This window comes from Lactuca serriola, chromosome 4 (assembly GCF_051521515.1).
Source record: "Lactuca serriola cultivar US96UC23 chromosome 4, Lser_US96UC23_V15, whole genome shotgun sequence".
NCBI classification, from domain to species: Eukaryota; Viridiplantae; Streptophyta; class Magnoliopsida; order Asterales; family Asteraceae; genus Lactuca; species Lactuca serriola.
Genome location: NC_136411.1, coordinates 107,144,366 through 107,216,454, shown reverse-complemented (window position 1 = coordinate 107,216,454; position 72,089 = coordinate 107,144,366). Strand labels below are relative to the sequence as shown.

Genomic DNA, 72,089 nt, shown 5'->3' with positions numbered 1-72,089 from the left:
TCAAATCCAAGCCTTCTACTCAAGAGATTAACCAAAAGGTTACTGAAGCATTCAACAAGGAGAAAGAGGACAGAGAAGCAAATATGTTGCTTAATCAGAGAAAATTGAAATTTCCTCTATGGACGCTGGAAAGGCTTCGAAAGGAGGTTATTAAAGCTCCAAGTTCACATTGGCTAGAGCCTGTTCTCTCTTTCAATGTCGAAAATTTTAAATATTCTCAATTTGATATGCCAATCACTCGCAAGGCTTTCATCTTCACTGTTTTGAGCCTACAGTTGCAGTTCCCTCTCCAGACCCGAAGGTTGATCAGGACTTACTGGAATATTATCATAAATTCTCTCAGCCTCAGTACCTAACCTGGAGTAACAAAAAGATTACAACTATCAAGGTGATGAAGCCTACTGTAGCTGGCAAGTTCATTAATGTCAAGTTCAAGGTGACTCGAGGATCTAAAGGTTCGGTCCATACAATTTCACTTGCTGACTTGCCCAATCTGAATCCACATGATTGGATTCTCCTGATTAACATTCTACTCTCCAATGAAAATGATTATGAGCCAATCATTGATCACATCAAGCGTATGCTAGTGTGTTACATTCATGAAGTGGCAAAGATGGATCAAGAGGTTGCTGCTGCTACTTACAAGAGACCCACTATCAAGCCATTAGGGAAGGCAGGAGATACTAAGCTGATGGTGAAGGGAAAGATTGATCCACTATCCCACGCTGTCTTGTTTCTTAGAGTTGAAGTTCAGAGGTGCCTATTTTCTTTGGCTGACAAACATCTATTCTCTACTGCCTGCTTGGAGCACATTTTGGAGCTTGTTCATGGTTGTGATCAAAATAGTGAAGCTGACAAGAAACTATTCTCTGAAATGCTTCGATGGTATATGGCTTTTAGACAGACTCTTCTTACCATTATTCCAAGACTGTTCAAGGCTGTGAAGCGAACTGCTCAACCTCCACCGAAGTGAAGTCTCGCCCCAAATTGACGCAAAGGGGGAGATTGTTGGGTCTAGAAGTGTTGCGTCTTGCGCTCGGTCCTTAGATTTTGTTGTCCAACCATGATTATTTCATTAGGGTTTAGTATTTAAGGTGCATGCATGCATCCTTAGTTAGTGCGTTTTTGATAATAATTCTCATTGATTGTACTACAAACCCTAGCTCGCCTCTACAGTGGAAGTTCTTCATCGAGATCTGTTGAGGCATGACTACATTTGAATCATTAAGCATCATTTGATTCCATCTTGTGTTTTCTGTGCTTGTTTGTTTGTTTTTCTGATTAACCTGTTGAAGATCTAATCGATCTAAGAGTTTATTAACTCAACATCCAACATTATTCATGGCTAGCATACACTAGTGTTGCATGGTTGGTGGAAGTTTCATGGATGAGTGGGTTGTGTGAGGCCGGAAGGCTAGTTGTGAGATAGTTAGCCTTCCTCTAGGGTTGAGGTTGAGCGACCACCAGGTGCATGTGTATTGTTAGGGTGTTGTGGTGATACTTGAGACAAATATGGGTAGGTGTGGAAGGTAGTATGGACCCGTACTACTGAAATCACAAGACCCATACGCTTAGCAAGGAAGTCACAACCCCTAGGGTTTAGTCGGGAATTGGTTCCCAGTTATTTATGTGTACTATATGATATCTTTTGGTATGTTTCAGAATGGTGATGATGAGACGCTTTGTGACTGGATCCGGTTCAGGATCAGGACCAGGAGACGGAGGCTAGGAGGGGACAGCAACACCTGAGTCTGTGGTGCAGATGGGTACAGATGAGTTAGACGCCAAGATTCGAAAGATCCTGCATGATGAGGTTGCCACTTTGTTCTGGGCATAGCTATCAAAGATGTTTGGGTCTATTAAGACCGCCATGGTCGAGTACTTCGACAAGCGATACGCAACCCTTACAGAGACGGTTGTCGTTGTAGTTGCATCGGCTATAACAACGGCAGAGGGAGGAGCAGGAGCCACTCGGGGCTTCCAGTATAGGGACTTCGATAACATGAAGCCCCCTACTTTTGATGGGACTCAGGACCCCATCAAGGCTATGAGGTGGGTTTCAGATGTGGAGGGGTGTTTCTTTACCTGCTCGTGTCCTACTGACCAGAAGGTCAGGTGTGCTCTGAACCTGGTAAATTCTGGGGCCAAGGACTGGTGGAGATTGACGACTGGGTCGTACACTGATGATCAGAGAGTTGTTGTTACTTGGGAGCAGTTCAGGAATATGTTCCACGCCCAATACATTCCAAGGGTTGCGCGGTAACGTTTGTCACAAGAGTTTTTGAGTTTGAGACAGGATGGGGAGTCGGTGAGGGAGATCACCCGCATGTTCACAGAGAGGGCGATGTTCTGCCCAGAGTTTGCTTCCGAGTAGGCTCAGATGACCCGTTATCTGAGCATGCTCAAGACTGACATCTGTCAGTTTGTGTCTACCCAACGATGTGATACTCTTCTGGAGTTACAGGAGGCCGCTAGGCGGCGTAAGTTAGAGATTAAGTTGTAGTTGAGGGAGCAGCGGCAGGCCTCAGCTCAGTCGCAGTCGGCGCCTAAGTGGTCTAAGACTGCCGATTCTAGGACCGGGGTTCAGCAGAGCCGCACTTGTGGAAAGTGCGGCAGGGGTCATTCTGGGGTTTGTCGAGCTGGTAGTGGGTGCCACAGGTAGAGGTGGCAAAAATTAACACGACACGAAACCCGACACGAACCCGAAACGAAATAAATGGGTTTAGGTAATACATTTCAACCCGTTTAAACAAACGGGTTGACACGAGACGACACAAAAATTAAATGGGTAAGGTTAGGGTTGAGAATTTCAACTCGAATATGACTCGAAAATGACCCGTTTATTTATATGCAAGTTTTTTGAATTATTTAAATAAACTAGAAAGATACAAAACCAAAACCATAAGTAAAAGAAAACCTTCGAATTGAATTGTTTTGCAATGTTGAAATGACTTAGTTGTCCAGATCAAGACTTCATTTCAGTTTTTCCATTCTCTCCCAAACTACCCAGTCTCTTTCACCACTCTCACATCCTCATGACCTTGTCATCCGCCTTCCCAAATCCCACTCTTTTAATTTTGTCATCTGAACTTGCTATGACTTCATCTATTCTGCCTCCAAACTATTAGTTTTTCCTTTCCGCCTACCCAACTCCTACTCTTTCAACATGCTCAATCTTTTAACCTCACATGACACAACATATTTCAAGGTATAGCCCTAACCCGAAACACGACACGAACTCAACACAAAAATAAATAGGTCGGGTTAAGGTCAAGTACTTTCAACCCGTTTACTGTTTCGACACAACACGAACCCGAGACGACATGACATGATTGCCACCTCTAGCCACAGGTGTGGCAAAGAAGGGCATTATGCGAAGCATTGTCGCCAGGCCGCCCCGGTTCCGAGTATGAGGATATGTTATCACTGTGATCAAGTTGGCCACTTGAAGGCCAACTGCCCATTGCTTTCCACTAAGACGGCACGGGTTCCCACGCCGACTACATTGAGGATTGCGGATGGGAGGCTAGTTAAGGTAGAGCCTCCAAAGGCTCAGGGGCGTCACCGGATGTGGTTGTTGGTATGTTTCTATCCTTTATCTCATTTATTATATATGTTTTATGCTTATCTGTTATACCTGTGATTAGGTACGTTTTTAGTGAACTCCTTACTTGCATTGGTTTTATTTGACTCGGGGGTGAGTCGGTCTTTCGTATCTCAGACATTTAGTAGGGAGTTCAGTGTACCTTTAGGCTAGCTAGAGTGTCCGTTGCGAGTCTCTATCGCCAACTAACATGAGGTTTCTACTTCTTTGGTCTACCGAGGATGCGAGTTGGAGATTTTCGGAGTGTCCTTTCCGATAGATTTGATTCTGATCCCCATGGGGAAGGTGTGCGTGATTTTGGGGATAGATTGGCTTAGTCGGTTCGGTGCCATGATTGATTGTGAGGGTCAAGGGGTGGTAGTTCGAACACCAAGTGGGGGAGAACTGATTGTATATGGCAAGGGCACCAGAGTGGGATCAAGGTTTTGTTCAGCTGCCAGGGCTCAGCAGTATATTCAGCACGGTTGTGTGGGTTGCCTAGCGTGTGACAACCTGAAACTTCTAACTTGTACGATTGGTCAATTATATCAATATTAAACTCGATTCTGTCACCATTTAACACCGTTTAAGGATTTGATAAAGCATTCTAAGCCTCGTACAATCAAATTTTGGGTTCCAGGTCGAGTAATACCAAGTCATAGTACAACAACCGGGCCATACATCCTCTTGGGAGGAGTGTACGGTCGTACACATGGGTGTGCGACTGCACACCCACCCCTCAACCGCACACCCGAGGTGGTGGGTCACCCACCCCTATAAATATAAGGAGACCCCCTCTCTTTCACTCTTTTCTTCATTTGGCTGCCCACTACTACTTTCTCTCTCTAGAATCTTCATCTAAAGGACTCTCCAAAGGCTTCGAAAACATGAGTATTCCATCATCTAGCTTGTTATACTTGTAATACCTATTGATCTAAGCCTTAATTCATCATGTTCTTCATCCTTTGAAGGTGTACGGCCGCACACCTTCACAAGGTGACCATACACACCATAAAAAGGGCTCTCCAAAGTGAGAGTTTGGCCCCTATCTACTAGTTGGACTTGGTATTAGCCTTGAAGCACCTCAAAATCGACATCTTGGGCATAAACATGGAGAGTGTACGGCTGCACATCCCTTTGTACAGCCGCACACCCCTTCGTACAACCGCACACACATCCTCAGGGCGGCACACCCACTATGATGTCCATTTTTGGCCTTAAACTCGCAAAACCACTAAGTATGGGGCCTAGAACCACTCCTTGGATGATTGTAGGACCTTGGAAACACCTCAAAAGCACTCCCCATCATGACTGTATGGTCATACACTCATGGATCATACCACCCATGGTCGTACACCCCCAAAGGGTGGCCATACACCTCCCTCGTTCAATCATATATGGTTTAGACACTTAGTTCGAGCATTTCCAGGTCCTTAGGGTGGTTTCCCGTCATGTTTAGTCATGAAATACCCTAAATCTAATACACACACACACACACACACACATATATATATATATATATATATATATATATGTTACCATATGTTAATAGGATCCACTTGCGTACGAAACATCAGTTGACACTCAGCAGCCACACCGATCTTACGCTCAAATCCTACGTCAAACAGTGAGTTCATACCCCTACGCTTTTATAGTTTTTAAAACGTTTTCAATGGGGATACAAGCCAAACATAAAGGTTTTCACCACTTAAAACTGATGCAATTGATACGATCCAACATGTTTTATAAAACATAGAGACAATTATTCCCTTTTGTATTATGCGGAGCATAAGGGATGTTTTCTAAATATAATTGCGTAGTTTTCAGGATAGTAAACGAACATAACATATCATTCAAACTATAATAGGTATAGTTTGGGAAATTCATTATCAATTTTATAGATTTAAAACCACATATACAGTCGAACATATAAACTATGATAGACTTAGTTTATCCATCTCTATATACAGATAACAAGAGTATCATACGAAATAATTATTTTGCGTATAATTATTTATACTCTACACCGTATACAAACGATTTCGAACTCGAGAACAACCGAACTACATGTAAACTAGTTAATACAGGATTGTGAGACCTATCTTCATGGTACCCCTGGGGGTACTGGTAAATCCTCACCTTTAGTATAACCAGAATCTCCTGGAGGGAGAGTGTGAAATTTGTGAATAGATCTATTCGGGACCGAAAATCCCACACCTGAACTATTAGCTACAGTTAGGCAGGCATGCATGGGGTGAAAAATTTTGTAATCATGCAACGCCTGAAGAACGTCAAGGAGGTCATCAGTCATAATAGCATGGTTATACGACTCACAATAAGTATAAACTAACCTTTGTTTACGGGATTTTCCTTCTTCAATAGTTTTATTTTAATTAATAAAACTACCTACTTACTACACTGGAGGGTATTCCAGGGACGCAACCTTTGGTTTTATTTTAAGAAATAAAACTACCTCACAAACTGGTGGTAACCAGGGTTTTCAAATGTAACACACCTCACTTACTGGATATAGCTAGGGCTTTCAAATGTAATACATTTTACTTGCTGGTGATTGACCATGTTTCGATATCAACGATATTTTACTTATAATGAAAAGAAATCATTTGTACAAATTCAGTGACTAGTTTTCAATACAAAAACATGCTTATGAACTCACCAGCTTTATGCTGATATGTTTTCAAAACCGCTTGTATTCTCAGGACAACGATAGACAGGTACCTTTGCCATCCTTTGGAGAAGACAAAGCATTTTTGGAGTCTTGTCTTTGTCTTTTGCTACTTTTGATGTATACAAATCATGTTTTCAAATAGATGTAAATATTCATATTGTAATGTAATGGTTGTATGTACTTTGATTGCTATGATACGATTGTTATGATACTACGCATGACGTCACCCGCCCCCAGACGTTTCCGCCGTTTATTTCAGACAGTTCGGGGTGTGACATAGCGTATGTGGTGGATACGCGAGTCAGAGATCAGACTCAAGTTTAGAAGGTTCCAGTGGTTAGAGAGTTTCCTGACGTGTTCCCAGAGGAGTTTCCAGGGATACCACCGGAGAGCCAGATCGAGTTCCGGATCGACCTGGTGTCAGGTGTTGCTCCTATCGCCAAGGCACTGTATCGGTTGGCGCCACCTGAGATGCAGGAGTTGTCATTACAGCTGCAGGAACTATTGGGCAAGTAGTTCGTTCAACTTAGCAGTTCTCAATGGGGAGCACCGGTCTTCTTTGTTAGGAAGAAGGACGGCTCGCACCGGATGTGCATTGATTATAGGGAATTGAAAAAGTTGACGGTGAAGAACCGTTATCCACTCCCGAGGATAGATGATCTCTTTGATCAGTTGCAGGGTTCATCTTGGTTCTCCAAGATTGATTTGAGGTCGGGGTATCATCAGGTCCAGGTCAGAGAGGAAGACGTGGAGAAGACCATGTTTCGGACTCGTTATGGACATTATGAGTTTGTGGTGATGCCGTTTGGGCTCACCAACGCGCCAACAGTATTCATGGAACTGATGAATCGGGTCTGCAGGCCGATGCTTGATTGCTCGGTCATAGTGTTTATTGATAATATATTGGTATATTCCAAGACTCGAGAGTAGAACGAGGAGCACCTCAGGAAGTTGTTGAGAGTTCTGAGACGAGAACGGTTGTATGCCAAGTTCTCGAAGTGTGAGTTTTGGTTACAAGAGGTGCAATTCCTCAGGCATCTCATTAATCAGGATGGGATTTTGGTCGACCCAGCCAAAATCGAGGCAGTCATGCAGTGGGAGGTGCCGAAATCTCCTTCAGATATCAAGAGCTTTCTGGGATTAGCAGAGTACTACCGGAGATTCATACGGGATTTCTCCAAGATTGCAGTACCCCTCACTCGTCTGACGAAGAAGGGGGTGGATTTTTGGTGGGGCCTTGAGCAGTAGAGGGCATTTGAAACCCTCCATCAGCGTTTGTGCGAGGCTCCAGTTTTGACTCTCCCGGAGGGAGTTGAGGATTTTGTAGTGTTCTGTGAAGCATCCATCACAGGTTTGGGGCGGTCCTCATGCAGAGAGGACGAGTGATAGCCTAGGCATCGCGATAGCTAAAACCGCATGAGACTAGATACCCTACGCATGATTTGGAGCTGGGAGTGGTGGTGTTCGCTCTTAAGATATGGAGACATTATCTATATGGGGTCCGTTGTACCATATACACGGATCACAAGAGCTTAAGACACATCATGGATCAGCCAAACCTGAATATGAGACAGCGTAGGTGGCCAGATGTAGTCAAGGACTACGATTGCAAAATCCTTTACCACCACGGTAAAGTGAATGTGGTGGCGGACACCTTGAGCCGCAAGTCAGCTGGGTCTTCCACCCCAGCGATATGTATTGAGGATAGTGGTGGATTCTCCGCTGGTGAGTTTGATTAAGGAAGCTCAGGTTGAGGGCATGCGACCTGAGAACTGAAAGCTGGAGAGGATCAGGGATGAGAGCACCCGGTTTGTACAGGATAGCCAAGGATTATTGACCCGATGCGGTCGGGTATAGGTTCCGATGTCTGGTGGGGTCAGACAAACAATCATGGAGGAGGCACATAAGTCTCATTTATCTATTCACTTGGGGGACACAAAGATGTACAGAGACCTGAGTTTGAGTTACTGGTGGCCATGTATGAAGCAAGAAATGACTTGGTATGTCGAGAGGTGCTTGACCTGTAGGATGATCAAGGCCGAGCATCAGAGGCCGCATGGTATGTTGCAGCCTCTAAAGATTCCCATGTGGAAATGGGAACAAATCACGATGGCTTTCATTTAAAGTTGTCGCGCACGGCGAAAGGGTTTGATGTTATATGGGTCATTGTGGATCGATTGACCAAGAGTGCCCATTTCTTGGCTATTCGGAAGAGTTCGTCGGCCGAGAAGTTGGCCGACGTGTATGTTCGCGAGATCGTCGCTCGCCATGGGGTTCCGGTCTCCATTGTTTCCAACCGGGATGTTAGACTTACCTCCCGTTTCTGGTAGAAGCTCCACGAGGAACTTGATGGGCTTTGAGAATTCTAACACCCCTAAGTGTACATGCAACCCTAGAAAACCTTGGATCTATGTTTGTCTAAAATACATGCAAAATATGATTTACAAGGTTCATAATCCTATCTAGCATACATTGGGAACTTTTAACATAAAATATGGCTAGAATTACATACTTTGTAGTTGATTTGATTCCTTGAAAACCTTGAGAGCCTAGCACCTCAAGTGTGATGCCTCAAATGTTTCACACAACACCAAATGCTTTGGAATAACTTTAGAGTATGTATAACACTTGTAAAAATCGGCTTGCCCTCTCTTATTCTTAGTGTTGCCGATTTTGGTGAGTATCATGTTCCTTATATAGTGAGTCACATCTAGGGTTACACCATGTAAACCCTAATGTGACATGACTCTTCATTTCCATGACTTATGAGTTTGTAACTCCCATAGAGCATCCTATGGGTTTAATCCAACTTGATAATCCATGGAGCCTTTAGCCCACTATACAACTATGGATGATTTACATAATCATCCATAACTATAACATATTTGAAAGGTAGGTGAATGACGATTCACCAATTTCCACCAAAAACCGAAATATAAATTATTAGGTTTTAATTGGTTCTTAGAAATTCCTAGATTCTTTTGAGATTCAATGAACTTTTCAAAGGCATGTTTCAATATCAAGTGTGCCCTCCAAGTTTTGTGACTGGGATACCGAGGATCACAAAACGATGTGTGAAGTAACCATGCAAATCACTTGGTACCCTTAAAGTTTATCACTCAATTGATGTGTCGGTTAACCACACGCGCTCCACCGACCTATAATAAACGTTAAGTCCAGGTTAGTGTGTCGGTTAACCACACACGCTCCACTAACGACTTAATCAAAGTGTAAAGTGTAATTTCATGGATTAGCACCTTATTCACATTTTCCTAAAGTAACTAAGACTGGGAATTCAATAAAACATTTAGCTACTTTATAATATTCATCATACTTTTAATGAGATTTATAAGTCTTTGTCCTACCCGTTCGGCTAACGACCCTCCACTGATCAAGGAAGTGGTGGGTGAGAGAGGACACCCATTAAGCTGCCATTTTATAGGCAACAACCTTATACCCTCTTATAGACCGGCTTCATGAATGAGGCCTACTAATGGTAAGACGACTTGCTCTTATACATATATATATATATATATATATATATATATATATATATATATATATATATATTATTAATTTATAATAGTATAAAGTATATGGGTTGATTTTTAACTTTTAAAAATATAGGGGTTAGAACTAAAGTTTATTAGATGACTTTACATGTGCCAAAACTTGATGGCAAGTTTTGTAACTTAACAAAACCTGTTTATTAAAATGAAGACTCTTCATTTTTGTAACTTATGTGTTCTTTTAATGGTTTTTAACACAAAGAGACTTTTGGTTATCCATAACTTGAGGACAAGTTATGGAATTCATTAAAACACATAAAGATCATGAATTAAGCATTTAAACAAGTAATTCATATGATCTATCAAAAACTCATAAGAACATGAATATCCATATCAAAATCTCAAGAACATATGAACACATATAATCATGTAATTTTGATATTAGCTATTGTAAACGGATTAGAACAACCATTACACCATCTAAAACAAGTTTTACAACACCAAAATAGTTTAGGGTAATGTTTCTAGTCCATTTGCAGCAGTAAAAATCGAAATTTTGCACTCTGCCTGGCCAACTCGTCAAGTGCACAAACTGACTCGCCGAGTTGGTTGCATTTTCACTTGGACTCGTCGAGTCCCCCCCCCCCCCCATTGACTCATCGAGTCCCCTATGCAGACATCTCAAAAATTCGAATTTTACATTATTTTGCATCAAGTATTAACAAACAAGCCTAGTCTCTGATACCACTGATGGGCTTTGAGTATTCTAACACCCCTAAGTGTACATGCAACCCTAGAAAACCTTGGATCTATGTTTGTCTAAAATACATGCAAAATATGATTTCCAAGGTTCATAATCCTATCTAGCATACATGGGGAACTTTTAACATAAAAGATGGCTAGAATTACATACCTTGTAGTTGATTTGATTCCTTGAAAACCTTGAGAGCCTAGCACCCGAAGTGTGATGCCTCAAATGTTTCACACAACACCAAATGCTTTGGAATAACTTTAGAGTATGTATATCACTTGTAAAAATCGACTTGCCCTCTATTATTCTTAGTGTAGTCAATTTTGGTGAGTATCATGTTCCTTATATAGTGTGTCACATCTAGGGTTACACCATGTAAACCCTAATGTGACATGACTCTTCATTTCCATGACCCATGGGTTTGTAACTCCCATGGAGCATCCTATGGGTTTAACCCAACTTGACAATCCATGGAGCCTTTAGCCCACTATACAAGTTATGGATGATTTACATAATCAACCCATATATTTAATTAGTTATCTTTTGATCACTTAATTAATTCCAAATTAATTCTTGATCAGTACTAATTAAATAATACTATTAATATATTAGAACTTATAATATATCAATAAACCATAAGTGTTATTTCTCTCATTAAGTCTATCCAAATGCATGATGTCATGCAACCCAAATGGACCATGCCGGGTCGGGTCAAGTACATACCAAATATAGTTATGGACTTAGACAACTTATTTAACAGAACTGGGCATGCGACTGCACTTTAGCACAACTTTTCATCGGCAGACCAACGGTTAGAGTGAGCGGACCATTCAAACCTTTGAGGATATGTTTAGGGCGTGTGTCATTGACTTCGATGGAAGCTGGGATTCCCACCTACCCCTTGCAGAGTTCGCCTACAACAACAGTTATCATTCCAGCATTGGCGCCCCGTCTTTCGAGCTGTTGTATGGGCGGAGATGTCACACCCGGTTTGTTGGGGTGAGGTCAGACACAGGGTGATGGGACGGACGGAGGTAGTCTTGCAGACTACTGAGAAGATTCGGCAGATTAGGCAACAACCGCATACCGCTCAGAGTCTGCAGAAGAGTTACGCCGACATACGCCGATCTGAGTTGGAGTTCCAGGTTGGTGATATGGTACTCCTGAAGGTCTCACCTTGGAAGGGTGTAATCCGCTTCAGGAAGAGGGGGAAATTGGGTCCCCGTTACATTGGGCCGTTTAGGATCATTGTCAGGGTTGGCAAGGTGGCATACAGGTTAGAGCTACCAGAGGAGCTTAGTCGGATCCACAACACTTTCCACGTTTCGTAGTTGCGAAAGTGCATTATGGATATAGAGGCACTGGTGTTGTTGGATGATATTCAGGTTGATGAGCACATGAATTACGTGGAGAGGCCTGTGGCCATACTGGAGAGGAAGATGAAAGTTTTACGGAACAAGGAGATACCTTTGGTGAAGGTACAATTGGAGCATCGTAGGGGATCCGAGTGGACGTGGGAGCCTGAGTCCGAGATGTGGGAACATTAACCAGATCTATTTTCCGCAACAGACTTCGAGGGCGAAGTCTAGGTCAAGTGAGGGAGAACTGTAACATCCCGAGATTTCGGAAAGGAAGGCATTGCATCAAAGTGTTGAAGAAGAAGATCAAGCTTGTAGATCTAAAGTTAGCTTGTTCTCAAGAAGCTCCAGAAGGTATAAAGTTCCAAAATTTATGCATATATGCATAAATCTCATCATTTTACATTATTAAAAGCATTTCTTGTCCCAAAAGCCATGAGGTGGTGCATGTTGTGATTTGGATGAAAAGAGTTGTCCTTCCAGACTCTTAAAGGGACCTTGAATGATAAAAATGAGGTCTCATTAGTTGAATGTGTCCCATGCATGGAAAAATATGGTCTTAATGGATTAAGACCAAGCATTAAGGACTTTATGGACGTCCAAAGTGATAAAGTTCATGACTTTATGGATCCTAGGCATGTTAGGTCTCTGGATCTGAAATTTAGCCTTAAGAGCTTAAGCCATTAAGCACTTAATGAGGTTTTGGCAAATTGTCCAATACGCCTAGCGTAAATCCGGTATGCCCAGCGTACTGGGTCAACCACCCCGATGGTGGTCAACATCTGGATGAGTACGCCCTGCGTACTAGAGGAATACACGCCACGTACGTCCTCTGTTGGGCCATTGACAAATAGGCTTCGGGATTGGGCTTTTTATGGACTAATTGGAATTGGGCCTTTGCTGGACTTTGTAAATAGGATATTTTGGTCGAGGTAGTGATAGTGGATCATGGGGTTAGGCCTAATTTAGTAAATTGGGACAATAAGACTTTCAAGTCAAGGACTTGGTAATTGGGCCTTGGCCCAATAAAGAAAATGGACTTAATGAGTGATGTGGACACTTAGTCAGGAAGGTTATTTTGGGTATTAACTTAGTATTGATTATGTGATAGTTTAGAATTCCCGGTGGGACAACAGTCAGAGATTTACAGTATTTCGACACTACTTGCGAGGTGAGTTATCCTCACTATACTAAGGGGTCTAAGGCACCAAGGTCGGCCCATTGGATATGATTTCCTAGCAGTTGGTAGTATGTTGAGTATGAGTTAGTGTTGCATGTTAGTTGCTATGCCAGTTAAGTAGATCTATAGGACTACCTGTAGTATCATGTGATTATTTGTATGTGCATTAGTTGTGTAATATGTCGACATATTATGTGAGATGGGTTGAGGTGATACTGCTCTGTGCGGTAATCAACAAACCCGGGAGCATTCTAGATACAAGCTGAGGGAGACTCGTACTGTGGGCTCGATGGCAATCCAGATGTGAGCTGTGGGCCCGGAAGGCAATCCAGACTCACACTGTAGGCCCAAGGGGTAATCCAGTCTGTAAAGTTGTGTACCCAGTATATGTTGTTAATTGTAAATGTGTTATGTGTAGTGTATCAGTATTTTTGGGGAACTCACTAAGCTATCGGGCTTACAGTTTTTGTTTATTGTTTCAGGTACATCAGGGGATCGCGACAAGGCGAAGGCGTGATCGTACAGCTCCTCATGTTTTGTTTATGTTTCTTGGAAAACTCTGATATGATACATTTTGAAAACAAGTTGTAACGTCCCAAAAATACAGGCCAAAAATTTCATTTTAAATTAAGTGGTTAACAAAACTTTAGTAGTAAAACATCATCCGAACATATCAATTCATAAAACATATCTCGTGTCTGAAACCAAAGCATGAAAATAATCATAATGTCAGAGTACAATCCCAGAACATCTCATAATGTGAAAAAACCAATGTGTGTGTATGATGTGCCGCTACCGCGCCAGCTCTTTCCCCTTCGCTGAAGAGGTACCTGAAAACAAAATTTTAAACTGTAAGCACAAAGCTTAGTGAGTTCCCCCATCGTACCACATACCATACAATCATATCACATACATACTGCCAGGCATTTCTGGGGTGCCCAACCTACCTGGTACGACCATTCTGGGGTGCCGACCTACCCGTACGGCCATTCTGGGGTGCCGACCAACCCGTGTCAAGCCATTCTGGGGCGCTGACCTACCAATGTCGAGTTATTCTGGGGTGCTGACTACCCTGCGGTCCTAACAACCGAACCTCGGGGACTATTTCACCCCCTACTACTACTATCACACATATCATAGCATAATCTATCGTCAGACATATTTGGGGTGTCCGACCTACCCTTCGGTCCTAACGACCGAATCTCGGGGACCTTTCCCCCTTCTACTACCTCTATCTCATATAACATATCATGCTAGCAGCTAAACATATCATAACATACTGTTAGGCATCATAACATACTGTTAGGCATATCTGGGGTGCCTAACCTACCCTTTCGGTCCTAACAACCGAACTCTATCACTATCACATATCCTATCTCGCTAGCATATAACATATCAGGTAGTAGCAACATATATGAATATCACAAAGACAAACATCTAACATACGATCCCTACTGGTGGGCCGACATTGTGGTCGTAGACCCACCGCTACTGGAAGGTAACTCACCTCAAAAAGTAGCTGTTGAAGTCTGCTTGCTAGACGTCTGACTGCTGCACCGGTAATCCTACGGCTATAAATCCATAAACATAGATTAGTCACTCATAAATACCCTTAGGTCAAATGACTGACCTACTCTTGGTCCAAGGTCAACTCCTTGGTCAAAGTCAACTTCCAGTTGACTGGACTCATCAAGTCATGGCACAGACTTGCCAAGTCCCTCTCCTACTATCCCAACACTAACTCATCAAGTCCCTCTTCCCATTCACTGAGTCACCCTTAACTCACTACTTGGTACGATTAGACCGACTCGCAATCCGACTCGCCGAGTTCGAGAACAACTCGTCGAGTCCCACGAGCAGATCTCCTACTCGCTTCCACATCCTCACCAGAGCATCCATCTTAAGGATTTGGGTTTCTGGGACTATTGCTACACGTTAAATTGCTAATTCCGCGTGCAGCTACGAAGGGTTGGACCTTTTACACTTAAACCCCTCCTAACTCAGTAACAGTTCATATAACTCGCCAAGTTTGAAGAACAACTTGTCGAGTTCCAGACAATCTTCATAGGACTCGTCGAGTTGTTCATCCAGCTCGTCGAGTCTAAGACCATCTTCATAGAACTCGCCGATTCCGCTTTGGGACTTGCCGAGTCCCTTCAACCCTCCTCCCATACAGACCAAATCTGAGACATGCAACGGTTCCAAACCATAGATCTAAGCTCTTAGGGCATGCTTATCACGTAACATTGAAAACTTTACGTGCATGCATGGCCCTATAAGCTCCAAAAGTCAATTCCAATCTCTTTATGAGGTTATACACTTAATAGGGACCTCAATCACTTCAACCACAGAGACTTTACACTTCTAATATGTCCATAAGGTCCATATCTGAAGTCCTTTCAGAACATAGAGCATAAACACATGGAGTTTGAGGTTTTAGGGCTTGAGAACCACCAATTAGGGACAAAAAGGGGATCTAATGAACTAGTGATCAACGTAGGAACTTTTCTACCTGAATGGAAGCTTCTCACAGTGTAGATTTCGGATCTACTTCCCCTCCTTGCACTCTTCAACCTCCTCCTTCTTCTTATAAGCTCCAAACTTCCTTCACAAAAGCCAAAAATCACTCACAAGAACAATATGGGGGCTAGGGTTTCGCTCTACAGCTCTCTGGAAGCGTTAGGGACAAGGGAGGTCGAGTTAGCATGTTTAAATAGGGTGCAAACACTCGGGTTAGGATTTTACTAGTCCAGCACGGACTCGCCGAGTCTGGGACCCGACTTGTCGAGTCCCTCACTTAAATCCCGTGCCAAAATCGCTCCTAGCCAAAATCCCGTGCCTCCAACTCGCCGAGTCCAAGGCAAAATGAGAAAAAAATACATAACTAGAAATCGTACTAGGAATCCGGTGTTACACAAGTTTGTAATGATTTAATGGTTTTGAAATGTTTTTAAAAGTTTTAAATTGGCTTGAACAATATGGGTGTTACAATAAGATCGAGCTCTGTATATAAGATCATGATCATGCCTTTCAAGATAGTCTGCTGCAACCTTATCAACCCCAAAAGCATAGGCATCTAAAATACAGAATGTAGATAAAGCTAATATTACATCAGTATGTTTACCAAAAAGGTCAGATCATTCTTTCTAGAAAAGAGCAAGATAGTGAAAACCCCAACTTAGAATTGAAAAGGCAAATATCTAAATTTCATTGCTTTCTTTTTTGTTCTTCATGAGACTTTAGCCTACTTTTTCTCATCTTACTATGCAGGTGTTGCTTGTGTGTTCCCAAATCTGAAAAGGCTTTTCCTCGATAACCATTCCAGCCTACAAATCCACCAAAAACAATTGGAATCTGTGAAAGAATTTAAAGAATAAAAACAATATCAACGTCATAAATGTAACAAAAGCATACCTTCAAGCTGCTCTGAACCTCCAACGATATAGAATCCAACCCTAACCTAGAGTATAAACAACATGCGTGAACTATAACATAAATAAATTGAACGACATAACAATTTGACAATTTTATTAATGTTTGGTCGTTACCTCAAAGTTGTTTAGTTGTAAGAAATCATCCTAACTTGACTGGATACTGCCATTATTACCTCCATCAGCCACCCCCATCGGCAGTTGCGGTTTCGCTGCCCTAAACCTCAAAACAACACCTCTTAATCTCTAGTTCTCAATCTCTTTCTTCATCTACCTTCTTCGTTAGCAAGAACCGAACACAATGGGGATAGAGTAGGGCTTCATCGCAAGAAAAATAAAATAAATTTAATAAATTAACCTGCAATTTTGGTCGAAGTTCGATTTGTACAGGGGGGTAGAGTACGACTGATTTCTCGATCTTTTTCTCCACCGGTGTTGATGTGTTATCTTCATACCAGATGCTTCAATAAAACCCCAAAATTGAACGATTGATTCATCTGTTTTACCTCAATTCTTAATCGGTAGAAGAAGCTTCAAAAAAGGGTGGCGTTAGTGGTGGTTACGGAAGAGAGAAGTTGGATGGTGTATAGGAAGTAAGCGGTGGTGGAGATGGCCAGGTGATATTTCGAAGAAGTCAAAGGGGATAAGGGATCGAGCTGGAATCGGAAGATATTGGATAACAGAGGCAGAGGCTGTGGGGAAGGATAGCGAGCGGTGACCATGGTTGACTTAACCAACCCTAGGGGCGGTGACCGCCGATAGAAGTTCAAAAATAGTCAAAAAAGATCCCCGGAAAAGAAAGGCAGAAGAAAGCCAGGAGATGACAGAACGACATAAACAAAAGGACCATTTCTGCCAAAAAACCATCAAGTTTACTATTCCTTACTTTGGTCCCTTTTTAATATATAAAATTCATTGTTTTATAAGTTTTAAAGGTGGCATCTAACCCATTTGATTGCAATACACATAGTGATTTAGTGAAAATTAAGTTTTATGTGCTCATTAAAGTGTTAAGTGAAGTTTGTGGGATGTTTTGATGTTCATTTGACCGTTACTTCCTTTTTTTAATGCAAAAACCTTTGATAAACATAGAATTCCACTTAAAACTTTGTAAATAATCTAAACTGACATTAAATTTGTTGGATTACTCCATCTTTTTTTTTTATGTTCGAATCCATTCCATTTTATTTAAATGTTAGTCATATAACCTTCAATAATCGATTGATGTAATGAAGTAAGAGAAATTGTATTTATTTACCAAGGTTTACCGTAAACCAAAATGTTGAATCTTGGAAATCTAACCCCACTCATATTGAGCAATCTTGAACTCATTATGTAAGGCCTTCTGGTATACACTGCACGAACCGTCTCGTGGTCTATGTGGCCACGAAAAGCGCCCGTGCACACTACCCCGATCATTTGTGGTTGGGCGTGTTCGTGGTGATTTGTGGTGGGCAGCACGAAGGACCACGGCCTTCTTCTTTCTCAGAGTAGCCTTCTTCTTCTTCTTCTTCTTCTTCTCTCTTCTTCGTGGTCGTGAAGGGTACACCAACAATAGTTCGTGGCTGGTGATGGCCTCGTGGTTCCGTTGTTCGTGATATGTATAGCAGACGGCCTAAGAGGTAAATTATGTACTTAACGGTGTGTCAGGATTGAAAACTAATATGTTAACATTGTTATTGCCAAATCATGAACATTTATATATTTTTTATCCCAAATTCACCCAAAAACCAACCAAGCTCTTCTTACAAGTTAACATATCTTATAGCTGTCAAATTGTTTCATAGGAGGCAAAGACCAGCTTATAGTTTTTTTAATTATTATTTATTTATTTATTTATTTTGTAGGATATCTGCGACTGCTAACTTCAAAAAACTTGTTATTTTTATCGTATCATTTTCTCTAACATTTATTTTGTAAAACCTACTAAAAAAACTTATGTTAATTAATAAATCAATTTTTTTAAAGTTTTTTTTATTAAAATTAACAATTTATCTTCATGTATAAGTTTTATATGTTTGTCATTTTTAACATATTATATTTTCACATATACATTAGTTTATATTAATGACATAAGATTTTAGGGGCAAGTCTTAAACCCCAAACATTTTTTTGTTTTTTAAAAGGTATTTGGCTAAGCTTATTTAAGAAGCTTTTTGACTTGTTATCAGTTCCATATATGTATAAGCCAAAAAGAGTGTTTGGATACCTGTACCATTTTAAAATGGCTTATAGTTGTACCAAACATCTAATAAGATCTTTTTTTGTAGGGTTTGAATCATTTTTGGTCACTTATTTTGGTTTTATGCTCATTTGGTCACTTAACTCTTTTTAAGTTTTAAACGGTCATCAAACTTTTGAATTTGTGCTCATTTAGTCACTTAACTTTTTGTTTGGTCACTTAACTTTTAGATTTGTGCTCATTTAATCACTTAACTTTTAAAATTGTGCTCATTTAGTCACTAAACTTTTGAAAAAACTTTAAAGTTTAGTGACTAAATGAGCATAATTTTAAAAGTTAGGTGACTAAATGTGACAAAACCAAAAGTTAAGTGACTAAATGAGCACAAAACCAAAAGTTTGATGACAGTTTAAAACTTAAAAAGAGTTAAATGACCAAATGAACATAAAACCAAAAATTAAGTGACAAAAAATGACTTAAACCCCTTTTTTATAAGTGTTGAATTTATAAAGTGGACTGAATTGCTAATGATATCTTAATTGATAAAGTGTTGCTGATATAAATATTGTTTTTTTTAACTGAATGCACTCTGAATAATGACTATTTTACCTTCGTATTTAAAACAATAAATTGCCATTTCTTTAATACTTGTTATAAAATTAAAAAAAAAAATGATCATTTATATAAGAACCATTATAAATTAAAAGTTTATCATCACATTAAATAACTTTTAAATTTTAAATAAGTTAAAAATTATGTGATACTTAACTAATACATTCTAATAAACACAAAGCTAACATATTCATTATACTAAATTAATAAAATTAATAGTTTTATGAAGAAAATTAAACATATATTTAAACTCGTTACAATTAATTAATATGTTTATAGAATTGAAACTTACATGCCAATTATTAAAAGACATATATGAAATATGTTGTTTTTTATTCTCTTTTTATTAATTGTATTTTTTTAAGATTTTCTTTTAAAAATATTATTATTCTTTGTTTCAAAACTATGCACCCTATAACCTAATTTATCAGTAATAAAAAATTCTAAAATCATAAGCATGAGCATACCCTTTTAAGTTGAAGGAAATCGTGAGTGGTGTGGAGGGTAATTTTGTAAAAATAAATATAAGATTACCATTAATGGTAAGGACATCTATTTTCCAATTCAATCCACTAAAATAATTTTTTAACATTAAATAAAAAAGAAATGATCTTATATAATTAAACTTAGGGAAAATGACTTGAGAGGGTAAGTTACTTTTTGAAATGTACATATTTCGTCCTTATTATTTTTTTTTTTTTGTAAATTAAGCCCTTATATTCGATTTTTTGTAATTGTTCAATCCTTTTGACCTGGTATAGCCGGTATACCGGTCATATAACATTTTGATTTTATTTTCTTGAAATGAATTGAATATGTGTCATCATACGTGGATAAAACGACAATTAGGGCTCATTTAATAAGCCATTCCTCCATTCACTCAGTCGATAATCCCTCAAAGTTCTTGATTTACAATTACAATCAACAATGGCAGAAGATGCGGATACGATCGTTGATGTACACTATCAAGGGCTATTTACACCTACCCCATTGATTTATTTTGATGGAGTAAAAGCCTCGGTACCTCAGACGGTTGTGAAGAAGATGAACTTCGGTGATTTCATCCCCTTTCTTGAAAAGCTTACTAACGGAAGATGTAGAGATGTGTATTACTGTCCACATGAAGTGAGGTTGTCGGAGGGATTACATGCTATTCAGAATGACTGCGATTTTAACGAGTTTCTTGAAGATATGAATGAAAAGAAGAGATTAGATATGTATGTGGATCATCATCATGAACCTTTGTTTGATTGGATTCAGGAGGAAGAAGTAGAATTTGAAGATGAAGATTTGGTTTCTATTGATGATGTCGACTCCATTTTAGAAGATGGTCTGAAAGCTCAACATGTAGAGGACGATGAAGTTATATCTCTCAAAAGAAATTTCAATGATCCATTCCTCAACAAACTTTGTCCAATACAGAATGATGACTTGGTTGAAGAAGATCATAATGCAATACGACCTATCTACCCAAGACATGATCATACTCAAGAATGGAATCAGATGAAGCCTCGATTAGGTATGAAATGCTCTACTACTGCTGAACTTAAATACTCTCTTAGTTGCTATGCAGTAGAAAATGGTTATGATATGTGGTATGAAAAGAATGGCAAGACTAGGTTGCTAGTTAGGTGTTGTAAAGGAAAGCATCCCACATGCCCTTTTAGATTGTATGCTTCCTGGATGAAAGAGGAACACACTTTTCAAGTCTCTTATAACAGATCACAAGTGTTCTAGGGCATGCAAACTTGGTTCAATTGTAACATATAAGTGGATAGGAAAACAATTTGTGAATGATGTTTTGGAGAGTCCTAAACTAAGTTTGAGGAAAATGAAAGCACTGGTATCTAAGAGATACAACATTAATGTGAGTGTTGGGCATTGTAGGAATGCAAAAAAGTTAGCATTGTCTGAAGTTGAGGGAAGTTTGAAAGAACATTATGCCAAATTATGGGATTATGCAGCTGAAATCAGAAGGGCTAATCCAGGTTCACATGTTGAGGTGTTCTTGGAGCCACAAACTGATAATAATGTGGTGTTTGATAGGTTTTATGTTAGCTTTAAAGGTGTTGTAGATGGGTGGTTAGATGGATGCAGAAAGGTAATTGGGGTTGATGGTTGCTTTCTTAAGGGTGTTTGTAGAGGGGAGCTCCTATCAACAGTGGGTAGAGATGCTAATAATAACATCTATCCCTTAGCTTGGGCAATAGTCAATGTTGAGAACAAAAGGACATGGAAATGGTTTTTGGACAACCTGATGGAAGACATTGGAGGGGGGGAATGGTCATGGCATTACAATCCTCTCAGATGGCCACAAGGTAATCATTCTATTTTGTTCAATTAACTTTAACTGTTTTTGGTCATTTAATTAACTAATCATTTTATTGTTTGAATCAGGGATTATTTGAAGCTGTGAAGGAAAGACTTCCTGATGTGGAGCATAGATTATGTGCTAGACATATTCTAGCTAATTTCCACAAAAAATTTAAAGGAGAACAATACTTTAAACCATTTTGGAGGGCTGTGAATGCAACAACCGTACCTAAGTTTGAAGCAACAATAAATGAGATTAAGTCCTTGGAAAGTAGGGCTTATGACTATCTCATAGAAAGGGATCCAAGGTGTTAGTCAAAGGCTTTTTTTAGAGAGGGTATGGATTGTGATGCAGTAGAGAATGGAGTTTTCTGAAAGTTTCAATTCTGTTGTACTTGATGCTAGAAGGAAACCATTGATAACAATGTTGGAGGACATAAGATGTTGGGCAATGCAGAGGTTATGGATGCAGAAGCAAAATGGTTTGAGTTGGGATTTGGACATATGCCCAAGTATCAGAAGGGAAATAGAGGATTTGAAAGAATTGCAAAGGTTAGTAATTATTTCATTATTTATACATAGGTTTTATAATGGTAACTGACTATCTTCTTGTATATTGACAGATTTTGGGTACCTTATGTGAGTGGCTACAAAGAATTTGAAGTGTTCTCAGGAAATGAGAGGTATGCTGTTAATCTGAATCAGAGGGCATGTGGATGCAGAAGCTGGCAACTCACATGCATTCCATGTGTACATGCCATATCAGCAATTTCATCATTGAACCTAGATGTGGAGGCTTTTGTATCCAACTCCTATACTAAAGCCTCTTTCCTTAGTAGCTATGAGTATAACATCCATCCACTCAATGACAGTTCTGAGTGGCCACATGTTGAAGGACTTCATACTATTTTGCCTCCATTAAAGAGGAGGTTACCTGGCAGGCCATGTGTTAAAAGGAAAAGAGATCAGGCAGAAAGAGAGTTAAGTGGGCACACAAGGCATACTGTGTCAAGGGCAGGCATTCCTCTAAGATGTACCATTTGCCACCAAACTGGCCACAACAAAGCCACATGCCCAAGTAAGCCAACTCCAGCTCCAACCACAGCATGTCCAAGTCATTCAACTCCAGATTCAAGCGCAACAGGGCCAAGTCATGTGAAGAAGGCTCCTGTGAAGAAGGTTCCTGTGAAGAAGTGAAACGACCCAAAAATACGACCCAAAAATTTCAATTTTTATCATAACAAAACCATGAAACTGAGTATCACATAGTAAAACCATACGTTGCGTGTTTCAAAAACCATAATAAAATACTGTGAGAAAAACTGTAACACAACTGTATCCAAACATATCAAGAAAACTGAATCAACTCCCAGGACAAACTGAAGTTGTGGTGTGTGTGATGCCATCATCCCGAGCTCTTCCCTTTGCTTGCGGAAGTACCTGAAACCAAAACTGAAACTGTAAGCACGCAGCTTAGTGAGCTCCCCCAAACTACCACATACCATACAATACATAAAAAAACACATACTGGGCCTTGCCCACTGACTGGGACCCCCGTCCCCAACATCGGACCGAAGTCCGAAACTGACTGGGACCCCCGTCCCCTACATCGGACCGAAGTCCGAAACTGGATGGGACCCCCGTCCCCTACATCGGACCGAAGTTCGAAACTGACTGGGACCCCCGTCCCCTACATCGGACCGAAGTCCGAAACTCACTGAACACGGCATAGCATAACATATCATCTAGCATAAACACATAAATCCTGTCTGAGCCACGGAGGCGTCAAACATACTAACTACTGCAATGGACAGAAGTCCAAAAACTACTGCTAACTGAACAGGTCGGCATTGTGGCCTTAGACCCGTTCCCACTGGAAGAAAACTCACCTCGTGAACTGGTTGCTGTGTGTATGGCTCTGGAAGCTAACTGCTGCTGCTCAGATATCTCCCCGGCTACAATTCCATAAACACACTCAATCAAATGCTAATCACTGCATTGGGGTAAAATGACTCTTTTACCCTTGGTCAAAGTCAAATCTCTCGGTCAAAGTCAACCCACAGTTGACCTGACTCGCCGAGTTGGGCCGCCAACTCGCCGAGTCTCTAGTCTCACTTCTCAACCCTACTCGTGGCTACTTGTCGAGTATGGCATCGACTCGACGAGTACCCTCTCGATTCAAGAACTCAGACAATCTTCATCCGACTCGCCGAGTCATATGAACAACTCGACGAGTTGTTCTTCGATCTAAGAAGATTGCCTTGGACTCGCCGAGTTGTATGAACAACTCGTCGAGTCCCACCATTACTGTGTCTACCCTCCGACTCACTGAGTCCATCCTACTGCTCTCTGGCCTCCACTCAGAATCACTCAAAGGGTAAAGATCGGGGACTCGCGACCGGACTCACCGAGTCCAAAGAACGACTCGCCGAGTCACATGCATGCAGATCCTAAAAACTCGATTCTGCTCAGCACCACCGCATACAAATTATAGATCTGAGTTCCTAAGGTTGATTTACCACGTAAAGTTTCCAACTTTACGTGTACATACACATGAAAAAGGAGATAAAGGCTAAAAAGGCACTTAGAAGAGTAGATCTAGGGTTATCATGCAAAATGGCTCCATAAAGGTGATAGATCTACGATTTTGGAACTGAAACATGGCTAGATCCGAAGGCTAATCAATCTAATGTGATCTCTCTACCAAGAACAAGCTAAGAAATGGCTAAAAGAGGCTAAATATGCCTGTTAAAGAGAAATCAATCATAGAAACAGAAGGAATTCGGTTAATACCTCAATAAACTCTGAAATGGGTGCAAGACCTTGGATCTTCTTCTTCTCCTTTGGATCTAGCCTCCTTCTTCTCTTCAAAACTTCAAGATTCACACAAGAAATACTCAATTACTCAAGGAAACGATTAGGGTTTGCTAAATGATGCTCTGAGGGTGAAGGGGATGAGTTTGGGGGCTCATAAGGTGGTTTAAATAGGGTGCAAACCCGGGGATTTAGGGTTTCTACCTGGCAGGTAGACTCGCCGAGTCCCGAATATGGACTCGCCGAGTCGCCTACTAACACGTGCTCAAAAACTCGCCCCTACTCGACGAGTCGGGACATAGACTCGCCGAGTCCCTCTCGAAAACTTCAAGATAAATACCACGGAAGCAACATACCAGAAATGGGGCGTTACAATTCTCCCCCACTTGTCTCAGACTTCGTCCTCGAAGTCTGCTACGGCTGAATTTGCAAATAACTCCGGGTAGTGCTCTCTCATTTCTTCCTTAGCCTCCCATGTCCACTCAGACCCCTTCCGGTGCTGCCACTGCACCTTCACTAACTGAATTGCCTTGTTCCTCAAGGTCTTTGTCTTCCGGTCCAGAATCGCGACCGGCCTCTCAATATAATTCAGGCTGCTATCAACCTGAATATCCTCTAAAGGAACAACTGCTGACTCATCCACCAAACACTTCCTCAACTGAGATACATGGAAAGTGTTGTGGATCTGGCTAAGCTCTACAGGAAGATCCAACCGATAAGCAACCCGACCCACCCAGGCCAAAACCCTGAAAGGACCAATGAACCTGGGACCCAGCTTGCCCTTCTTCCGAAACCTGATGACACCCTTCCAGGGTGAGACCTTCAGAAGGACCATATCGCCCACCCGGAACTCCAAGTCTGAACGCCTCCTGTCGGCGTAGCTCTTCTGCCGACTCTGCGCAGTCTGCAGTCTACTACGGACCTACTGAATCAACTCGGTCGTCTTGAGCACCACCTCTGTGCTCCCAACGACCCGCTGACCGACCTTGCCCCAACAAATCGGGGTCCTACACTTCCTCCCGTAAAGCATCTCAAAGGGAGGTCGATCAATGCTCGCATGATAACTATTGTTATACGAAAATTCCGCTAATGGAAGATACGTATCCCAACTGCCACCGAAGTCTAGAACACATGCCCTGAGCATGTCCTCGAGAGTCTGAATCGTCCTCTCACTCTGCCCGTCCGTCTGAGGGTGGAAAGCGGTGCTGAAATGGAGACAAGTACCCATCTCGTCGTGAAACCGCTTCCAGAATCTGGATGTAAAACGGACGTCTCGGTCTGACACCACCGATACCGGCACTCCATGACGTGCCACGATCTCACGCACATAGATATCATCTAACTTTTCTGTTGATATACTCTCCTGGATCGGGATAAAATGAGCACTCTTCGTCAACCGATCCACTACTACCCATATCGAATCTACTCCTCGCGCGGTCCTGGGAAGCTTGGTGATAAAATCCATGGTAATGTCCTCCCTTTTCCACACGGGAATATCTAATGGCTGCATCTTGCCGTGAGGCCTCTGGTGCTCCGCCTTGACCTTCCTGCAGGTCAGACATCTCTCAACATACCAAGCGACATCCCGCTTCATGCAGGGCCACCAATAATCGGGTCGAAGATCTCTATACATCTTCGTCGCCCCTGGGTGGATAGAAAATCGAGACTTATGAGCCCCATCCATCAACACCTGTCATACCCCACCCCAGTACGGTACCCACACTCTCCCATGAAGTGTCAGCAATCCCCGACTGTCATAATCAAACGAAGCTACTCGCCCCACTATCCTTTCACACTTTTGCCTCTCCTCCTTGAGGCCCTCAACCTGAGCCTCCCTTATCTGTTCCAACAACGGAGTAATCACTATCATCCTCAAACACAAATCTCTGATAGGGGCTGCCGACACCTTGCAGCTTAGGGTGTCGGCCACCACGTTGGCCTTCCCTGGATGGTAAAGGATCTCACAATCATAATCCTTCAGCACATCCAACCATCTCCTTTGCCTCATGTTCAGACTCGGCTGATCCATAAGGTACCTCAAACTCTTGTGATCCGTGTAGATAGTACAACAGACCCCATAAAGATAATGTCTCCAAATCTTGAGGGCAAACACAACCTCCCCCAGCTCTAAATCATGGGTAGGATAATTAGCCTCGTGAGGCTTCAACTGCCTCGAGGCGTAAGCTATCACATGGCCTCGCTGCATCAACACTGCTCCCATACCTGTGATTGAGGCATCACAGTAGACTACGAAGTCCTCTACTCCCTCTGGCAAGGTAAGGATCGGAGCCTCGCACAATCTCTGTCTGAGGGTCTCGAACGCTGCCTGCTGCTCAGGCCCCCAACGAAATACCACCGACTTCTTGGTCAGTCGGGTGAGCGACACTGCTATCTTGGAGAAATCCTGAATGAACCTCCGGTAATACCCTGCCAACCCTAGGAAGCTCCGAATCTCAGATGGAGACTTCGGGACCTCCCACTGCATCACGACCTCTATCTTGGCCGGATCCACCAAAATACCCTTCTGGTTGACGAGGTGACCAAGGAACTGCACATCGCGCAACCAGAACTCACACTTGGAGAACTTTGCGAAAAGTCTCTCCCTCCTCAAAACTTCCAGCACCTCTCTCAGGTGCTCCTCGTGCTGCTCCTGCGTCTTGGAATACACCAAGATATCATCTATGAATACTATCACCAACCGATCCAGCATCGGTCTACACACGCGATTCATGAGATCCATGAACGCGGCTGGAGCATTGGTGAGCCCAAATGGCATCACCACAAACTCATAATGACCATACCTGGTCCTGAAAGCAGTCTTCTGCACATCCTCATCCCTAACCCGCATATGATGATATCCGGAGCGTAGGTCGATCTTGGAGAACCAAGACGCTCCCTGAAGCTGGTCAAACAAATCATCTATCCTCAGAAGTGGGTAACGGTTCTTCACCGTTACCTTATTCAACTCCCGGTAATCTATACACATACAGTGCGACCCATCCTTCTTCCTCACAAACAGGATCGGCGCTCCCCAAGGCGAACTGCTCGGCCGAATGAAACCCTTGTCTAGCAGCTCCTGCAGCTGCGTAGACAACTCCTGCATCTCAGGGGGAGCTAGACGGTACGGTGCCTTGGCTATCGGAGCCGCACCAGGAATCAGGTCGATCCTAAACTCAACCTGCCTCTCAGGAGGTATTCCCGGTAAATCCTCGGGAAATACATCCGGGAAGTCTCGCACTACCGGAACATCATCAACTGTCGTCTTGCCCTTCTCCCGGGCATCCAAGACATAAGCTACATAACTAGCGCAACCCTGCTGAAAATAGCGCCTCGCCCTTGCGGCGGAACAAAAGGTCGGTCCGCGTTGTGGCCTCTCACCCTGAATCACTAACTCTCCCCCACTGGGAGTACGAACCCTCACTAGCTGCAGCTCACAATCAATCACCGCCCCATTGGGGCTCAGCCAATCCATGCCTACAATAACCTTATTCCCTCGCAGGGGAATAGGAACCAGGTCCACCGAAAACTGCTCGTCGAACAACTGAAGAGAACACCCTCTATGCACTCTGGCGACCCTCACGGTCCTGTCATCTGCTATCTCAACCTCTAGTGGACAATCCAGCTCCCCTGGAGCTCTACTAAATCTCTTGCTAAGCGCAAGTGATACAAATGATCGGGTAGCCCCCGAATCGAATAACACCATAGCAGAAATGTCGTTCACAGAGAACGACCCTATATAAAACATATAATCATAAGCAATAATCAAACAATAATAATATAGAGATGAAGGGAAGATACATACCCGTCACCACATCAGGAGTCGCTCGCGCCTCCTCTGCTGTCATCTGAAACGCCCTACTCTTCGCCACTGGCGCCTCGGCCTTGCCGGCCATCTGTAATCCTCAAAGTAGCAGGGGCAGGTGCAGCCACCTTCCCTACTGCGGCTAAACTTGGGCACTGGGACTTTTTATGTCCCTTCAGATTGCACTGGAAGCAAATCAGATCTGATGCTGCAATGGCAGTAGGGGTCGTACAATCCCTGCTCAAATGCCCAGTCCGACCGCACTTGAAGCAGCTGGAATTTCCTGCCTTGCACACCCCATCGTGCATCCTCCCACACTTGCCACATCGACCGTGGCTCGGCTGAATCCTGGATCTGTGATCTGAAACCTTGGGCTTTTTGCCCGAACCTCCTGAACCCGAAACCGCCTCTGGTTTCCTCTTCTTCTCCATCTCGAGATCAATCTCCCTCTCTCGAGCCCTAGCAATCATGTCGTCCAGCGTTTTACAGCTGGACTGGCTCACAAACTGGCGGATATCGCTCCGCAACATCTCATGATAACGGGCCTTCTTCATCTCCTCATCGGCTGCATACTGAGGAACAAGAAGAGCCCTCTCCCTGAACTTGGCGGTGATCTCCGCCACGGTCTCTGTAGTCTGGGTGAGGTCCTGAAACTCTCTGGCTAACTACTACACCTCAATAACTGGTGCAAACTCCGCCCTGAACCTGGTAGAGAAATCAGCCCAGGTCATGGCATCCAACGCTGCATCATCTCCAATGGTATGTCCGACCTCCTCCCACCAATCCCGTGCCCTGTCCTTCAGAAGACAGGACGCCAATCTAACCTTGTCCCCCTCGGGACACCTGCTCGTGCGGAACGCGTTGGCCACATCCGCCAACCATCTAGTACTTGCTATGGGGTCTCGCGCCCCGTGATAGTCTGGAGCTCCACATGCCCTGAATTCCCTGAACGTAAGTGTGCGCGACCCCATCATGGCCGCCACCTCGGCACGGAAGGTGCCTAATCTCTCATCCATCAGCTCTAGGATACCCTCCTTGATCGAACCGAAGATCACAGGAGTTTGTTCTAAAATGATACGAGTAATCTCTGAAGAAAGAAACTCTCTGGTCTGCTCATCCATGCGCTCGTCCCCCGAGCCTGATCCTGATCCCTCCCCGGCACCTCCACTGCCGGCTGCTGGCCTAGAACGCAAAACCACCATTCTGAAACACATCATAGCAACATCAGAAAACTGAAATATCTCAAGGGATCATTGATACTACTACTAGCTCCCTGGTCTTGTCTTGGCCTTCCTTGATTCGAGTACGGATCCTCTGCTTTCAGTAGTACGGGCCCATACTACCTTCCACATCTATCCGTACTTTCCTCAAGAACTGCCTTGACTCCACCAAGTCACTTCTACTACTGCTGATCTCTGCTACTCTCATCCTAGGCTTGCCCTAGGGAAATCTCTGACTCCACTCAAACCAGTCCTCAGCTGCTGAAGGCCTCCTTGTAATGCTAATTAGCCATCACCTGAATACCATCACATGTGATGAGGCTCGGATAATCCTTCGAGTAAAAGGCTCGTCCCTACCATGGTTAGACTCAAACAAGAGCTGCGCAATAGGGCCAAATCCAATACTCTGAGATTATTCAACCCTGATCACATGTGACGTGGCGTATTCACCTAATGGCTAACTCTCATCACCAAGAGTTCTACTAAGCACGAAGCAAGCAGCATTCGGACACCGGAATTTACTCAAGCAAATCTACTCTCATAACGAGAAACTGTACTAGCACACAATGCTAACTCGCGCTACCAGGCATAACCTAAACAGGTTATCCTACTGCTGTCTACTCAATACTAGCATGCAATTCTCATAGAGCTTAAACACATATAGCAGGCACATAAGGCATCCTCCTAGATCCTTAGTCCTATACTAGCATGCTGTTCTACTGAAACTGGAACAATTAATCATAATAATAAAACTTGTATGGGTAATTTGGGAGTACTTACTTGAGCTCGACTGATCGCATGCACCACACCCTTATCTTGTTTAAAAATTCTTTTTCTTTCTAAGTGTTTTTCAAAATTTCATTCGAAAACATTTTTCTTTTTGAAAATATTTTTATCTTTCCCTTAGTTTGAGTTCAAATGCACCCGGAGGTGTATCCGAATCCCTCAAACCAGGGCTCTGATACCAACTTGAAACGACCCAAAATACGACCCAAAAATTTCAATTTTTATCATAACAAAACCATGAAACTGAGTATCACATAGTAAAACAATACGTTGCGTGTTTCAAAAACCATAATAAAATACTGTGAGAAAAACTGTAACACAACTGTATCCAAACATATCAAGAAAACTGAATCAACTCCCAGGACAAACTGAAGTTGTGGTGTGTGCGATGCCATCATCCCGAGATCTTCCCTTTGCTTGCGGAAGTACCTGAAACCAAAACTGAAACTGTAAGCACGAAGCTTAGTGAGCTCCCCCAAACTACCACATACCATACAATACATAAAAAAACACATATTGGGCCTTGTCCACTGACTGGGACCCCCGTCCCCTACATCGGACCGAAAGTCCGAAACTGACTGGGACCCCCGTCCCCTACATCGGACCGAAGTCCGAAACTCACTGAACACGGCATAGCATAACATATCATCTAGCATAAACACATAAATCCTGTCTGAGCCACGGAGGCGTCAAACATACTAACTACTGCAATGGACCGAAGTCCAAAAACTACTGCTAACTGAACGGGCCGACATTGTGGCCTTAGACCCGTTCCCACTGGAAAAAAACTCACCTCGTGAACTGGTTGCTGTGTGTATGGCTCTGGAAGCTAACTGCTGCTGCTCAGATATCTCCCCGGCTACAATTCCATAAACACACTCAATCAAATGCTAATCACTGCATTGGGGTAAAATGACTATTTTACCCTTGGTCAAAGTCAAATCTCTCGGTCAAAGTCAACCCACAGTTGACCTGACTCGCCGAGTTGGGCCGCCAACTCGCCGAGTCTCTAGTCTCACTTCTCAACCCTACTCGTGGCTACTTGTCGAGTATGGCATCGACTCGACGAGTACCCTCTCGATTCAAGAACTCAGACAATCTTCATCCGACTCGCCGAGTCATATGAACAACTCGACGAGTTGTTCTTCGATCTAAGAAGATTGCCTTGGACTCGCCGAGTTGTATGAACAACTCGTCGAGTCCCACCATTACTGTGTCTACCCTCCGACTCACTGAGTCCATCCTACTGCTCTCTGGCCTCCACTCAGAATCACTCAAAGGGTAAAGATCGGGGACTCGCGACCGGACTCACCGAGTCCAAAGAACGACTCGCCGAGTCACATGCATGCAGATCCTAAAAACTCGATTCTGCTCAGCACCACCGCATACAAATTATAGATCTGAGTTCCTAAGGTTGATTTACCACGTAAAGTTTCCAACTTTACGTGTACATACACATGAAAAAGGAGATAAAGGCTAAAAAGGCACTTAGAAGAGTAGATCTAGGGTTATCATGCAAAATGGCTCCATAAAGGTGATAGATCTACGATTTTGGAACTGAAACATGGCTAGATCCGAAGGCTAATCAATCTAATGTGATCTCTCTACCAAGAACAAGCTAAGAAATGGCTAAAAGAGGCTAAATATGCCTGTTAAAGAGAAATCAATCATAGAAACAGAAGGAATTCGGTTAATACCTCAATAAACTCTGAAATGGGTGCAAGACCTTGGATCTTCTTCTTCTCCTTTGGATCTAGCCTCCTTCTTCTCTTCAAAACTTCAAGATTCACACAAGAAATACTCAATTACTCAAGGAAACAATTAGGGTTTGCTAAATGATGCTCTGAGGGTGAAGGGGACGAGTTTGGGGGCTCATAAGGTGGTTTAAATAGGGTGCAAACCCGGGGATTTAGGGTTTCTACCTGGCAGGCAGACTCGCCGAGTCCCGAATATGGACTCGCCGAGTCGCCTACTAACACGTGCTCAAAAACTCGCCCCTACTCGACGAGTCAGGACATAGACTCGCCGAGTCCCTCTCGAAAACTTCAAGATAAATACCACGGAAGCAACATACTAGAAATGAGGCGTTACAAGAAGGCTCCTATGAAGAAGGTTCTTGTGAAGAAGGGTCCTGTGAAGAGAAGTCCTATGAAGAAGGTTCCTTTGAATGATGCTGGTAGGGTGAGAAAGTTTTCAAAAAGAATCACAGAAATTGGTATTCAAAAAAATGTTAAAGTCAAGTATGAAACTGGATGCAACCAAGACAAACATGTGACCTTAGAGTAATTAGGTTTTGATGTAGTGGGGTAATGCATGTGACATATATATTTTGATGTAGTGTGGGGTAATCTTTTGAACTTTATTACTATATTACCCCTACTAGTTGTTTACTTTTGATGTACTTGTCGAATCTTTTGAACTAAATTACTGTATTACCCCTGCTGGTGGGCTTATCTTTTGTAATTATTAAATGGCTCGATGCCTTTTGTCATCCACTTTTATTTGTCTTTACATCCAATTCTCTATAAAAGAATCTTTCTTGTAATTTGTCTTGGTTTTACCTCCATTTGACTGAGTTAATTACATCAACATCTATATATAATAACAATAAACTTTACCATTACATAAACATAAAGCACATCAACATCCATTACATAAACAAGAATTACACTACAAGTCTATTACATCAAAATCCCATAAAAACCACCAGAAGCATATCTTCAACCCCAAAACATAACCTTAACAATGACCAGCAAAATCAGTATCTAAATCATAACCTTCAACTGTTTCACTTCTTCTCTAACAGATGCCACATCCTCTAAAACTTGTTTAAGATAATCTGCAAAATCTGAAAGAGCATCTTTTGCAATGGCCTTCATATTCTCAGGTTCTTCATCAATCCATTCCCAAAATTTACACTTTTTCCCCTGGTTTCTGTAGTAATAAAATCAACAACATAGCAGGAAAGAAGAAGCAAATTGATTCGATTTGACAAATAAAATCAATTTAGGTATTTACCAATGAGTTAGGGCACACTCGGAATTTCTTTCCAGGGTTATCTTTGGTCTTGGAGGTACGAATTCTTGAAGGGAGTTCACAATCACAGAGGACGTCCTTATCTACTCTCTGATTGCTTGAACCTGTGGAGATTCTTGAGCCACTTGACATCTTCTTTCTTCTTCTACGAAATCCCCACTTTTATGTGTTCGAGTTTGAAGCTTCCTGAATTTGGATGTTAACATTCGTTTATAAGGAGTCACTAAGCTAATTAATTTTTATGCAGTTGTTGTTAGGGCCACGTGTGCTTTCACATCAGCAGAACCGATAGAAGTCGGTCAAAAGGATCTATTATGTACATATTAATAAAATATAAGGGCTTAATTTACAAAAAAAAAATAAAAACAAAATGTGTACATTTTAAAAAGTAACCTACCCTTTAAAGTCATTTTCTCTTAACCTTTATTTATTTCACTTTGTTTAGGAATGGACCAATATACCCTTAACCTAATAAGTAATGGACCAATATACCCTTAACCTAATAAAGTTTTCGTTCGTATGCTTCACCAGAAGAAAAAGAAACAGCGCAGCCTCCCTTCTTCTCTCGTCGCTCCTCAGGCGATTCCCTATTCCTCGTCGTTGATTGCTCACCGCCGACTTCCATCGTCGGATACCGTCGCACCCACAGCACCGGCGACCGTCGCACACCACAAATACGATTCATGTACGATTTTCTTCATCGTTTACTGCTTTCGTTCAACTGTATTTTGCTGCTCTTGATTTTCCTTTTTCCCCCGATTTCGGTTGAAATCTAAATCATATGTTTGTTGAAATCGAAATATGTATGATGTTTGATAATTTTAGATATATGTGTTCAATTGCTTCGATTTTATTTTTTCCCCTGATTTCAGTTGAAATTGCCTGCTGTCACTACAATGGTGTATCAGCGTGTCTATTCAATTGCTGTCTAATGGTCATAACTGTTCAATTGCTCCTGTTCTTAACAGGAAATACACATTGTGTTCATAACAAGAACATACATATTGTCATAATATAAAAGGAAGCCCTTTTTGGTAATTTTGCCAAACACCCGTGAATCATCGGCTTTCTCACCTTTGCCGCCGCCGGAACTACCATCAACGTTATCGAAGCTCTGCATCTAAATCTATTTGATAAACTCTGCAACGAAACAAACGTTCACTTACTGTTTTTAGAAGTATGAGGGTTAAGGTTATTTCTCGCTCTGCAGATGATTTTACACGCGAGCGGAGTAATGATCTTCAGGTAATTTTGTTTCGGTGTCTGTATGATTTCGAGAAAAGAATAGCAAATATATTAGATTTACTACAAAACCCCGGTCGAATTTTCGTGTGATGAGTGCTTCGATTGACATCAAAATTCAAGTGTAGTTTTTTTTTTGAGACGATGGGAGTCTGATTATCTCGTTGATGTTAATTTCATTTCCTATTGTATCAGAGGGTTTCTCGAAACTACGACCCAAACCTTCGTACTCAAGAGAAGGCTGTGGAGTATGTTAGAGCCCTTAATGCAGCTAAATTAGATAAGGTAATACTCTCTCTCTCTCTATTCGATACCTGTTTGATATGCTTTTCATTTTTCTAACTAATTGATTTGTTGTGCTTTGAATGTTAAAGCAAATCATTGTTTTTTAGTTATTTTTTGTTATAGTTGAGATTAATTTTGACATGGACACATGATAGGTATTTGCAAGACCATTTATTGGAGCCATGGATGGGCATATAGACGCCATCTCATGTATGGCAAAAAACCCTAGTCACTTGAAAGGTGTATTTTCTGGTTCTATGGATGGAGGTAAGCTTCAGTTGCCATATTTATTTGTTTCTTTTGGCCTATGTTTTTTCTTCTTTTAATTCAATAACACATACAAATAGATCAAATATTTTCTTTCAAACGTTTGTGAACTTAACTTGATATAGGGAAAGATGTAACACTAAGTTTATAACATTATATATCAATTTTTGTTTACTTACTGGTGATTAATTTTTCAGTAAGATTTAGTCACTGAATGCAATATGTATTATATGTCAACTGACTTAACAAGTAGGTTTGTGAAATTGCCAAAGCCCCAAAAGTAAGAATGGTATTTTTGGTAATTAACCCATTTAAGCATACAATAATAGTGATGAACACAAGTGTCAATTTTGTATGAGAAGCTTATGTAGATAAGTTTGTCTGTTTGAAGTCAAAAGGAAGCATATATTTTTCCTTAAGTAAGTCGGAATATTCTGAAAAGACAAGTGTTTCTTTTGGCTATATGTTTTTAAAAACCAAGTTATGTTCTGTAACAACTAACATGTTGAATTTGTGATTCCTTGCAGATATTCGTTTATGGGATATTGCTTCGAGGTAATACTGAAGCGTAGGAAAACATGATATATTAATATATAATATAACAACATATGAAGAAATTTGTTATTCTTATAATTCTTTGGAAATCAAACTTTTGTATTGTAGGAAAACAATTTGTCAATATCCTGGGCACCAAGGTGCAGTACGAGGTTTAACTGTATCTACAGATGGTGGTGTTCTTGTTTCATGTGGAACAGATTGCACGTAAGCTTTATGATGTTAGATTTGGGTAGTGTTTGGTATCATGGAAATGTCTATTCAACCAAACTGAGTATTAGTATTTTAGCAATTTATAATCCTGAACTTGAACATTAACTTTGATGTGTTTATTGTTACTTAATTGAATCAGTGTTAGACTGTGGAGGGTTCCTCTTTCAAGTGGCATCGACTCATCTGATTCCTCAGAAAAGGTTAGTGCTAAGTGCTAAGTGCTAATTGCTAACCCTAGTTTGGTTTCTTGATTCTTGCTCATGTTAACATGTTTATGCAAATTTATGTTTTTATGATTGCAGTTAATTGCATCCTATGTTTGGAAAAATGCCTTCTGGTAAGTTTACTAGTATGTTACTATCTCATGCATGTAACCCATTGTGAAACTCAACGATTATCTTTTTCATGTTTTCATGGATTTTGACTTTATTATTTTCAGGGGTGTGGACCATCAATGGGAAGGTAGTCTTTTTGCCACAGCTGGTGCTCAAGTTGATATATGGGACCACAATAGGTAATGAGCCAAATTTAGCTCAGATCATTGATACAATAGTGTTTTGTTTGGTATGATGGAATTGAGAAGGGATAGGAATGGAATGCGTCATTCCATTCCATTCAAGACCTGTATAGTTTTGTGTGTCTAATTGGTGTGCTCATGATATAGGTCGCAGCCAGTTAACAGTTTCGAATGGGGAAATGACACGGTTATTTCTGTCCGATTTAATCCCGGGGAACCAAATATACTTGCAACATCTGGAAGGTCACTTGATTCTATATAATATATATAACATTGGCTTAAATGCAAGAAACAGCTACACACTTTTCCTTCCATTCGTTCATCTCTAAAGTTTTTTTTTTTTTTTTTTTTTTTTTTTGGTACTTGTGTGTAGTGATCGGAGTATAACAATATATGATCTTCGAACGTCTTCACCAGCAAGAAAACTTATCATGAGGGTATGTCTGCAAATATATAATTATAGTTGATAGATACATACATGTGTGTATAATATAATGCTATCTTCTTAGTTGTAGAACCATTTTTATTATTCAACTTTATATATTTTTCTTTTTTTTCAGACAAAAACAAATTCTATTGCTTGGAATCCAATGGAACCGATGAACTTCACAGCTGTAAGTACCAACTGGACATCATCTACAACATGCACTTTCCACATCCCCAAACCATTATAAATTATAAAAATATTGGAATAATCTACAAAAGTACACATCTTATCAATCATGTGTAAGTTGAAATATTCAAATCACAAAAATCTGAAACCAAAAAACACATCCCATCTGTGCAAAAGACATGAATGCCCGCCCTCGTATATGGTTTCTAACACTTCTTTTTGTGACAGGCAAATGAAAATTGCAACTGTTACAGTTTTGATGCAAGAAAATTAGAAGAAGCCAAGTGTGTGCATAAAGATCATGTGTCTGCAGTGTAAGATATCTACTGTGATTTTAAACATTTTTTATTTTTATTTTTTTGGTATAAGACACTAATAGATTTGATGATGGCTTTGCAGTATGGATATTGATTACTCACCAACCGGTCGTGAATTTGTAACTGGATCTTATGACAGAACAGTAAGTCCTTTTTTGAAAAAAAAAAATTAATTTTAAGTTATATTTGTATTCATTTTAGTAAATAAAATATTATGGATTTTCGTAGGTGAGGATTTTTCAGTATAATGGTGGACATAGTAGGGAAATCTATCACACTAAGCGAATGCAAAGGTAATCGTAATTCCCCTTGATTTTGATTTTCTGTACATATGTTTGAAATATGGATTTGAGCATTAAATTGGGGGCTAAGTTTGATAATTGATGAATTTTCAGGGTGTTTTGCGTGAAGTTTAGTGGTGATGCAAGTTATGTGATTTCGGGTAGTGATGACACCAATCTTAGACTTTGGAAAGCTAAAGCATCAGAGCAACTCGGTGTTGTAAGTACATACACTTGTCATTAATATATTAGAATACTTTTTTTTTTGTTATATTGATGTTGTGTAAAATAATTGAATTTTGTGTGGCAGATTCTTCCACGAGAACGTAGGAAGCATGAATATATGGAGGCTGTCAAGAATCGTTACAAGCACCTTCCCGAGGTCAAACGTATATTAAGGTATTTCCCCCCCTTTTTTTTTTCTTAATTCTTAGTTAACGTTTTTGGTTTCTAATTATATCTAATTTGTTCTATTTTTAATTTATTCTATCTGTATACATAATATATATGTTTTCTTTAAAAAAAATAATAATTTGCAGGCATAGGCACTTGCCAAAACCAATATACAAGGCAGGGTTGCTTAGGAGAACAATGGCAGATGCAGAAAAGAGGAAGGAAGACAGGAGGAGAGCTCACAGTGCCCCTGGAAGCATGCCAAGAAAGTCTGTACGTAAAAACAGAATCATTCAAGAAATCGAATGAGACTCTCATTAACTCAAACTGGAAATTTCATCATCATCATCAATTTTGCTTGATTTATTTTTAAGAAAATCACTGAGTTTCAGATATAGGTTGCGACAACTTGCTTAAATTTGTAATGCAATACGAAAAGTATGGATTTTGTTTTGGATGCGTTTGTTTATTTCTCTGTGCGATAGTTTCAGTTTATTTACCTTGTTAACGAGTAATGATTTTAGGTTGCAATTTTTGGGCTAAATGCGAGATACAGTATTATTCAATTTTCATTGAAATGATTGGCATATTATTATTGTGTTTTGAAATATGTATGCAGATCAAAATACAAACCAGTTTCAAAAACTTTTTAAATTTGTATTTAACCAGAGTTCTTATGTGAACAGCAACCATTTTGCCAACTCAAAATCTATATGAAACTCGATTAAACCCTTTATAATGTTTATGCATAATGAAGCCTGAGAGTAGGATCGTAGGTCACATAGTTGTGGATGTCAACCATCATGGAGTTTTCGTTTCTAATCCTTTTGTATATTAACAATGTACAACCTTAATAGTTAATGACCTCTTTTTTCTCAACGCCTAAAGATCCACAAATTTCATGTTTTCTTACAAAAATGACGGCGATTGAACTTCTATATGAGCCTTAAAATAAGTTTATATAGTGTAGTTTACCATTAACTTTTTGGAATGACAATATATGTAAATTATTATAATGAGCCTTTGTTTGATTTGATTCAACCTCTAGGATTTCTTTGGTGGGTTTATATTTTATAAGAGTAGATTAAAGATTGTTGCTTTCTTTGCAATGGTTGCGATTTGTGATGCAAGATTTAAAGAACATAAGCCTAAGAACATTAAGAACAATTAAGGAACATTTTTGAAAATACAAAGTAGTGGGGGAAGGGGTAGGGTTGAGGGAGGTCATTACATTCCATGGGATGAGTAGTCGGAAATGATAAGGTCTTTTTTATATGTTGAGGAGAGAGATTGGTTGTTTTGGGTGGAGCAGTGGCGGAGACAAAGTTGGTATTTTGTTGCTGGTATTTCAAGACTGATACTGATTGAGACAAAGTTGGTTGCTATTGTTTGCTAATATGACGATTTCATGTTGATTCCAGTTTGATTTTCTACATTATCAAGCTCAATAATTGGTTTATGGTGTTGTTAATAATCGGTTTTTGTGGTTGTAACTAAGTTGTTTTCCTATATTTGGTATAATAATGCTCGTAAAAGTAAGAGGACGATGAATTTGTGATTATTAAACAAAAAAGTTTATGCATTGAAGATTGTACTTAAAGATATATTTCTTTTAATGAAAACATGATTTGACAAATTAATAAGGTACAAAATTACATAAATCGTTCATTTGGTACTCTAAACTCGTATATTTTGTTAATATTTTTATGAAGATTATCCTTATGTTTTAATTTATTGCGTAGCTTGTCCATGTGGTTCCGTTTTATTTCAAAATTGATCTGAAATTACTATTTTACTCTTGATTAGCTTTTATTTTCTATATTTAATTTAAAATTAATAAAATATCCTATTTAAATTTGATATAGAAAACTTTATTAAGCTAAATCCCCATCCCCAGGGAAACGGTGTCATCTTCCCCATCTCAAATCTCGTCCTCCTCTTTTCTGGTTTGTGACGCCCTCCGTTGCTCCTTCCTTCTTTTCATCTTTTCCAAAAAACCACAACAAAATTGATTAAAGCAGATGGACAACATTCAATATTAAAGCCTAAACACTTCATCCCCTCAATCTATCTTTTCTGATGTAGCCTCACTTGAATCAAACCCCACAAAAATCAACATAAACAAAGCTACCCATCACTTCTCCTACCCTCTATTGATTTTTTTTAAAGACAATCTTTTGGAAATAATATTGCTTGTTGATCTTTTGGGCATACAAGACCCTTGATTTGGGTTATTGAATCCATGAGTTCCATGAGTTGTGATTTATTTATGTGTTTGTTTTTGGAGGTTTGATTCGAGTATCATGGATCACCATCCTTTACTCTAAATGAAATGACTTCAGGTAACTCACTAGGCAAATCCATTGTCTAACTTATTTTAATGTGTGATCAAATCGAAGACCTTAACTCGGTTAGGGATTAACTTGGACATTAAGAAGATCACGAAAAGTATGGTGAGCTAAAATCTTGTTTTGATATGTTTATTGTTAACAACCTCATTAATTTTCAAACTTGACTAACTATATTATTTTGGGACCAAAGTGTTTTTCCACAAAACATAAACTCTAAATTTTTAGAAAAATGTCCACAAATGATTCTTAAGTATGATTTCAACCACCCAAACGCAAGGTGTTACAAAATGTGATCTTGCAATCTTGAGCATTAACATAAAATTTGTGTTTTCTCACAAAATTGGGAATGGTAACGACACACTTTTCTAGAAATAGTGGCTGGCCTCTATGACACTTTAATCTCGATTCCCAAACTTATTTGTTGCTGAGAAGATGAAATGTTGCACTATTACAAAGATAATTTCCTATGATGGGCCGATGTGCGATTGGAAAAACTCGCCAAGCAGCTTGATTAAGGTCAGCGAATTAACTATTATTGTTAATGTTGTTCTTCATTTCTCTTTGCAGGCCTTCAGTGACTAGTGACTACCAACGATGCTCCCTTTCTCCGGATGGAACCTATACGATTGATCATTGATCTCTTGGGTAAAAACATTAATGCAAAATTATCTATTGCATGCTCTGACCTAAGTAGATGTATAAAATATTTACAATTAAAGTTTTCTTGCTTCATTTGGTGAGCTAGTATATATTGAATCACTTTAGGCTTGGTGTTACACGACATAGGGGTGAATATCACATCGGATGATATGTAGTTTTTGTACAACTAATGTTGAATCGACAAACCACCTTCTTATCATATGTTTGTTTCTGAAGGACGTTAGGCAGTAGCTTCTAAGGTGTTGTAGCATTCCCTCAACAATAATTCTCGCCTTTTCAGAAGTATTGGAGTTACAAGATCGTGATCGTAAGATCGAATCAAGATTATAAGATTCTAACAAAACATTTTAAAACATTACTCGATCATTTAACAATAAATAGTTTAAAACATGAAAAATACATCATTTAGAAATAAAAAATTCAAAAAAAGCTTTCTATGGTTCATATTCAATGTACTTAGTTATTTCAAGACAAAATTATATAATTTTAAAAAAAATTAGTAACAATCTTGCGATCTTATTATGATTTTTTGATCTTATTATGATCTTACCCAAAACGATTGACGTATTATTAGAATTGATTTACCTATGTAAGATCGTAGAATCGTATGATCCTACAGTCAAGATGACGATTTTAACAGCTTTGGTTCACACTACCCATACTATGAAGGGCAGATAATACTATGGTCTTTATTTGGTTCAAATTTAAACATAAAAAATAAAATATTAGTTGGTCATATTGGTATTGTTACCTTTTTTTTTCTCTCAATTCTCAAAATATAATGTTTGAACTCTTTTTTTGGTCCCGTTGGTCTTGCTAGGCATGGGTTTGTTTTCCTCTCCAAAAATATGTTCTCTTCTTTTTTTTTCGTAATATTGAATTTGATGTACGCGTTGGAGTTGGTGTGATGGGATGGATTGCATCGAGAACGGGGGACAGGGCTGCTCCCATTTCACAAGTCATTATTCATAGACTAAATTATAGTTTTGGTCCTTATATTTTAGATCAATTTATAGTTTAAGTCTAAGTTTTCAAAAACTGATGTGATTGATCCTCATGGTTGCAAAATTATTCACAATTGGTCTCCGGTTACCATCAACACCTCTTCGTTAATTATGTGTAAAATGACAAGGTTGCACCTCTTTTTTTCATTTTCTTATTATATTTAAACAAAATTTCACGTTAATCATTTCTAACAACTTAACATCGAATCAAAAGCTATCTAGATTCCTTAATAATATATGTTAAAATAGTTCAATCATCAATATAATATATTAATGTAATCCAATTTTTAAATAATTCATTAGATTAATGTAATCCAATATAAAAGTTTTTTTTATAAAATGTTTATGTATTTTAAAAGTATAGCTATATTTTTTTACGTATTTATGTATTTTTATTCAAGTTGTCTTCACCATTTCATCCAATTCGTACAACTTCTTCGAGTATGTCTAGATGATTTTTCTACATACTCACATATTCTAAGCTTTTATCATTCGCTTATCTTGAAATTAAATATTAAATGGGAAGAACTTAAAATATATGGGAATGTAGGAAAATCATCTAGACATACTCGAAGAAACTGTGCGAATTAGATGAAATGATGAAGACAACTTGAAGTAAAAATACATAAATACATAAAAATAATACGATTATACATTTAAAATACACAAAAAATATGTAAAATACTTAAAAATACAAACACACACACACACACACACACACATATATATATATATATATATATATATATATATATATATATATATAACAATATGTTTATATATTTAAAATACATAAACATATATATAAAAAACTTTTACAAGATACATAAATACATAAAAATAAATATAAATGCGTAATACATAAAAACATATAAAAAAAATACATAAAATATATATAAAATATTTAAAAATACATAAAAAATATATATATTTAAAATACATAAACATCTATATAAAAAACTTAAAAAAATACATAAATACGTAAAAATATATCTAAATACATAATACATAAAAAAATAACACATAAAAATATGTAAAATGGTTAAAATTACATATAAATAAGTAAAAAAAATTATGTTATACATTTAAAATACGTAAACATATACATATAAAAACTTTAAAAAATACATAAATACGTGTGTATATATATATATATATATATATATATATATATATAAATATGTTTACACATTATATATACAAATTTTGACAAAATCTGCATAAAAATCCTATTATTTTGAAAAAATTAACAATTTGGTTTCATGACCTATTGAACAGGTCAAATTGACTAAAGTGAACAAATTAACCTGTTTCTTGGGTTTTTCTATTTAAAACGTAAAGAAGTTGAAAATTTTCTGTTTAAAAAATAAAATTTATAACTTTATTAATTTTTTTTTCAAAATATTAGGATTTTTCTAAAGATTACTCTTTCCATTTTTATCGAAATAAACCTTGTTAATAAAAATTTCAAAATATCATAAAATACAATAAATGAGTATAATGGTCGTTTTTGCATTTTTAACGGATAGGACGTGACGGTGACAATCTTAGGGACAAGACGTGTCAATTTTTTAAAGTATTAGGATGATCAGCATAATTGTTTTAAAATTGGACTCTAACTGCATATTGGTATAAACTAAAGGGACTACACTATAATTTACTCTAACTCATAGTTATGGACGGCAGCGACGGAATACGTGTATTAGTGGGTTGACCGAGTCAAGACGTAATAGCCGGTGGACCCACTATCAACGCCGCTTTTATCTTTCTCTCTTTCACACCTTGACACCTATCCGTAACAACCCACAAATTCCAATTAGGCTCAACTAAGTATTAACAAAAGGGAAACACACATTATTATAAGCTTTTATATATATATTTTATGGTAGATGAAATTACACTGTAATTTGGCATAAGATTATCCACAATGTATAATACAATGTAATTCATATATTAAACATATTATATCGTTTTTTTTTAATAATTCTCTAATATTTATACAGTATCACTCATAGTCTCATTGCGACATCAATAATTACTTTATATATTTTCTAACATATATTTTAAATATTAAACATTAGTAATTACTCAATAATAAATAATAAATATAATTGTTGTAGTTAGAAGAATATTTTTAAAATAAGATAATAATATAAAGGTGATAGTTTTTCCATTAGCGGAAAACCCAGTTTGCTTCTTATTGATTTTAATCGATCATCAACTTTATGAAGAAAGGTAAAATCTAAAATGATGTGACAACCAAGTGGGTAAAATGAAAAAAATAAAAATTTCAAACACTGGAGACATGCTGAGGGCATGCAAAATAGGATTTTCGGGAAGTTGGCTCAATCATCTTTCATCTCCCATTGAAAAAAAAATGATATAATACATCTACCACTAAGAGTATTAAGAATTTAAGATGACATAGTTTGAAACATTCGACAAAAGAAAGTGTAGGACATCATTTCGTTGGTTAGAAGATAGAGAGAATCACTTTTTAGATGTGAAGTTGGTATAATGAAAATAATACGGAAAGAATGTTGGCTCAAACTCTTTCAAAAAAAAAGTTATGTGCTTTTGAAGGGTAGACCAATAACATTTGAAGTGGATGTTCTGGTTTTGCTGAAAATCTTTCCGTAGAGAGGATTAATTAACCGGAAAACAGAAGAAGTTAAATCTCTACTACATTAGACCATTCACTATTTTGAAAATTGTGGAAAGCAATCTTAAAGGCTCGAATTGTCTCATGATCTTGAGTTTGTAACATCCCAAGATACGAGCCAAAATTTTCATTTTTAAAACATGTATTTAACAAAACATTAAGAATAAAACGTTCGACGTTCATATCATTTCACAAGATATTGTCTGTCTGGAAAACATTGTTGTAAAACATAAAAGTGTCAGAGTACAAATCTCCAGGAAGATCTCATAATGCGGAATACAAGCAGGTGTGTGATGTACCGCTACCGCGCCGGCTCCTTCCCCTTCGAAGAAGAGGTACCTGAAACCAAAACTGAAAACTGTAAGCACGAAGCTTAGTGAGTTTCCCCCACTGTACCACATACCATATAATCACATAACATACATTTACTGTCGGACATATTTGGGTGCCCGACCTACCCCTTTGGTCCTTACGACTGAATACTGTCGGACATATCTGGGTGCCCGACCTACCCCTTCGGTCCTTACGACCGGATACTGCCGGGCATATCTGGGTGTCCGAACTACCCCTTCGGTCCTTACGACCGGATATTAGGGACTATTTCACCCCCTACTGCTACCACATAACACATATCACATAGCATCACATCATACTAGCACATAACATAAACATAACACAGGTAGTAGCAACCCCAGATGAATATAACAGAGACAATCATCTATCAGACAACTCCTACTGGTGGCCCGACATTGTGGCCGTAGACCCACCGCTACTAGAAGGTAACTCACCTCAAAGTAGCTGCTGATCGGTGTGGGAACTGACTGTCTGCTTCTGCTGCCGCTCCGGAAATCCTCCGGCTATAATTCCCACAAAACCCTTAGTCAAATACTGCTAACCGACCTCAGGGTAAAATGACCATTTACCCCTTACCAATCAAGAGTCAAGTCAAAGTCAACTGCTAGTTGGCCCGACTCGCCGAGTTGACTTGTCAATTCGCCGAGTCCCTATCCCTTTGCCCGACCATAAACCCGACTCTACTCGTCAAGTTAAGCATTGACTCGACGAGTTCTCCTTCTAAACTAATGGCCAATAGTCCTTCATCCTACTCGCCGAGTTGTATGAACAACTCGCCGAGTTCTTCTTCATCCGAAGAACACTCTATGCTGAGACTCGTCGAGCTATATGAACAACTCGCCGAGTCTGTTCTTGAGGCAAGAAGATTGCCTTGAACTCACCGAGTCATGGCATTGACTCACCGAGTTACTTCATGAGTGAGTCTGGCTTCCGACCCACTGAGTCACACCCCCATGACTCACTGCTCTAACCCGCAACATGAAAAAGGGGAAAACTCGGGGACTCGCGACTCGACTCGCCGAGTCAGATGAACGACTCGCCGAGTCTGCCACATGCAAATACTATACACGCGATTATGCTTGAATCCAGCTCATGCCATTCATAGATCTGGGTTTCTAGGGCCTGATTTGTCACACCGTAAAAATTAAAACAATTTTTCACTTTTGAAAAATACATTTTTAATTAAACAATTCGTTCACAAAACGTTATAACATCAAGTTTTCAAATCACAAATGTCTCCCAAGATCAAAATACATCAAATTCCCACATGTGTGTACGAATCAAGTCAGCGCCTTCCCGCGGTCATCACTGGTACCTGAAACACATAACACTGAACACTATAAGCATAAGCTTAGTGAGTTTTCCCAAAATATCACAATAATCACATGATAGCCACTCGAGGTTGTAACTCTGTTGACCCTCTGGTCAATGTGTCTCAGTGGGGCCCTCCAGCCCCAACTCTTTGTGGGCCCTCTGGCCCTAACTCTAGGGACCCGAAAGTCCCAACTCTGTAACTCTGAATCATGCATATCACATATCATAATAAATCACAACACATAACAACATGCAATCACACTGGCATATAACTCTATAATACTCTGTCTCTTAACTCTGTTACCACACTAGGTAAAGTATAGTGAGAAGACTCACCTCGGGTGTCTCGGTAAATATATGTCTCGTAATAAATGTGATCTAGCCTCCGCCTAATCATACAAAGTAACACACCCATAAATACAACTGAACTCAACCCTAAAGGTCAACAAGGTCAACGGTCAACTTTGACCGGACTCGGCGAGTGCACTAGGGCGACTCGGCGAGTCTATACGTGTCCACTGACTCCCTTGGATCCTCTCCTGACACGTCGAGTGCTTCCCTAACTCGACGAGTTCCACCTGGCATGAATTGCGGGGCCACCACGACTCAACTCGTCGAGTCTCAAGAACAAATTGGCGAGTTCCGGCTTGACTCAGCCTCCCTGACTCTCCCTGACTCACCGAGTCGACCCCTCAACTCGGCAAGACCACTCGCTGAGTGGTTACGGGCAAACTTCATGCTACTCGTCGAGTCTGTTCTTCAGACTCGGCAAGTCCATGACATGCATAAACTCAAACTCACTTCTGAGGTCAGATCTGTTCCATACAATCATAGATCTGGCCTCCCCAGGCATGATAATCACGTAAAGTCCAAATCTTGGTGCTCAAACAACAACTATTTGCTCATAAATGATGTTTTAGCCCCATATCTCATAACTCTAGGCCAATACTCTCATGAACCCTCATAAAGCTTAAGGAATAAAGCTTCTCTGGACCTCTATGGATCTCATCTCAAGCCTCATCACAAATAGGGTCGGAATGGACATCAAATCTAACCACACAAAGGGGTCAAGAAACCCTAAACCCCCATGTTCATCATAACAACAGAAAAAGGGAGCCAAATATACCTCCAAGATGATGCTCTGAGCTCCAAAATCGAAAGATGTCCACCTCCCTTGCCTTCTCTTAGCTAGAATCTCCTTTGCCTTTCCAAACAAAGCTTTAAGGGTCAACAATGGCCTATTCTCTCTCCCAAAATGCTCAAATATCTTTAGGGTTTCTCTCTAGGGGTTGGTGGCCGCAAATGACGGCCATAAGCCCCATTAAATAGGTCTCAAACCCTGGAAATTAGGGTTTCATTAAACAGCGTGGACTCGCCGAGTCCACTTTTGGACTCGCCGAGTCCAGACGCGAACCCGCGCCCAAAACCGCGATCCTACTCGGCGAGTTTGGACTCCAACTCGCCGAGTCTCCTCACAAATCACCCAAAATAAAAGGATAAAATAATACCTGGGAATCCGGGATGTTACATGATTAACACGTAAAGTTTCCAACTTTACGTGTAAATAAACACCCATGAGGGTTTTAGGGCTCAAAATGCACCAAAAGAGTAGATCTAGGGCTTTCATGCAATATGGCTCCATAAAGGCAGTAGATCCAAGCTCCTGGAGCTCAATCATGCCTAGATCTAGAGGCTAAACAACTTATTACAAACCCTAAAACACAAACAAGCTTGGGGAAAGGCTCAAGAAGGACTTTCATGGAGCTACAAGGGACATTAAGCATGAAAATAGAGGCAAACTTAGATATACCTCAAGGAAATAACTGAGATAACCCAAATATGCCTGGCCTCCTTCTTCTCTTCTTGATCTACTCTCCTTCTCCCTCCAAATCTTCAAGAAAACACACCAAAATGCTTCAATCTCACAAGGAACAAGGCTTGAACGAAGTATAGGGCTCTGAGGGTGAAGGGGGCGAGCTTAGGGGCAGATAAGAGGGTTTAAATAGGGTGCAAACCCTTGAAATTTAGGGTTTCATCCGACAGCGGGGACTCGCCGAGTCGCCAACTTAAACGTGTTCTGAATCCCGTCTCTACTCGGCGAGTCGGACCTACAACTCGCCGAGTCCAAGTCTAAAAATGAAAAACCCTAAGATAAATTTTACGTACCAGGAACCAGGTGCTACAAATCTCCCCCACTTATTTTAGACTTCGTCCTCGAAGTCTGCCGCTCGGTCCTGAAACAGCTCAGGGTAATGCTCCATCATTTCTTCCACCGGCTCCCAAGTCCATTCTGAACCCTTTCGGTGCTGCCATTGCACCTTCACTAATTCCACCCTCTTGTTCCTTAGATCCTTCGACTTTCGGTCGAGGATTGCGACTGGGCGCTCAATGTAATTCAGGCTGTCATCAACCTGTATATCCTCTAACGGCACCACCGTTGAATCATCCACGAGGCACTTCCGCAGCTGGGAGACATGGAAGGTGTTGTGGATCTGACTGAGCTCGGCTGGCAGATCCAGCCTATATGCCACCTTGCCCACCCGGGCTACAACCCTGAACGGACCAATGTATCTCGGGACCAACTTCCCCCGCTTCCTGAATCGAATGACGCCTTTCCAAGGCGACACTTTCAGGAGAACCATATCCCCGACCAGGAATTCCAGGTCTGATCGACGCTTGTCGGCATAACTTTTCTGCCAACTCTGCGCAGTCTGAAGCCTGCTTCGAACCTGCTGGATCCTCTCGGTCGTCTTGAGCACCACCTCGGTGCTCCCCATGACCCTCTGGCCAACTTCACCCCAACATATCGGGGTCCTGCATCTCCGTTCATACAACATCTCGAATGGAGGACGGTCAATACTCGCGTGGTAGCTATTGTTGTACGAGAACTCAGCCAAGGGAAGACATGTATCTCAGTTACCACCGAAGTCTAGCATGCATGCCCGCAACATATCCTCCAAAGTCTGGATGGTCCGCTCACTCTGACCATCCGTCTGCGGGTGAAAGGCGGTGCTAAAATGCAGACGAGTTCCCAACTCATCATGAAACCTCTTCCAAAACCTGAAAGTGAACCGCACATCTCGATCTGATATCACTGACACTGGCACCCCGTGCTGCGCCACTATCTTCTGATATAGATATCGGCCAACTTTTCGGCCGAGATACTCTCCTGAATCGGAATAAAATGGGCGCTCTTGGTCAACCGATCCACGATGACCTAATTCGAATCTACTCCTCACGCCGTCCGTGGAAGCTTTGTGATAAAATCCATCGTAATATCCTCCCATTTCCACAACGGGATATCCAACGGCTGCATCTTGCCGTGCGGTCTCTGATGCTCGGCCTTGACCTTCCTGCAGGTCAAACACCGCTCGACGTACCACGCCACATCCCGCGTCATGCAGGGCCACCAATAGTCTAGGCGAAGATCCCGATACATCTTCGTCGCCCCTGGATGAATAGAGAATCGGGATTTGTGCGCCTCCTCCATCAGGATCTGGCGCACGCCTCCGTGAAACGGCACCCACACCCTACGGTGTAGTGTCAATAACCCTCGGCTATCATAATCGAAGGAGGTGACTTGACCCACTATACGCTCACTCTTCCGATGTTCCTCCTTCATAGCCTCCTGCTGGGCTTCCCGAATCTGCTCTAACAGGGGAGTCACCACAGTCATCCTCATGCAAATATCCCTGATCGGCGCCGCCTTGCGGCTAAGCGCATCGGCCACCACATTGGCCTTCTCTGGGTGATAAAGGATCTCGCAATCATAATCCTTCACCACGTCCAGCCACCAGCGCTGCCTCATGTTCAGATTCGGCTGATCCATGAGGTACCTCAAACTCTTGTGGTCCGTGAAAATGGTACATCGAACCCCGTAGAGGTAATGCCGCCATATCTTGAGGGCGAAGATCACCGCCCCCAACTCTAAATCGTGCGTCGGGTAGTTCACCTCGTGAGGCTTCAGCTGTCTCGAGGCATAAGCAATGACATGTCACCTCTGCATCAATACTGCGCCTAAGCCCGAGATAGACGCATCATAGTACACCACAAAATCCTCTACGCCCTCGGGCAGGGCTAAGATTGGCACCTCGCACAATCTCTGCCTCAGAATCTCGAACGATGCCTGCTGCTCAGGCCCCCATCGAAAGACCACGGCCGTCCTAGTCAACCGTGTCAGGGGTACGACTATCTTGGAGAAATCCTGAATGAATCTCCGATAATATCCTGCTAATCCTAGGAAACTCCGAATCTCGGATGGAGACTTCGGAACCTCCCAGCTCATCACGGCCTCCACCTTGGGCGGGTCTACTGAAATCCCGTTCTGGTTGACGAGGTGCCCAAGAAACTGCACCTCGCGCAGCCAAAACTCACATTTGGAGAACTTGGCGTACAAGCTCTCCCTCCTCAAGGTCTCCAAAACCTCTCTCAGATGCTCCTCGTGCTCCTCCTGCGTCTTGGAATAAACCAAGATGTCATCAATGAAAACTATCACTGACCGATCCAGCATCGGTCTACACACGCGGTTCATGAGGTCCATGAAAGCGGCAGGAGCATTGGTGAGCCCAAACGGCATCACCACGAACTCATAATGGCCATAGCGCATCCGAAACGCGGTCTTCTGTACATCCTCCTCTCTGGCCCTCATCTGATGATAACCTGAACGCAAATCGATCTTGGAGAACCAAGATGCTCCCTGTAACTGATCAAAGAGGTCATCAATCCTCGGGAGTGGGTAACGGTTCTTCACCGTTACCTTATTCAGCTCCCGGTAATCTATACACATCCGATGCGACCCGTCCTTCTTCTTCACAAACAAGATCGGGGCTCCCAGGGTGAACTGCTCGGTCGAATAAATCCCTTGTCTAGCAGCTCCTGTAGTTGCGTAGACAACTCCTGCATCTCGGGAGGAGCCAACCGATAGGGTGCCTTGGCTATCAGAGCCACACCAGGAACTAGGTCGATCCTGAACTCTACCTGACGCTCCGGAGGTATTCTAGGAAGCTCCTCCAGGAAAACATCAGTGTAGTCTCGCACCACTGAAACCTCGCTCACTGTCGCTTTACCCGTCTCCCGGGTATCCAGAACATACGCGACATATCCCGCGCAACCCTGCTGAAGGTAGCGCCTAACTCTCGCTGTTGAACATACTGCAGGTCCACGTTGCGGCCTCTCGCCGTGGATCACCAACTCTCCCCCACTCGGGGTCCTGATCCGCACTAGCTGTTGTGCGTAATCTATTACCACCCCATTAGAGCTCAACCAATCCATGCCTATAATCACCTTGTTCCCCCAAAATGGAATGGGAACCAAGTCCACCAAATAGCGCTCCTCAAATAACCTCAGAACACAATCCCTGAACACTGCTGATGCTCGTACCGATCGATCATCGACAATCTCTACCTCTAAAGGGCAATCCAACATGCCCGAGGACTCGGTAAACCTCTTGCTAAGCGCAAGGGAAACAAATGATCGAGTGGCACCCGAGTCAAACAACACCTGAATTGGGATACCGTTCACATGGAACGATCCTAACGCATAAACACAGGGCACATATCAATAACACAACATCATAAAAATAAAATAGAGGGAAAGAATCATACCCATCACCACATCAGGTGCGGCGCGTGCCTCCTCTGTAGTCAGCTGAAATGCCCGGCTCCTCACCACTGGAGCCTCTGCCTTGCCCTGCCGGCCATCTGTAATCCGCAGGGAAGCTGGAGCTGGCGCCTTAACCGGCGTTGATGCTGTCAACTGGGGGCAATTGGCCTTCTTGTGGCTCCTCTGGTTGCAATGGAAACACAGAAACTCAGATGTCTGCATCACAGGTGCAGGGGCGGTACAATCCCGACTGAAGTGCCCTGGCTTGCCGCACTTGTAGCAGCCTAACGATCCTATCTTGCACGCTCCCTCGTGCGCCCTGCCGCATTTCTTATAGCGGTTCCGCCCCTGTTGGTCTTTCGGCCCCGCACCCAATCCCTTGGGCTTCTTTCCCGAAGCCCCCGTAACATGCCCCTCTTCCACCTTCCTCTTCCGGATGTGCTCCAGATCTATCTCCCTCTCCCTTGCCCTGGCAATCATAGAGTCCAGGGTAGGGCAAGCTGAAAAACTGACATGCTCCCGAATATCAGCTCGTAGCATGTCATGATAGCGGGTCCTCCTCGTATCCTCATCACCCGCGTACTGGGGAACCAACAACGCCCTCTCCAGGAACTTGGCGGTGATCTCCGCCACAGTCTCCGTCGTCTGCCTCATATCCAATAACTCCCTGGCCAGCTGCTGAAGCTCGACAGCTGGCGCGAACTCTGCCCTGAACCTGGTCGCGAAGTCCGACCAAGTCATAGCCTTAACAGCCGAGGCTCCCAACGAGTCACCCACGGACTCCCACCAATCCCTAGCTCGATCTCGTAAACACCCCGCTGCGAACCTCACCTTCGACCCCTCAGGGAAGAAGCTGATCATCTGTGCAGACTCAATGTCTGCAATCCATCGTCTGTCAGCTATGGGGTCCTTTGCCTCGTGAAAATCCGGCGCACCACTGCCCCGGATGTCCTTGAAGGACAGTGAGCGGGATCCCGACTAGCCAAATGCCATGTCGCTCTTGAATGTCCGGAGGCGAACCTCCATCAACTCCAATATCCTTTCCTTGATCGACCCGAAGATAATGGGGGTCGACTCAAGGATGCCTCTGGTGATCTCTGGCGCGATGAACTCGCGTAGCCCCTCATCTACTGGCTCGGAACCTGATCCCGATCCCGATCCCTCTCCTGTACTGCCAACTGCTGGCCTCGAGCGTAGTACCACCATTCTGAAAAACATAAATAATAACCGTTAGTGATAGTGATACCTCTGGAGGAATCACACCTACTACAAGTTTCCTGGTCTTATCTTGGCCTTCCTCGGTTCGGGTACGGATCCTCTGCTTTCAGTAGTACGGGCCCATACTACCTTCCATATCTATCTGTACCTTCTCCAAGGACTGCCTTGACTCCACCAGGTCCCTATCACTACCACTGATCACCGCTATACTCATCCTAGGCTTGCCCCAGGAAAATCTCTAACTCCACTCGACCCGGTCCTCAGCTGCTGAAGGCCTCCTTGTAATGCCAGTTAGCCATTACCTGAACACCATCACATGTGATGAGGCTCAGATAATCCTTCGAGTAACAAATTCATCCCTATAACGGTTAGACTCAAACGAGAGCTGCACAATAGGGCCAAATCCAGCACTCTAAGATTATTCAACCCTGATCACATGTGACGTGACGTATTCACCTAATGGCTAACTCCCATCACCCGGAATCCCACAAAGCACAAAGCAAGCAACATTCAGACAAAAGGGAACAATCTCATGCAAATCCGTTCTCATAGAGAGAAACTGAACTAGCATACAATGCTAAACTCTTACTATCAGGCATAACCTAACAGGCTATCCTACTGCTGTCCACTCAATTCTAGCATGCAGTTTTCATACATTGAAGCACATAAGGCAGGCACATAAGGCATCACTCCTAGATCCTTAGTCCCATTCTAGCATGTTGTTCTACTGAAACTGATAATCATAACATAAGCTTGTATGGGTACTTTGGGGAATACTTACTTGAGCTCGGCCGGTCGCGCACATCACACACTTTGTTCTTTCTTAAAACCCTTTACTTAGCCTTTTAGAAAACATTTTCTTTTTCTAAAATCTCTTAATCCCTCGATTTGAGTTCAAACACCCCCAAAGGTGTGTCCGAATCCCTCAAACCAGGGCTCTGATACCAACTTGTAACATCCCAAAATACGAGCCAAAAATTTCATTTTTAAAACATGTATTTAGCAAAACATTAAGAATAAAACGTTCGACGTTCATATCATTTCACAAGATATTGTCTGTCTGGAAAACATTGTTGTAAAACATAAAAGTGTCAGAGTACAAATCCCCAGGAAGATCTCATAATGCGGAATACAAACATGTGTGTGATGTACCGCTACCGCGCCGGCTCCTTCCCCTTCTAAGAAGAGGTACCTGAAACCAAAACTGAAAACTGTAAGCACGAAGCTTAGTGAGTTCCCCCACTGTACCACATACCATATAATCACATAACATACATCTACTGTCGGGCATATCTGGGTGCCCGACCTACCCCTTCGGTCCTTACAACCGGATACTGTCGGGCATATCTGGGTGCCCGACCTACCCCTTCGGTCCTTACGACCGGATACTGGGGACTATTTCACCCCCTACTGCTACCACATAACACATATCACATAGCATCACATCATACTAGCACATAACATAAACATAACACAGGTAGTAGCAACCCCAGATGAATATAACAGAGACAATCATCTATCAGACAACTCCTACTGGTGGCCCGGCATTGTGGCCGTAGACCCACCGCTACTAGAAGGTAACTCACCTCAAAGTAGCTGCTGATCTGTGTGGGAACTGACTATCTGCTTCTGCTGCCGCTCCGGAAATCCTCTGGCTATAATTCCCACAAAACCCTTAGTCAAATACTGCTAACCGACCTCAGGGTAAAATGACCATTTACCCCTTACCAATCAAGAGTCAAGTCAAAGTCAACTGCTAGTTGGCCCGACTCGCCGAGTTGACTTGTCAACTCGCCGAGTCCCTATCCCTTTGCCCAACCATAAACCCGACTCTACTCGTCGAGTTAAGCATTGACTCTACGAGTTCTCCTTCTAAACTAAAGGCCAATAGTCCTTCATCCTACTCGCCGAGTTGTATGAACAACTCGCCGAGTTCTTCTTCATCCGAAGAACACTCTATGCTGAGACTCGTCGAGCTATATGAACAACTCGCTGAGTCTGTTCTTGAGGCAAGAAGATTGCCTTGAACTTACCGAGTCATGGCATTGACTCGCCGAGTTACTTCATGAGTGAGTCTGGCTTCCGACCCACTGAGTCACACCCCCATGACTCACTGCTCTAACCCGCAACATGAAAAAGGGGAAAACTCGGGGACTCGCGACTCGACTCGCCGAGTCTGCCACATGCAAATACTATACACGCGATTATGCTTGAATCCAGCTCATGCCATTCATAGATCTGGGTTTCTAGGGCCTGATTAACACATAAAGTTTCCAACTTTACGTGTAAATAAACACCCATGAGGGTTTTAGGGCTCAAAATGCACCAAAAGAGTAGATCTAGGGCTTTCACGCAATATGGCTCTATAAAGGCAGTAGATCCAAGCTCCTGGAGCTCAATCATGCCTAGATCTAGAGGCTAAACAACTTATTACGAACCCTAAAACACAAACAAGCTTGGGGAAAGGCTCAAGAAGGACTTTCATGGAGCTACAAGGGACATTAAGCATGAAAACAGAGGGAAACTGAGATATACCTCAAGGAAATCACTGAGATAACCCAAATATGCCTGGCCTCCTTCTTCTCTTCTTGATCTACTCTCCTTCTCCCTCCAAATCTTCAAGAAAACACACCAAAATGCTTCAATCTCACAAGGAACAAGGCTTGAACGAAGTATAGGGCTCTGAGGGTGAAGGGGGCGAGCTTAGGGGCGGATAAGAGGGTTTAAATAGGGTGCAAACCCTTGAAATTTAGGGTTTCATCAGACAGCGGGGACTCGCCGAGTCCAGAATATGGACTCCCCGAGTCGCCAACTTAAACGTGTTCTGGATCCCGTCTCTACTCGGCGAGTCGGACCTACAACTCGCCGAGTCCAAGGCTAAAAATGAAAAACACTAAGATAAATTTTACGTACCAGGAACCAGGTGCTACAGAGTTCCTGACGGTATTCATAACATATTACATGCATGTTATTTAAGAAGGTTTCTTGGGAAGAGTTTCATATTGTTAGGTTTAAAATAAATTAGAATATCTATAAAACGGATGAGAGTATCTTCTGTTTATAGAACATAAAGATGTAAGTAAATAAATAATAACACCAAAATATAACCTTTAGGGGTGGAGCGCACTCCCAACTCATTCATAATATAACATCAGTTTGATATCGGTTTTTTTTTCTCTATCTTTTTCAACCAACAACAAATAAAATTTATTTTTCTAAACCCATTCAACTTTTAATTTTAAAATAAATATAAACTACTAAAACATCACACAACTAATTTACGAATTATTAGAAACATATAAAATTAATTCACAAATTGTTGTAAAAAACATACAAAATTATTTTGTTCCGAGTCTTAAAACAATGCATGAGGTATTAAATGATTACATGCATTATTAGGCCATGGGATGTGGGGGTGTTTATGCACGTAAACATCTACATGGAAGAGATGTTTCACGCGTGAACACCGCCCCGATTGTCTAGTTGTGGTGTGGAATAAGATGTTTATGGGAATTTTAATTCATTACTTCCAAATTAAATACATTATCATTGATTGTTCATTAATGAACCTCATTTCCAACTAATATTGAATGTATTGTGAAAAGAGATCGATGAAAATATGGAGTGATGTTAACCCGCCCTTGACTCACATGTCAATACCACAAACTTGACGCCGTTGCCCCAAAAAGTACCGACCTACGCCTCGACTCCGTCCACTATTATAAGGGGTTTTTTGGTTAGATAAAATAGACAAAATTGCAAAAATGGTCCCTGTGGTATGCATTTTTTTGGGGTTTTAGTCCAAACCCCGAGTTTTTTGGTTTTGTGGTCCTTTTGGACCGGTTTGTTTGTTAAAATAGTCCATGTAGTTAACTCCCGTTAAAAACAATATGTTAACCCCCTCATGTGCCTTCCACATGAGGGTATTTCTGTCTTTTTACATTTATGGACCATTTTTGCATAAGAAAGCTAACGCTTTATCCCTCATTTACATTCCCAAACGCTCGCCAACTCCCCACCTCCATCTTCTTCCTTACGCCCCATTAAACCTGCAAAAAAGAACCTCATTCCTAATCCAAAAACCAAATTGAAGCTACAGAGACAAGGATATACGTTAAAGTTGAAATTCATAGTTGTTTTTGAAATCACAAAACCATGGGTCTGATAATTGAGTGTTCCCCTGTGATGAATAAAATTAACATCACAAATGTTGAAACAAATCAAACCGTCACTATTACTCCTCCCTAATCTGCAAATCACTATCTGCTTAGCTTTGTACGATGTTTCTTTAGCCAACCATTTACGAATGCTTTTTACCTATGTACCCAATCACCCAGATGCGCGTTCCACCCATCCCCCTCGTCTTTGTATCTTCTCTTCAAAACTGATTTTGCAGGTCATGAGATGATGGTGACAATGGCGATGGGTTGTGATGACGAAGATGTGTGGGTGGTGAGATCTGAGAAAATGATAACATAAACAAACGAGAACAGGGGAAGAAGATTGTGACATGTTGAATATCCCATTTGAGTAACATGTTGAATTCGATGATGGGGGAGATTGTGTACAGAAGTACTCCGAATCGGTGTTAATGCAAAGGAAAAACCTCATTAATCGGCATAAGGTACAATAAGCTTTTCTCGATTTTCTTGATACAAATCTTTCAAATTACTCGTTGTTATTAGAACTGATCTTAAGAACCCAAAATAGAGATATATTTAGATGTTCGATTTCAAATTTTGTGGTCTAAATTTCAAATCTTGAATCAGGGATAGGAGACATCGGATCGAGAAAACACCTGATTATTTCTGTTCTTCGATGAACTGGATGCATTATTCACAGAAAGATTAAATAAAAGACCACAAAATCCTTTCGATCAGCAAGGATTCTTTGATTTTTTTCCTGAATATGTATTGCATTCTCACTGTAATATACATTACAGAAGGAGATTTGGAGATTGAATTGAAACACAAAATAGCTTTTCAAGCTTATATTTGATGTGATGATGAAGACCCGCAATGCCTACAAATTTTCAAGCTTCTAAATTCCCACCACGTGTTTGATGAAATGAACGAGGATAAATTGGGTTCTTGGTATGGAATTGGCCTAAGTTAACAATGAATTCACATATGGGTGTGAATTCAATATACTATAAATAAGGATTATCAATGGAGCAACTAACGCAATTGCGATCATGGATACCTGGTAGTGGGAGTGTGGTAGTGGGAGTGTAAGAGGTGGAAATGGATTTGAATAATGAAGCAAAGCAATTGCGATCATGGATACATAGGTATACATATTTGTTTTCTTTGCAAAAATGGTCCCCAAATGCAAAAAGACGGATTTGCCCTCACGTGGGGGGCACATGAGGGAGTTAACAGAAGCAATCTAACGGATGTTAAGTCAGTGGACCTTTTCCACATAAAAACATGCTCAAAAGGACCACGAAACCAAAAAAGTCAGAGTTTGGACTAAAACCCAGAAAAAATGTATACCACAGGGACCATTTTTGCAGTTTTGTTGATAAAATAAAGGATGATGTGTTTAAAAGTGTTTAATATTATTAGCCCTATTTTCCATTTTTTCATAAAATATTCGATTGTTTATCTAGTTATATAAACTTGCAAATGAAATACTTCAATAATTATACCTAAAATTACAAAAAGAAACATCAGAAGAAATTCAAAAATTACAAAAATGCATAATTTATATTAAGAATTATAAATCTCCTAATAAAATACTGAATAATTACACAAAATTTAACCGGTCGAGAAAGGGAGCTGCCCAAAATCCGGTCTGCCCGTCCAAAAAAAACCCCACCGTTCTACTCTAAAATACTCAAACAAATGACCCGAACCGGTCTACCCTCAGACGTTACATTTTGAACCCGGTTTGGTCTATCACCAAGTACACAACTATCTCTCATCTATCTTCTTAAACATCTACCGCCGGTGGCGCTAAATTTAGATCAAGATTAAGCTCTCTTCTCGACATGCTTGTATCACAAGGGGCGCTACAATCTGCAACTGATGAAGAGTCCGACTCGCTCAAAACTCCATTAAATCTGTTCACATGTTCCTGTTCAATCTTCGGATTGTACTGATGATACAAGTACGGATAACTCCGATCCATAAACACCATAATCGGCTGGCCATGGATATGGCCATGGGGATGGGGTACAACCGCCACCGTCTTCTGCCCGCCATTATGAAACAACTGGTATCCAGCGACTGAAACATCTAGGCGGCGCGTGAGATCAAGCTCCAACGGCCGATGGAACGGAGGACGACCATCTGGGGAAGAAGTGGAACACTCGACGATGCTACTTTGGCTGGGGCTCTGGCCGTCGACGTCGTCTATGGATGGAGGGAAGTTGATCTTTGCCTTGGTGCCCCGGAAGTTGACGGCGGCGGTGTCGTATGCTTTGGCTGCTTCCTCCGCCGTGTCGAAAGTACCCAACCACACACGGGTTTTCGTTCCAGGGTCGCGGATCTCCGCCGCGTAACGGCCCCATGGCCGCTTTCTTACTCCCCGGTAATGTACTTGGTCCACACCGGGAATCTTGGCCTCTGTTACAGGCTTTGAAGCATTATTCTTCATAACCATTAGAGAAGTGTTTTAGTGTGTGTGTGTGTATGTGAGACAGTTGTGTGTGTTTATATAAAGGAAGTTGAGTGTGGTGGGGTCAACGAGGGGTTTGACTGAGTAGGCAAAAGGCGCCGCCCAATCGGGTGAATGGAGTAATGAAATGTGGGTCTCGTGGCACGCGGAAGCGGCTACGACGTTGATTTTTGCCGGCTTTATGTTTGGGCGGCGGGCGGCCGCAATTCTATAATAAAACAATTTGATGCGAGAATCACGTATTTTTTTTTTTTATTTAGAACTGCAGAAAGTTTTATAAACAATAATGAAGTACATAAAATACATGAGGATAAGGAATCAGTCACTAAAAAAGTGTTGAATATAACGAACAACACCAATAAGGATGAAGCAGCAACCGTGGATACGATCATCAAACCCCTTGAACTCAGATTCCTATTGACTATTGAGAGGAATTTGTCTCGAAAAAACTCCACACAAATTATTTAATTTTCAATGGCACCCACTTTAAATCTGGATTTGACAATCTTTATTAGCTTCAATTGTGTATAACTTCGGAAATATTTCTTTTAACGGAACATCAGCACACACTACAAGTCTTTCCAAAAATAAGTTAAATTTTCAGCACCCACTTTTCTTTTGAATATATCTATTAAATAAATCCCCAAATCCAAAATATTGTTAGAAATATGGTTTAGTGGCACTTGGAAATCTGAGAATGGTGATAATCACTTTCAAATCGAAGTATTTGGGTGGTACTTCCAAATCCTCAATTGGATAAGACTCAGATAAAATCAGAGAGAAAAGAAAGAGATATTGAGATGGTCGATTGAAATCAATAAGAAGCAAACTGGGTTTTCCGCTAAATAGAAACATCTTTCCAATCTGCTCCAAGGTCATAGTTTACACCGGATGCTAAATAGAAACATCTTTCCAATCTGTTAAGATTCATAATGTTTACCATACATAGACCACTAACCACGTTTACCGTAGAACCTCCATGGAAATAATAAAAAGAAAGGGAGATAGAGGATCACCCTACCCACCACCTCCTCTTATAGGAAATTCAATTTTAGGTGAACCATTAACCAAAACCGATTTCTCAGTAAAGACAATCCTTGGCCCTCTCAATTTTATCCCAAGTTTCACTTGCTCTAAAACTGAGTCTAAGAATGCCTAATAAAAAAAGTCAAGTTTTTTGTCGAAATCCACCTCGAAGTGATATACCTTCTTTTTAACTTTCTTAGCCCAAGAATAAAAGCTCATTTAGGCTGAACAGAGTCGTGCAACTATTGTCGAACTCCACATCAGCAAAAAGGGGGAGAAGAAACTCGGAAGAAGAAGAAGAAAGGGAGAAGGGAGGGGTGGGTTGTCGAGTGGGGGAGAAGGAAGGAGGAAGAAGAAAGAGACTCGGCACATCTCTACCGAGCTGTCGAACCGAGCTCGGCATGCTGAGGGGTCGACCCGATGTTCGCCGAGGTCACCGAGCCTATTGTCAAAGCCACTCCGTCGAGCCTTATAAGCAAAGGGCCATCCAAAGTATTTCTTTCCTTCCATATAAGTCGATTGTTCTTGCTAATTACCTTGGCAATTGCTTTTTAGGTCGATTCACAAGCATTTCTGAGAGAAAGCAGTTAAAGTTATTATGATCACCCTACAATTTGGATGCTTTGGATGTTCCGGAATGATGTTTTCCAAAATATCAAGGTTGTAAAAAGCGTTCGACGGTCGACTGTTGTTAAGGGATTAATCGGTCTTGGCGGGGATTAATCGTGAATTAGTCGGGGACCATAGATTATTAATGAAATATTAAAATTAATCAAATATTGATATATCTTAAGAAAAACAAGTACTTCAAAATTAGAAAATAAGAAATTTTGTAATTTGAAATTTTAAAAGTACGAAAATATGAACATTTTTGTATAATATTTGAAAATTTGAAAATTTTGGAGTAAAAAAAATTTTGATTTTTTAATTTTTAATTTTTTTTTATACTTTTTTGAGTTTTTTGACTTTTGTTGACCGATTAATCCCGCCAAGACTGATTAATCCCGCCGAACCCGATTAATCATAAATTTCCGATTAATACCCTAATCACCGACGGTTGGAAAACGTCAAGCGATTAATCCACGACTAATCAACGATTAATCCCAATTTCTACAACCATGCAAAATATCAAGTTGAAGAGAATCTCTCTTTTATGATAATATTGTTTTGCATTCATTTGATTGGTTTTATAATATAAGTAGTAATAGATCTATTACTTATGGTTACAAAACCCAATGCTCCAAATAAGGACGGAGCCACCCTAGGACCAGGGTAGGCCTAGGTTCACCCTAAACTTTTTATTTATTTATTTATTTTGTATTTAGAAATAACATATTATTTTTGTACAAGTTATTTAAAAAATATTCGTAGTTGCATAAAACATAATATCTCTTTCTTAATCACTATGAGTTGATTCCATGGCTTTATGACATGCTTTTTTAAGTAATTTATTTTTAAAATTATATTTTTGGTCCCTCGTACTTAGAAGTTCAATTCTAAAGTTAGTTTTCAAAATTTACATATTTTACATCTTAAATTTTATAAATTTGCATAATTTCATTTTTAGATAATTTTATTTATTTTTAGTTTTTCTTTTTCAAGTTTATTTTACTTATATATAAAAAAATGTATTTAAAATACCATTTTTACTTTTCATATAAAGCCTTTAAAATCAACGGACCCGGCCTTATATATATATATATATATATATATATATATATATATATATATATATATATATATATATATATATATAATGGCGGATCTACTATGGTGGCACCGGCAACACCTACTACAGAATCTTGTGTCCGTCTCTCTCTCTTCCTCTCTCTCTCTCTCTCTCTCTCTATATATATATATATATATATATATATATATATATATATATATATATATATATATATATATATATATATATATATACCAATTATTTTATAAGGAACACCCTAAAATTTTTTTTGGCTCCTACCTCCAAAACTCTTTGTAATTTTATTTTCTAGCTTCTTGCTAGTTGTTTCTTTTTTATAAAAATTACCTCTTAGAAAAAAAACTAACTAACTTTTAAGATAATTTTATACAAACATCCGATTAAATTCACATGTCTATAATCCTTTAAAGTCGAGGGGTCAAGAATTTTAGGAATTAACATAATAAAGGCGACATTACACCCATTATTTAACTTACCCATGAGCTCAAATTCTTTTAAAAAAATGCAAAGAAATTGACTTTTACAGGCTCCTAATTTTTTTTTAAAATTTAAAAATGAACCCATCCAGACGTGGTGTTTTTTTTTGTCACAACAACACCAATCGCCCTTCTTAATATCTTTTTGAGAGAATGATTTTTTCAAGAAAAATCTCATCTTCCTCTGAGATTATACGAAAGCGAAGATTTATTAGCTTTGGCCTTTCGAAATTTGCATTCATCAAAGAGAAAAAGTTCCAAATTACCTCCTTGATTTTGATCGGATCAGTAACCCAAGTACCACAACAATAGTCAAACCATGTATTCTACATCTTTTTAATTCCCATTTATAACACAGTGAAAAAAAATCAAGTGTTTTCTTCTCCTTCTATATCCCATCGAATCCTTACTTTTGTTTAATATCTAATTCATGGATTCAATATCCATAAGCCTTTTCTTCCATTATTGTCGATAAGGGCTTCATTTCAACCATCATCCGCTTTCTTTCTTTTTCCTCTTATTAACATCTCACTACTTTTACAATCATATCTCTATGCTCTTTTTTTTTGAACCGGCAAACATATATATAAATAAAGAAACCGCCTCTAGCAAGTAGCTAGAGACGGGGTAGTACAAAGTTAAGAAGTACAAGAAAGAAAGCTTAAATACATAACAACGGAACTGAGCACCATTCGCTCCAATTCAAGGTCCTACCATAAGTTCCCCGAAAATTAATCCAAGTGAAAACAAGAGATTTTATCAGGTCTGCTATCTTCGCTTGTGATGTTCACCGGTTATTAAAGAGTCGATCATTCCTCGCCTTCCAAATGCTCCACAAGGTTCCATAGCAGATAACCTGAAGAATGCGCCTTTTCTTGGGACAATTTCCCCATCCAGCAGCGAAGTCCATAACCTCCACAATTGTGTGAAATGGCGTGTGATTTATACCACACCATTTGAGGATCCATTCCCACACCTCTCTTGAAAATGGACATTTAATCAGTATGTGATCCCCACATTCCTCATCATGATTACAGTATGTACAAGCTATGGAGTCCAACCAAACTCCCATTTTTTGAAGCGCCACAACCGATGGAAATCTGCCTAGTTTTGCCCTCCACATAAAACATGAAACTTTTGGTGGAACCTCTTTTAACCGGTCCATTTTCGAAATGTTGGTTGGGATACTTTGGTCAATTCTGCTCCTCAAACAATGTACCGAGTAAAGCCCGTCAGGCGCAATTCTACACCTCCACTCCATGACCACCCCCCCCCCCCCAATGACAGATTTTGAGATTACATCGGAAACAGGAATTCCAACTCTCACAAATTCCTTTTTTGCCTCTGCTATGTTTTTCCATACACCTGCAATTCTATTATCCGCATAATGATCATCAGGTTTGGATTGGAGGTTATGTATGCATGACACTACTCTACACCAAAGCAGAGATGGATCTGATCTTAATCGCCACCACCATTTTACCATCAGTGCTATGTTTAGAGCCCTGACTGATCCCACACCTAGACCCCCATTGTGCTTTGCTGCTGCAATCTTATCCCAAGAGACCCAACAGATTTTTGAAGTGTCATTTGAACCACCCCAAAGGAAGGCCCTCCTAATTTTTTTCCAGTTGTTTAAGTATTCCCGTAGGAGCAGCAAAGAGGAGAGATAATATGTAGGCAAATTACCTAAGACAAATGTGATAAGAGTGAGCCTCCCCACAAACAAAAGGTTTTTGGATTTCCAGGACGTAAGCTTAGACGGGAACTTATCAATAATTAGCTTCCAATTTTTTTTTCAAATTCATATTCGCTCCAACGGGTACCCCTAGATAAGTGAAAGGTAGGCATGAAGGTTCACTTCCTAAAGAGGAGGCCCAATGGGAAGCTTCTGATGTTGAGGAACCGATTCCAAAAACTTTGGATTTGTTGAAATTTACTTTCAAGCTGGATGAGACATGAAAGCACCTCAAAATTCAGGCAAGGTTTTGAATGTTTCTCTCTGACCATTCGCCTAAAAAGAGTGCATCATTCGCGTACAACAAATGAGATATCACCGGTCCATTATTGGGAAGTTGAACTCCCTCAAAGATACCTTTGATACAATTTGTCTTCAACGCCACATTAAGTCCTTCCATGGCAATGACAAAGAGAAATGGTGAGAGGGGGTCTCCTTGCCTCACCCACCTTTCCACTGAGAACTCCTTGGTTGGAACACCGTTGACAAGCACGGATGCTCTAGCCGACTTTATACACCCCCTGATCCACAACCTCCACTTCTCTCCAAATCCCATTTGAATGAGTATCAAGTCTAAATATTCCCAATTTACTGAGTCAAAAGCTTTGTCAAAGTCAGCCTTGAAGAGCAAAATCTTTTTCTTGACCTTTTTTGCCCAGGTACATACTTCATTCACAATTAAGGGGCTAGTATATACCTGCCTTCCACATATGCCGATTGTACTTCATCAATACAATTCCCAATAACCCTTTTGAGGCGAGATGCCAATATAGTAGAGATGATTTTGTACAAACAACCAATCAAGCTGATTGGTCGAAAATCACTGAAAAGCAATGGATCTTTGGTCTTTGGAATCAGAGAGATAAAAGAAGAGTTGCAAGAAGAATCGAGCCTTCCAAATCTTTCAAAATATTTGACAAAAAGGGCGATGTCCCCAAACATAATATCCCAATATGCCTTGATAAATTTAAACATAAACCCATCAGGGACCGAAGCCTTTTCACTACCACACGCCCATACTGCATCCTTGATTTCGCCCAAAGGAATGGGTTCTTCTTAGTAGTTCCTGACAGCCTAAGAGATACGTGAAAACAAGGGATTTGAAAACTTGGGTTTGTCTGGCCATTTTTCTTTAAACTTATTTTGGAAAAATCGGTGCGCTTCAGCTTTAATTTCAATTGGATTTGTGCTCCGTGTCCCATTGATCATGATCCCCGTGATATTATTCTTTCTGATCCTATTGTTTACCCACCCATGGAAGAACCTCGAGTTTTCATCACCATCAGTGGCCCAACGGATTCTAGACTTCTGCTTAAGATCGAGGCTAGTAAATCTTTCCAGTTCAATTATTTTCTTGAAACCGTCTCTCCTGTCTGCTTTTTCTGGTGTCGTGAGAGCTCTGGATTCTGCTATGAGGTCTAAAGCCACCATCTTAGACTTCAGCGATTTAAGTTCTTCAACCTCCTTTGGATGATCTGTAGCCCTCCATTCCTTAATTTTATTCTTTAGATGTTTGAGTTTAGCAGCCAACATACAGTCTGTAGTGTCAAAACCTTGGAAATGGAGCCGTGCACTCGCCACAATATTCGGAAAGTCATCCCTATCCGTCCATGAGTTAAAAAAGCGGAATGGAGTTGGGCCAAAGTCAAGTGATGTAGTCGATAAAAGAACTGGACAATGATCAGAAGTCTCTCTAGGAAGGGCTGTGACCACAACATTGGGAAAAATGGATAAGAAATCAGAGCACACCAAGAATCTGTCGAGCTTACTTAGTTTTAGGTCATCGTGACAAAATTACGTAAACCTATGTCCGCCCATTTTTAGATCGTGCAAACCCCCATCATGTATGAATCTGTTGAATCCCATTGCAGTGCGTGCACATAAGTTTGAATTAAACCTTTCCTCAGCTCTTCTAACTGCATTAAAGTCTCCTAAAATTAACCATATTCCTTTTCTCCGTTCCATGAGGTTTAGAAGATCAACCCACGGTTTCTCCTTTTCCGGGATCGCCTGAGGTCCGTATATGTTGGCAAGAATGACAGGTTTATCAATTCCAACCCAATTACCAATATTGATCAGACAATATCGAGATTTGATAACATCAATTGAGGTGAATACAAGAGGATCCCAAATGTTAATTAAGCCTCCAGATCTCCCAGTTGCGTGAACTTTGTCTGCATCCCATTGGTCAGAACCCCAGCAATTAGCCACGTTTATATTGTCTGCATCCGCAAGTTGAGTCTCTTGAATACCAATGAACGAGAGTTTGTATGATCTGACCAATATGCCAACTCACGCCGCTTTACGATCTTCCCCCAACCCGCGAACATTTAAAGTCATAATGTTCATTGGATAACGTTTAACTCACCTGACTCGCCCAAAATCTCTTCTAGAATGGGGTTATCCTTATCGACCTCGAACCCAATTTCTCTTCCAATCAAGCAAGTCTTTTCAATTTCACTAAGGTTCTGAAAATCGAAGGGTTCATCACCATCTGGGTCAACAAAGGAGTGTGCAGGGGGTGGTTCGCTGTTAAGGTCTAAGGAGTTGTGATTTGAGACCTCTGTGGATTCTAGTGATCTAGATCTTCTCCTTTTTCGTGAGGTTCTGTCATGTACCTGGGCCAGGTCAATATTCATGTCACTGGCATTAGGAATTTGATTTGGAGTCGCGGACGGGAATGGACCAAACCAACCAGGTGGTACATAGTTAGAGGGTCCCATGTCCATGCACGTATCACTGCCCACAAGTTGAGTATTTGATTTATCCCCATTACCTAATTCCAAATCATTCGAATCAACCTGTATTGTATTCCCAGTATTATCTCCTTCAATTCCAAATAGTTGCACCTCTTATATCTCTATGCTCAAACAACTTTTTTGGCAACTTTGAATTTATGAAGAAGCACCGGCTCTTTATTACCAAACAATATGCACTAATCCCAATTTTTCAACTATATCACCAAACTATGGATAAAAATCTATCCTCCTTGCACATTACTTCATTGAAATTCCCCATGAAATTCAAATTTCACCTCTATACATTTTTAATTAAGGCAACTAAACCTACATATTAGTTCTATAATCATAGTCCACAGGAGCATATACATTGACCATGTTCATAGTATCATCTACGTCTGACAAAGTACCCGAAACAAGAATAAAAAATATGTTTGTAATTACAACTTTTTATTGAAAATTATATGATTCAATACACAGAATAATCCACCATGATGCCCATTCGATTGAAAATCACTTTACTAACTTATGCACAAAAACATCTTCAACTTTTATGATCTTGATATAATGATTTTGAAGATATAACATTGAACTGGGTCAAAAACCAAAATATCATATGTTAAATCATAATGGGAAGTTTGAAGGAAATATGGGAAACATATACAAGTCTTGCGATCATTAGATAAAAAACACTTTCGGTGTCACCAGCATTTTAAGTAATTGAAATTTACACAAATACCGATAAGATATATGATTTGTAAAAGACATAAATACCCTCTCATACATACTCGAAAATAGCCCTAGCAAACATGTTCAGTCCAGTCCAATCAGCAATAACAAACTGAAACTACCAAGCCAATTCGTTTAAAGCATCATGCACATCACAAAACTTGGAAATACCGTTTTTATATTTGTATATTAGATTTATTACTTTAACAAAAGATGACAAAAATGTTGTGATAATATATTACATCAAATGTAACTAGAGTCACCTAAAAGTAAATCAAGCATGTTTGTAGGAGTGAGAAAAGTTGTTCCACCAAGAACCACTTCTATATCCAATCGCCCACTTTCCAATAAAGCCTCCTGAACTTCAAGCACCTTCCATAATCCATACACAACACAACAAGAATCTTGTTAGTTACATTATCAAAAATACACAAAAAGAGATCAAAAATAGAGTTGAATACAAACCTCAATGGCATTCATGCCTCCCACAACAAAAACCAGTATAACATTTTGATCAGAGAGACTTGGTTTTGCCTGCACAATTACATTCCAATTCCATCAGCTTCTTTTCATTGGAATGGAATGACCAATTCCATTAAACTAAGTAGGAGCATTGGCATACCTGTCCAAGACCAAACCTTCCAAAACCGGTTTTAAAAAGCCGACCAACAGTAGACGAATGATACTCCAAACCGGGTACATCATCTTTTCTCAGTATTCTTGTCACAAGTTTATACAATAATCCCTTTCTCGAATACGGATCATTATCACTTTCCCAATTTACCCTTCCCTTCCCACCCTTCAAATTCGTTAATTTATGAAAAAATTTAAAAAGATTATCGACCCGATCCCGTAACTCCAATTTCAACTGCATATCACTATAAGCATTCTCATTACTCGTATTATTATTATTATTATCACCACCATCTTCTTCATCCCAACTACCCCATTGATCATCTTCAAAATCATCTTTAGCCACTCCCCCATCTCTTTTCTTTTTCAAATTAGCTTCAAGATCATCATATAACCCATCAAGAAACTTAAATTTTCCAAGTTCAGGATTCTCAAGAATCGCATCCACTATAGCTTCTTTTAAAAAATGTTCTTCTTGCCAAGAAAACGGGCCTGTTGAACTCGAAGTCGGGAAATTTTCACCAGCCAAAATATATCCAGTTATTGTCAACAACAACGCGTCTTCAATTGAAATTAAAGATTCGGGTTCTCGGGTCAAACTTTTGTTGATTATATCGCACATCTGTGATGAAAGGTTTTGGGTGGTGTCAGTGGCGTTTATCGCGAGGATTTTTTCCGCGCTAATAAAGGAATCCCATTTGGCGCGGTTTTTTTCGGTCATCGCGTGTGACGTGGCGGCCGCCAGCTGGATAATCCCTTTATTTCGAGTGAAAGTCGATTCGTTTTTGGATAAAGATTTAATCAAACGTTCGAATCCCGGTGGAATTTTTGTGTTTACAGAGATCTTTTCTTTACGGATTGTTTCCTGAAGCCATTTCTTGATTAATGTGGTCCCTTCTTTTGTTCTTTTATCAAGAATCGATTCAAGAAACGGTGTCCCATTGAAATTTTCGGTTGAGATTAAAGACCCGGAAAGCAACTCGATTTCTGAAGAACAAAGATTCCCGGAAAGTTGATTGGTATTACTCCAACCCTGTAAAAAAGGTTCGATTGTTTGTAGAAGATGAAGGTCTTTCGGTGGGATTTCTTGAAGGATTTCAGTTAGTGGTATTTGAAGATCGAGAGGGGAGCGGAGTAGGTTTGTGGGTCGGGAACGGGTACCCTTTGGACCGGAGGGTGTGCGGGTCCTACGTGGGATGGATGAAAATATTCGGTCAATGAGGGTGTCTCCATGGCAACAAGGGGTAAGAAGGTCAACTGTTCGGTCAATGAGTAATAACCCTGCAGGTTTTTTACGACGCCCAACATCGTAAAGACTAGACATGTCAGTTATAAGCTTCCCTACACTTCTTGATAAATCACCAAGCGAAAAGATTTCCAGTTTTAGGTCCATCTACAGATTTTAGAAACAAATGATAAGGTCATGAATCATGATGATGAAATTTATAATATACTCATTACCTTTGTTGTCAAATGATACAGAAATTGAGCAGTAAGAGCAACCCCAGGAGGTATATCCTCACCATCATGAAATGTCCCAGTACTTAAAGGAGGCAACCCGGAACTAATCGAATTCTCTTGATCACCTGATAAATATGCCTCAGAAATTGACCCTTCAGATGGAAGCACAAAGAACTTTGGTGAAAAGGGGCATAGAATCAAAGGGAAGTGATGAACATAAGCCATCAATTTAGGTCCTCCATCATAAGTATCTTTAGAAGTGGAAAAAGGTTGGGATTTAGGGGTATCAGATTCACGAGGGGTAAGCTGCAACCACCCTTCATCTTCAAAGATGGGATTCTCCTTAGGTTTGTTGCTATTTTTGTGTATAGAGTTTTGATTGTTTTTCTTCTTCAGTTCCTCGTAATCTTGGACAAGTAAGATTTGATATTCATGATAAGCATCTGGTCCTAAAGGTGAATCAGGGTAAGCCGAGTGACCTGTCTGCAATAGCAAGAGAAAAACTTGAAATTGAAGTCCATTCAAGAATAAGAAATAAAATCAGAAAGGATGATGATCGGGTGAAGTTATCAAAAGTTGTGAATAATCTAATATTTCGGATCATTGAAGAAAGAAACTTAAGGGTTTTCTTAGTTGGATGGAATTCTGGTGAGGAGGGCATTCACGTCTTTATCAAAGATATATCAAAGCAAAGCATCAATAAGTTCAAATAATTACAATAGCAAGGAAAGGTGTAATGACAGAATAGCACCTCTGAGATAGATATGTATATAGTGCACTGGGAAACATGTTGAAGTGTTGTTAGACAACGTAAAATGTATCGATGTGCATCACTTAGAAGGCGACAAGTGAAGAATACTACTTTTGTGAGGTCATCATTCTTCTGATTCCAATCAATTGCCTAAAAAACAGAAAGCAAAAAGAGTCATGGAATTCTTCTTCATGTCCAAAAGTATTTACCATAATGAAGAAAGAGAAGGAAAAGAAAGCATGATAAGAGTGAAACTAATCATAGTCCCCACTTCATTTTAACTTGTTTTCTTATTACTCAATTATAGTAATTAACTTTCAAATTGCTATGTATTTGGATGGCATTACTGTAATTGGATAGAATAGATTGTTTATAGTACAATGAAAGTTGCTATTTCTTGTATTTAACACTAGAATATAATGAAGTGTTGATTTCTTACAATGTGAAATATAAGACAAATCATACTTACCATGTCAAGAGAAGACATGCTCTCCAAGCTGCAAACAGAAAGTACACCCATCTCCAATAGAACAGAGAATGCCCCAAGAAACTTGAAACTTTCTGTACATCCCGCATCCAAATAAACTACTGCACCTTTAAGTTCCTCAGATAACTGAACAGCACAAGAAAGAAATCACAAACAAGATATTTAGAAAAGATGGAAAACTTTGAGCAATATAATTCTTTAATTACGCTTTGCAGAATGGATATATTCATTACAATCATATTATCTGTAACATCTTTAGCCTAGTGTGCAGTTATAATAGCAAACACAATTCCAAAAGCATTTCAGAAAATTCTACATGGGAATACTGTTTGAGTCTTGAGACTTCGGCATTAGGCCCAATGAGAGAAACTTTGGTAGCACAGGAATAGTGATATTACAGTGAGAAAACAGATGGGCTAAAAAGCAAATAGTAAGAAGATAACTGGTTCATTATTGATCATATTAACGAAATATATGCAGATAAAGATAGAATGGAGCGACTATTGAAGGCCAAGAGAACTTACTTCTCTGATGGAATCGAGGCAACAATTGATCACATTAACGAAAGCCATTTTTAAAGCTAATAATCTTCAGACCGCATAGGGATT

The 72,089-nt window shown here is 40.5% G+C and overlaps 5 protein-coding genes across 6 annotated transcripts in view; 2 read left to right on the top strand and 3 right to left on the bottom strand.

Annotated features, from left to right (window-relative positions):
* Positions 1-21,969: 21,969 nt before the first annotated feature.
* LOC145098697 (uncharacterized) lies at positions 21,970-22,805 on the top strand. Its single transcript, XM_079036307.1, has 2 exons — positions 21,970-22,160; positions 22,232-22,805. The coding sequence occupies exons 1-2, from the start codon at positions 21,970-21,972 to the stop codon at positions 22,803-22,805; spliced, it is 765 nt and encodes a 254-aa protein (XP_078892433.1).
* Positions 22,806-33,781: 10,976 nt separating this feature from the next.
* On the top strand, positions 33,782-38,480 carry LOC145102267 (WD repeat and SOF domain-containing protein 1). Its single transcript, XM_079039651.1, has 18 exons — positions 33,782-33,951; positions 34,235-34,511; positions 34,704-34,793; positions 34,949-35,060; positions 35,588-35,615; positions 35,724-35,822; positions 35,968-36,028; positions 36,131-36,165; positions 36,268-36,342; positions 36,493-36,588; positions 36,719-36,782; positions 36,906-36,959; positions 37,187-37,272; positions 37,358-37,418; positions 37,504-37,568; positions 37,671-37,776; positions 37,867-37,955; positions 38,096-38,480. The coding sequence occupies exons 2-18, from the start codon at positions 34,446-34,448 to the stop codon at positions 38,256-38,258; spliced, it is 1,350 nt and encodes a 449-aa protein (XP_078895777.1). The 5' UTR covers positions 33,782-33,951; positions 34,235-34,445; the 3' UTR covers positions 38,259-38,480.
* A 20,322-nt stretch (positions 38,481-58,802) lies between these two features.
* LOC145102266 (ethylene-responsive transcription factor 4-like) lies at positions 58,803-59,754 on the bottom strand. The gene has a single exon (XM_079039650.1). It carries the CDS (start codon positions 59,717-59,719, stop codon positions 59,048-59,050), a length of 672 nt encoding a protein of 223 aa, XP_078895776.1. The 5' UTR covers positions 59,720-59,754; the 3' UTR covers positions 58,803-59,047.
* Positions 59,755-65,756: 6,002 nt separating this feature from the next.
* Positions 65,757-67,411, bottom strand: LOC145098695 (uncharacterized). The gene is made up of 3 exons (XM_079036306.1): positions 67,051-67,411; positions 66,518-66,925; positions 65,757-66,385 (listed from the first exon to the last, which is right to left on the bottom strand). The coding sequence occupies exons 1-3, from the start codon at positions 67,409-67,411 to the stop codon at positions 65,757-65,759; spliced, it is 1,398 nt and encodes a 465-aa protein (XP_078892432.1).
* Positions 67,412-68,310: 899 nt separating this feature from the next.
* The window catches only part of LOC145102265 (vesicle docking protein), a 4,086-nt gene continuing 307 nt past the window's right edge, over positions 68,311-72,089 (bottom strand). For both annotated transcript variants that reach the window (XM_079039649.1, XM_079039648.1), the window contains exons 2-8: positions 72,006-72,089; positions 71,464-71,607; positions 70,995-71,144; positions 70,244-70,726; positions 68,772-70,175; positions 68,615-68,683; positions 68,311-68,521 (exon numbers count right to left, since the gene is read on the bottom strand). The exon at positions 72,006-72,089 is cut by the window's right edge and continues 5 nt beyond it. In XM_079039649.1, the coding sequence (XP_078895775.1) occupies positions 68,393-68,521; positions 68,615-68,683; positions 68,772-70,175; positions 70,244-70,726; positions 70,995-71,144; positions 71,464-71,607; positions 72,006-72,053 (2,427 nt within the window). In that variant the 5' untranslated portion in view covers positions 72,054-72,089 and the 3' untranslated portion in view covers positions 68,311-68,392. The remainder of the gene's footprint in view (positions 68,522-68,614; positions 68,684-68,771; positions 70,176-70,243; positions 70,727-70,994; positions 71,145-71,463; positions 71,608-72,005) is intronic.

Excerpts from the sequence above, each read along its gene's own strand:
- LOC145098695 (XM_079036306.1), bottom strand. The coding sequence starts at position 67,411 with ATGGACATGGGACCCTCTAACTATGTACCACCTGGTTGGTTTGGTCCA. Across the intron at positions 66,926-67,050 it reads AGAGATTTTGGGCGAGTCAG|AGACTCAACTTGCGGATGCA; the intron begins GTGAGTTAAACG and ends TTGGTATTCAAG. Across the intron at positions 66,386-66,517 it reads CAGATTCATACATGATGGGG|CCCTTCCTAGAGAGACTTCT; the intron begins GTTTGCACGATC and ends TTGTGGTCACAG.
- LOC145102266 (XM_079039650.1), bottom strand. The coding sequence starts at position 59,719 with ATGGTTATGAAGAATAATGCTTCAAAGCCTGTAACAGAGGCCAAGATT.
- LOC145102267 (XM_079039651.1), top strand. The coding sequence starts at position 34,446 with ATGAGGGTTAAGGTTATTTCTCGCTCTGCAGATGATTTTACACGCGAG. Across the intron at positions 34,512-34,703 it reads AGCGGAGTAATGATCTTCAG|AGGGTTTCTCGAAACTACGA; the intron begins GTAATTTTGTTT and ends CTATTGTATCAG. Across the intron at positions 35,823-35,967 it reads TCATGTGGAACAGATTGCAC|TGTTAGACTGTGGAGGGTTC; the intron begins GTAAGCTTTATG and ends TAATTGAATCAG.
- LOC145098697 (XM_079036307.1), top strand. The coding sequence starts at position 21,970 with ATGGAGTTTTCTGAAAGTTTCAATTCTGTTGTACTTGATGCTAGAAGG. Across the intron at positions 22,161-22,231 it reads GATTTGAAAGAATTGCAAAG|ATTTTGGGTACCTTATGTGA; the intron begins GTTAGTAATTAT and ends GTATATTGACAG.